General features: G+C 57.7%; 2 protein-coding genes across 3 annotated transcripts; one reads left to right on the top strand and one right to left on the bottom strand.

Annotated features, from left to right (window-relative positions):
* The first annotated feature begins 827 nt into the window (after positions 1-827).
* On the top strand, positions 828-29,195 carry LOC142002128 (occludin-like). 2 transcript variants are annotated; one of them, XM_074977968.1, is made up of 8 exons: positions 828-985; positions 6,773-7,520; positions 10,828-10,986; positions 18,103-18,260; positions 19,358-19,564; positions 20,254-20,425; positions 21,588-21,629; positions 24,443-29,195. In XM_074977968.1, the coding sequence occupies exons 2-8, from the start codon at positions 6,840-6,842 to the stop codon at positions 24,542-24,544; spliced, it is 1,521 nt and encodes a 506-aa protein (XP_074834069.1). In that variant the 5' UTR covers positions 828-985; positions 6,773-6,839; the 3' UTR covers positions 24,545-29,195. The 2 variants fall into 2 exon arrangements, with proteins under 2 accessions (XP_074834069.1, XP_074834070.1); XM_074977969.1 differs by lacking the exon at positions 828-985 and adding an exon at positions 1,879-2,153.
* Positions 29,196-29,806: 611 nt separating this feature from the next.
* Positions 29,807-52,509, bottom strand: NR2F6 (nuclear receptor subfamily 2 group F member 6). The gene is made up of 4 exons (XM_074977970.1): positions 52,055-52,509; positions 46,069-46,163; positions 39,349-39,873; positions 29,807-33,377 (listed from the first exon to the last, which is right to left on the bottom strand). The coding sequence occupies exons 1-4, from the start codon at positions 52,324-52,326 to the stop codon at positions 33,103-33,105; spliced, it is 1,167 nt and encodes a 388-aa protein (XP_074834071.1). The 5' UTR covers positions 52,327-52,509; the 3' UTR covers positions 29,807-33,102.
* Between the last annotated feature and the right edge of the window lie 16,427 nt (positions 52,510-68,936).

Genomic DNA, 68,936 nt, shown 5'->3' on the forward strand with positions numbered 1-68,936 from the left:
GTCTTAGGCAGCGTTCCCTGTGTGCTGAGCACTTGGGCGGCTGCCCAGGAGAGAGTCGGGTGCAGCCCAGCCTGTGTTGCTACGGGTGGTGCACATCCACGCATGCATCAGTGCACAGAACAAAATTTATTCCACACGCTGATGGGGGGAAATTAGCAGGCACATGGGTCCTAGGCCCCTGCTGGAGGGGACAGTGAGCCCTCTTGGGAGCAGGGTCCGAGCCCTGTTATGTTGCAGTGTGGCCATCGCCCCAATTGGAAACACCAAGGCATCCGGGGCGAGTGAGGGCCCCTGTCTGCCAACAGTCCCCAGGGTCAACTTCAAGGCCAATGGCCTTTCCAGGTGGGACAGCATCTGGCTGCAAAGTCCAGGCCCCACAAACTCATTGCACCCACGAAGGGCTGGGGGGCGCGCAGGGGAGCAAGAGTTAAAGCGTAAAATCCGAGCGCTGAGCTGGCATCCTTGCAGGGCGGCTGGGGCCCGAATGAGTCCGAGAGAGGCAGCGCCCCTGACCTGGGGGCTGCTCCCCTGGCGGGCCACATGCGTGCCCAGCGGAAGGGGTTAAAGCCAAACTGGCCGTGCAGCAAGGCGCCCTGGTAAGAGTCTTGCACAGGAGGCTGGAGCAGACCTCTGAGGCTTAAGCGCCGCTCGCTCGGCGGCTGCCAAGTTGTCGATTCCAGCTGTGCCAGGTAACTGCAGCTACAAACCTTCCCTTTGGCCTGGCTGCCACGGGAGGGGGCAGCGGGCGGGTTGTTTTTAATGACCGGCCCCTAGTAATGATTAATCCCTGGGCTGCCATTTTAAGGTGAACAAAGAAGGGAGGAAAACAGAGGTGAACCAGGCTCTTAAAGGAAACCCAGCCGACCCCTTTCTCCCCAGCTGGGCCCAGCGACAGGCCGTAGTTTGCTGAGCACCATGTTTTCTGGTACTACCCAGTGACAGAGTCCCGAGCGGTGGTGCTGGAGAGATGTAGCTGCAAGTTAAGGTAAGGGGCAGCAGAGCTCACGTCCCACAGGGAGCCGCTCCTCCTTTTCGTGCTGGTACATTTCAGGGTCAACGTAAAGGGGACAGATTCCAAGCGGGTGTTAGCAAACCTGCAGCCAGCTCTGGGTGTGGCCCAGTGTTCCGTCTCGTCTTTGCCAGCCCTGTGCGGAATAAATTGCGTCATGTGCACCGAGGCCTGTGCACCGCCAGGAGAAGCTGGCTGCAAGTGCTGTGCTAGGGGGTGAGGTGGCATTAAATAATTCCTGAGTGGCTGCTTACAGGGACCACTGGCCTGGCCCCCCCCGACCTCTACGGAGCAATGGAGGTTGATGCTAGCTGTGACTGTCGCCCCAGTGGAGATGAGGCTAGGGCCTAGAAAAGCTCTTAGCGTGAGGTCCGGTGGGCACAGTCCCAAAGAGCTAACCGCAAGCCTTAGCTTTTGATGCAGAACAACATGAATGTTTGCCAGTCGCTTCCTTCAAAACCTTTAATCTTGGTTTGTTCTTACGGGTTTCTTTCCTAGGGGCTGTTGGCTGTTTCTTGTTTATTTCTGGAGTAACAAAGCTAGGAAGGAAATGAAAAGACGCTCTAGTGGCTTTACTGAATAAAGCAAAGAGTTTCTTAAACAAAACTCTTAGACATGCCACAGAAAAGAAGCAGGAAAAGGGTTAAGAGGTGTAGCAGCAATTTCCTCCGGTCTGGAAAGGCTTTCTGGGGTCTGGGAGCAAACAGGTACTGCAGCTTTTAGAAGCCCTGGGAGCTTTTGTGGTGTTTGAAACTTGAATCCTGGCCAAAGCCAGGAGGTTTGGCAGGGACAACACCCCCCCCTTACCGCAGAGTCTCTTGGGGAAAGAAAAACACTGGAGCCCTTTTGTGCAAGGACTGGCTCGAGCCCACGCGCGTGCGAGGGGCACGGGCTGTTTGCTAGTGTCGGGGCAGGCGGGTGGAGGCCCAGTGAGGAACCGCTGCCCGGTGGGGAGCTGCACTGGGCTTCCCGGCTGCAGGCTTGGAAAACTGAGACTTATTAATCAGGTGAAAGAAGAGAGGAGGCCTTGTGGCACCATTGCGGGGCCCACAGCAGAACGCTCCCCGCCTGTCTGCAGCGGTTCAGGAAGGCTGAATTCCGCGGGATCGCTGACCCCGCAGGCCGAGCGAGCCAAAGGGCTAAGGTGAGAAGAATTACACGAAGGGTGTTTGCCCTCGCCTGGGTTCTCTGGCTGCCCGGCGTTGGGGTGAGCGATGGTTCGGCCTTCGTGCGTCTGAGCCTCTAGCCAGATCAAAGGGGCTCTTATGAGAAGCTGGGGGAGCGGGGAGCCAGCCGGGGCTGGGGGAGCCCGGACCGGCGTCCAGTTAGCAGTTTGTACATGGCCTGTCGGCGTTGGCACTGACTCAGTGGAGGCCCCTCAGGAAAGCAAGGGCAGAAAAGAGCATTTAAAATGCAGCTGCCCAAATGGTAGAGGGTCAGATACAGAAACCTGCGTTTTCCTTGCAGCTCTCCCATTAATGCAGCGTGGCGAGTTCAGGCCTGGTGTGGAGGGGGGTGATTATTCTCAGCATTCAGGGCTTCTGTGTATTAGTGATCCTCGTTTGCAGGGGGCTCAGAGCCAGGCTGACCTCAATACGGCAGATTTACAGCTCTGCAATCCGGGCCTGAGCCAGCTCCCTGGCCCCACCAGGGCTCTTTTGTGGAGTGTGGACACTTGGGGGAAGGCCAGCGCTCGACACCAGGAGCAAGCGGGTTCGTTTCTCTGGGCTGCCTTTGTTCTCCGTGGCAATAACGGCTTTTCCCTGCTGCTCAGAGGAGTTGCAAAGGGAAATTCATTACCTCCCCTTTGGCTGGATAACTGTAACCTCCGCGTACACAGTTCTTCCCGCTGGGTAGAAGTGACTTGTGCGGAGGCGGCTGGGTCCTGTTACGAAAGGACTCCTGTGTCCAAGCCTTTGACGTGCGCACCATTGTTAAGCAATGCTTGGCTAGTGCTGTGAAGCGCTTCGGGTTGCTGGTACAGCACAGAGCGGCACCAGCGCAGGGAAGCCAGAGGAGGAAAAGCGATCCATCGAATTAGGCGTCTGCAAGGCAGGCCGTGTAGCCTGACCCAAGAGCGTGGCCGCTGGGTACGGCCCCATCACCACAGCGTGGGGTCCGGAGAAATGATCTTTCTTTCTCACGTATAATGCGGGGGTTTATGGGTTTGCAGTCTGGGACCAAAGCGTCTGAGCCCGGTTAGGCCCCTGAAGTTGTGGGGGTGGCAGGTTTTATTGTAGTTGTTGATGTTCCTTTGGCGGAAGCAATCTGAGTATGTTTGGGGGCTTTCGAAATAAAACTGCAGGCGGGGCGAGTGCGATTGCTGGCACGCGAGCCTGCTGCTCAGGGCTAACACACCTGTGCAGGGCAGAGTCCTCCCAGGTTTACGCTGGCGTGCCGGAGAGCGGAGCCAGCCGCTGACGGCGCTGAGGCAAGAGGGGCCAAAATCGTGCCAGTGCCGAAGGACCTGGCTGTTGCAAAGCTCACTGCGGCGCTTGCTGGGGGGCTGCCCCACCCCCAGCACGTGCATGCACGAGTCTCTGTGACCCCACGGTTAGTGGTGCTTCTGTGCTGGGTTAGCCAGCTGCTGCAGGTGCTGGAGTGGCAGCAGGTGGGGGCAGCAGCAGGGGGTCACCTCCCCTTCCCGGCCTGCGGCACCCCGGCCGTCTCCGCTGCAGAGAGGAGATTGCTGCCACCTGCAGAGTGGGGCGCAGCGGCCGGCAGCGGGCACCACGGCGGAGCAGGCTGCTGCTCGTGCCACACGGTGAGTGTGGGGAGGGGGCCAAGGGGAGGTGACTCCCCCCTGCTGCTGCTGTCTGCCGCTGCACCCTGCCCCAGGTAATCCCCAGCCCAATTGGTTGGGAGGGGCCGGGGGCAGGGTGGGGGCGGGCCAGGGGAAGGGAAGGGCCTATGGCATGCAGGGGTTGCACCGGGCCCCAGGCCTGGGGTCCTGGGGGGGTGCTGCAGGCCCCCTTTGGGGCAGCCCTCGTTGAGCTGGTAACCCCCCTACCCCGCTAGTCCTCCAGCGCCTTCCCACAATTCCCCCACATGCTCAGTGGGACAGACCAAGCCTCCCGCAGCCTGCTCGGAGAAGCCCTGCGGCTCAGCTCCCTGCAGGGCAGAGACCCAAGGATGGTCCCTCAAGCAACAGCTGGCGGCGCACGGCACCACTGAGGCACAGTCCCTTGGGCAGGGCTTTGGTGTGGCTGCCCACAGCCCAGCGCAGCTCACTCTGATTAACTCAGGCCCCGTGGGACTCGGCAGCAGCCTTCCCGCTGCATTTTTCCAGTCATGTGAAGAATAATTTTTGTTCTGTGCACCGAGGCGTATGCAGTGTGCACCACCCATAGAAAGACACGCCGCCAGCAGCGGGCGCTCTGCTAATCAGCTGGGCAGCACCTGAATCTCCCCTGGGCCGCCGCCCAAGTGCTCACCTTACAGGGAACACCGCTTAGGAGCCCCTGGAAAATCAACAGGCTGCCTCAATTCCCGACACCCTGGTAACAACTGAAAATGGGACTTAGGCTCTTGAGTCATTGATAGGAGAATCCTTTGCAAAGCAGAGAGCCAAAGTGAAAGGAAAAGATGCACACACGGTGCTGGGGCTGAGCACAGCCTGGGGTGTGGGTGCTGTGTGACCCCTGCAGCCTTTGCTGGTTGTGTATCGGAGTCTGTAGAGGTGAAGGGGGTTTCTGGTCCCTGTGGCTGGGGGTTGCGGGAGAGGAGGGTCTCCTCCCACCATGGAGAGATGGTGCAGAGGGTTTAAGGCGGTGGCTGGCTGGGCCCACAACCCTCTGCCCTTTACCCACTCTCCCTCTGCACAACTAGCAGGAGAATCCTAGGAGCAGCTCGGCTGCAGCCGGAAAAAGGGTGGTGGGGAGGGGAAGCTGAACACGCTGCTGGCTGTATGTACGCACGCTCGGCTCATCAGCAGGTTGGAGGGAGAGGTCTAGGATGGATATTAGGAAAAACTATTTCACCAGCTGAAGCACAGGAATGTGTCGCTGAGAGAGGTGGTGGAATCTCCATCCCTAGGGGTTTTTACGTCCCGGCTTGGCAAAGTCCTGGCTGGGATGATTTAGTTGGGTGGGTCCTGCTTTGGGCAGGGGGCTGGACGTGATGGCCTCCTGAGGTCCCTTCCAGCTCTGGGTTCTCGGATTCTGTTCTGTGAGCCGGTGGCGGATTAGCACAGGGACGTGGTTCTAGGATATCGGGAAAGCCCCCTGCAGAGGAGCCCCCAGTCCCTGGGTGCAGTAGCGTGCACCGAATGTGCAGGAGGGCTGAGAAGTGGGAGCAAAGGCACTGGCCCTGTAAGAGCTGGAGGGGGATTTTCTCACGCTCTGTGTTGTTGGTGGGGTTGGGGTAGTGAGTACCCACAGCCCACACTAACCCCCTGGCAGGCAGCAGGGCCTGTGCCATGAGCAGCCCCCCGGGACTCGGACTGCCTGGTTTCTACTCCTGCCTCTGCCGCTGATGCTGCAGGCTGGGTTTGGACACCTCCTTCCCTTGCACGGTGCCTCAGTCTCTCCACGTACCCTGCGTTGTGAAGCCCTTTGAGTGTTCCGGGTGGTGCTGTTCCTGGTGCCGGCAGGGCAGTGCTTGGGGACAAAGTCCCTGGGGCAGATAACGGGTAGGAGAGCGAGATCTGGGCATGTCAAGTCCAATGTGAATGTAGGAAACGAACCTTTCGTCTGGGTTCGGTTCTGTGTGTTCTGGCTGCATGATAACCAAGCGCCAGGGCTGCCCTCCCCCCCATGCACGACACACAGCAGCATCGCGCAGCTGAGAATTTGGGGCACCGCTGGGATTTCAGTCGCCTTCGAGTCCCAAAGGCTGACGGGCCACAGATGGCCACTGCTGTAAAAGCTGAAGCCGTAAGAAGCGGCCTCTTACTGGGGCCGTTTTATTTGCTCCCCGTGTCCCAGCCCTTCCACTCTGACGCACCGAGTGCCGAAGGGGGCGTGCCACAAGGGACATTAAAAATCCCTCTACAGGCTTCTGCTTAAAAGCTTCCCAAGGTCACAGATTCCTGCACCTGGTTGGTACCTGCCACCCCCAAATGAGAAACCCAACACCCCCTTAAAACCCAGGCAGACACACTTGGGCTGTCTCCCTGGGGGTAACCCCAAGCTCTGGCTCCTCCCTGAGGAGACAGCTTGGAAACAAAGAGGAGAGGCCTGGATACACCCAGCCCCTTCTCTAGGACACAAGAATCGGATCATTGCCTTAAACAAAGGTAATTTATTAGCAAAACACTAAAGCACACTTGGTTGCTGGGTGTTACAGAGCAATGCTAAAAAAGGGTAGGTTAAAGCAGGGACAGTGGCTTCCCAGGGATTCAGTTTAGAAGTGACAATGTTCGGGGGGCGGGGGGGATGCATAGCAGCCAGCCGGAGCAGCCCCACACCAACCCCAAAATCAAAAATAGCCTGAGCGCGTTTGACTAAACATTTCCTTTCTACTTACATAGCTGTATGCCCAGATCTCCCTGTGGCCTGGCTATTTACTGAAGTCCTCCAAGCCTGGTTCAGACTTCAACCACCTCTGTGTGTCCCTCTCCTCCAGCCACACCAAAGAAAGACCCTCTCAGCAGGCAACTGCTTCCATTCAGAAATCCCCCTCTCGCTTCCCATTGGCTCCCCCGCCAGCTGACCAATGGAGAACCCACTGTCCCTGGGTTTAACCCTTTACAGGCATTCACGTACAGTGTCCCGCCTCCAGCCCCACCCCACCCTTAACCGGCTTGTCTGCTGCTCTACCTAGGCATTGCTCAAGCTGCCCATCGCCGTGGCCTCTGGGCACCTGCCCTGCACCGGCTCTTCCCTCCGCCATGTACAAGAAGCCCTACGACAGCCCCCCCACCGGCTATGGCCCCCCCGGTGACGGCTACAGCTACGACCTCCACTCGCCCCCGCCGGGCTCCTTCTACGTGGAGGACGTGCCGCAGTACTTCTACAAGTGGAGCTCTCCCCCTGGGGTGGTGAGGATCCTGGAGGGGCTGGTGGTCCTGCTCTGCATCACCATTTTCGCCTGTGTCGCCTCCACGCTGGCCTGGGAGTACAGCTATGGCTATGGGGGGCTCTATGGGAGCGGGCTTGGCAGCTACTACGGCTCCGGCTATTACGGCGGGATGGGTTACGGCGGCTACGGCAGCTACTACGGCGGCTACTACGGCGGCATGACCAACCCGCGGGCCGCCAGCGGGTTCATGATCGCCATGTCGGTGCTGTGCTTCATCGCCCTGCTGGGGCTCCTCGTGGCCAGCATGACCAAGTCCCACAGCGCCCGCTCCCGCCGGTTCTACCTGGCCGTCATCGTGGTGTGCGCCATCCTGGCCTTTGTCATGCTCATCGCCTCCATCGTCTACATCATGGGTGTCAATCCCCGGGCGCAAATGACCGGCAGCTACTACTACAGCCCCATGCTGACCATGTGCAACCAGATGTACACCTCCGGCGGCGCCTACCTCAACCAGTACCTCTACCACTACTGCACTGTGGACCCGCAGGAGGTACCTGGGCCACCGCCTGCTTTTTTCCTTCTGCTTCCCGGCTCTTCTCTCTTTCTCCTCCCTTCAGCTCCTGCTCCCTCCGTCCTTCCTTCCCCCTCCCTCCTGCCTTCGCACTCGCTCCTTTCCTCCTCTGACTTTCTCTCTTTCTTTCTCCCTTCAGCTTCCTTGCTCTCTGTTCTCTCTTCGTCCCTGCAGTCTGGGTCCTTGCTGAGCGTCTCCTGCAGGTGCTCAAAACCTGGGAGGACTCTCTTGGGGCCGGGGGGGGGAAGGTTGATGCAAACGGAGTCTTTGTTTGTTTGAGGTGTTCATCGACAGATGTGGAGATTTTCTTACCCTCTTGCTTGCTCACTTGCTTGATTTCACAGGGGAACGGGATGAAATTTTGGTCGCACCTTAATGAACTTCCTACCCTGTTGCTGTTTGAGGTTGTCCTTAGGATTGAGGTTCCCAGCCGGGCTGTCCAGTCTTCCATTAACCCGCATTTTCTCTCCAGCGCTCCACAGCCATCCGCTGTAACACTGTCAGGATGGCGCTGAACTCTCATTGGCTTCCTAGCTATTGGTTCCCCTCTCCGCCTTGCCCCAGCTTGGAGTGATTCCCAGTGACCAGTGTCTGCTGGCTGTGACCAAAGCTAAGATAATGGAGCTGCCACCAGGGAAATTCCAGGCTGAATACCAGGAGGGGCTTCCAGGAGGACAAAACTCTGGAGCAATCCCGCCGGGGAAACGGTGGAGCCCCAAGTGGTTGGGATTTCTCAGTCCTGGTTGGAGAGAGTATTAGAAGCAGGTGGCAGGTGGATGGGCTGTCCCAGAGGTTGGCAAACCAGACACTGGCCCAGGGAGAGCTGGCTGCTTGTGTGATGGTGATGGACTCATTCACCCTGGTGTTTGCAGCAGAAGGAAGACCTTTCCCGACTGTGGTAGCTGATGGGGTGTGATGGGCTCCTGAAAGGAGGCCTGCGGGAGAGGAGAGGGCCTGGCAGAGAAGTGCAGATGGGAAATGAGAGCCCAGGAGAAAATCCCTCGATTACTGGGGCTTATTTCATTTGCAGAAGAGAAGAGCTGGGGTGATTCGGTAGCAGCCTTCAGCTCTCTGAAGGGGGTTTCCAAAGAGGATGGAGAGAGGCTGTTCTCAGTGGTGACAGATGACAGAACAAGGCGCAATGGTCCCAAGTTGCATGGGGCAGGTCTAGGTTGGGTATTCGGAGTCTAGTCTAGTGATTAGAGCAGGAGGCTGGGATCCAGGTGTCTCGGGTTCTCTCCCCTCCCCAGAAGAGGGTGGGAGTCTAGCCTAGTGATTAGAGCAGGGAGTCAGGACTCCTGGATTCCACCCCCACCAGGAGGGGGCACATGTCTGTCTCAGCACCCGGGGGTAGAGTGGAGGAACTCTGGGAGCCAGCTCTCCTGGTTTCTATTCTAGCCAAGAGAAAGGCAGGGAGTGTAGCCTAGTTGTTAGAGCAGGGGGGCTGGCAGCCAGGACTCTTGACTCTGATTCCCCTCCAGGCACGGGTGTGGATATCTTAGTGGTTAGAGTGGAGGGAGTCTGGGAGCCAGGAATCCTGGGTTCTGTCCCCGCCCTGCACGGAGACGGGGCTACAGAAAGACTTTCTGGGCCCCTGGCAAGGTGTGGGGAGCGGCGGCTCCATGCCCCCAGAAGGGGAAGTGGAGGGCAGCTAGGGGCCAGCCTGCCCTCATCAGCCCTTCTGAGCCACCCAGGCTGCACGTTTGATGCTCTGGCTGCTGCTGCTGCTGTTGCTGTAGAAGCAGCTTGTTGGCCAGGAGCCCTGGTCCCCTTTAAATCTCCAGGTCCCAGGACAGCTTCCTCCTTCCTCACCATCCTGGCCCCTCCTACGCTGGTTCCCTAATCGCTGGGCTTTCCTCCCCCTAAGCTAAGAAGCACCTCTCCCAGCTCAGAAAGGAACTCAGGTCTCCTGAGTCCTAGCCTGGTGCCTTAACCCACCCCAGCTCATCCCCCACCTGCTTTGTACAGTTCTAGCCCCTGGGATGTAAAACAAGCTTTTCACACAGAGCAAAACAGGCTTTTCGAAAGGCTCCTTCATTTGCAGCTCAGATCCTCTGCTGGCCTTGGCCGGTTCCCTTGTGCACCTGATCAGGATCTCTGCCGTCTGCAGTCAGAGCCCTAGGCTGCATGTCAGATAGAAGGCAGAGGAATGTTATTGACAGACAAGGTCTCTGTGACGCCAGTTTCGGTCTAGACAGAAACAATCGCAGCTGTTTAATCAGGGAACTAGGTGGGGCTCCCGATACCACCTTGTCTCTAGGATACGATTAGCCCAGCCTGCTGCCTTCCAGCCCCCTGAAATCCAGAGTCATGTACGGCCATGCCCCTTGCGCAGAGTCCTTACCAAACTTCACTGCCGCACCTGCTTGATGCATGGAACAGCTCTGACCTACTCTGTTTTTCCCATACCTCTAATTTTTAGCTACTTCAACTTTTTACCTAGAGTCCCATTGGGGAGCTCTGGGACGCGCCCTCTTGCAGCACACGCCAAAATGCAAGAACTCAGCCCGTTTCTCCTTGAGTAAGAATCTCACAGAGGATCATTTCTGCTGGTCTCGTGTCCTTGGGAGAGGGTTCTGGGGTGTTTTTGCACCCCAGCGGGGAACCAGGACTCCTGGCGTGGGCGCGTTCCCTGGCCCTGTGGGGCCTTGAGAAAGTTGCATCCTCATGTGCCTCAGTTTCTGAAGCTGTAGCTCACAAAGCGCTCTGGGATGCCTTGTTCAGTTCTGCTGCCCAGGCTCAGAGACTCAAACCCCATGAAGTTTTGTAGGTGTAATTGTGTTGCGAACGTCTGCTCAGGATAAGACACTAACTAGTGAGCAAAGCTGTGGGATGTGATTCTTGGCACAGCTGGGTCTGTTTGCTGCCTGCTTGGGTTATGCGCAGGCAATGCCCCACCCTACCTGCTATCAACACTCCCCGGTATTTCCTCAGTCACTTGTGATCTCTGGATAAAAGAGTCCTTTCGAAAAGCTCCTGTACACCCCAGAAGGTGCCTCTTCTTCTCCCCTGCCCTCTAAATCCCAGGAAATACCTCGTCCAGCTCATTCCCTCCTCCTTGAGGGGGGACTTTTTTCTTTGATGTAACAATTTTTTCCCCTTTGGCACCTTCCCATGGACTAGAATGACTTCCCCAGCTGTGCTGGCAGGGGCTGTGTGTTTCATCACCCTCTAGTGGCTAATCCACATAGAGGACAACAACCTACTGCCGCTACCAGCTAAGAGAGCTCTGCAAGGTAGACAGTGCTGCGTCTGCTCCCTGGCTAATGTGTTTTCTTTCTTCTAGGCCATCGCCATCGTCTGTGGGTTCTTCATTGTCATTCTTCTCTGTGTTATTTGCTTCTTTGCTCACAAGACGCGCCACAAGATCTGGAAGTACGGGAAGCCCAATATCTACTGGGACAAGCCACTAGCCTACCAGGAAGGCCCCAATGTTGAGGAGTGGGTGAGTCTCGCATGGCGCAGGGCTGTGGGTGGAACAGATGAGTGACATGACATTTGAGGCTACATCAAGGTGCGGCTCACCAGCCCATCACTGGGGTGTCTAGGCGGCAGAGGTCCCTGCAGGAGCCAGCGTGGGAAGCAAACAAGGGGCGGGGCTCTCCTAAGCCCTGCCTGCTCTTGGCAGGAAACGTGAGAGTCTTCGAGGGGGGAGCTGCCACTCACAGTAGGTCACGCAGAACTTCACAGCATGGTCCATCCTCATCTCCCTTGGAGCAGCAGAGATGTGGAGATGTGGGCCAACAGGGGAGAGGTCGGAGGGGAGCCGTGGGAAAGGTGACAGGCTTAGAAACCCTGCCTGTTAGCGAGAGGCTCAAAGAGCTCAACAAGGAGAAGGGGCAGGGGGTAACCTGACCGCAGGCTATAAAAATCTACAGGAGGCACAACTACGGATGCAGCCTCTCTGGTCTGGGACTCTCTGGTCCGGCAACATCCGTGTTCCAGCAAGGCCATGGATGCTGCTGGACCAGACAGTTCCAGTGGCTGCGAGTGGGACTAGCTGGTAGTCGGGTGGCCAGGAGCCCAGGCAGGCCGGGACCAGGTGACTGGGGCTTGGACGCAGCTGGTGGGTCAGTGACCGGGAAGGGAGCCTCGGAGCTGTGGTCCAGAAGGGAGCCCAGAGACAGGGTGGCTGGAGTCCCCCCAGCTACATCCCAGAGACCAGCAACAGAGAGGATGGACTTGACTTCTCCTGCTCTGTGGATACTCCCTCATTCGGGACCGGTCAGGTCCCAAGGGTGCCACTCTCGCAAGGTCCAACCTGTATTTAATAATAGGGTCTTCAGTCCAGCAGAGACAGGTCTGACACAACCCAAGGGCTGCAGGGAGAGAAATTCAGGTTGGAAAGAAGATGAAATGTTTGAATGGAACATTATTAACTGCTGGAACAATCTCCTGGGGCTCGCAGTGGATTCACCCATCACCGACAATGTAAAAATCAAGATGTAGATGTTGTTTTTTTTTCCTGAGACCTGCTCTGGGAATTACTGTGGGAAGTTTTCTGGTCTGAGTTATACAAGTCAGACTAGACACTAACAGTAGTCCCTTCTGGCCTTAGAATGTACGAACCTACAAATGGCTAACCACACTGACGTGCAGGTCACCATCTGTAGGTTTCAGAGTTAACACCTTCTTGTGGTCAATGGAGGAAGCTCAGAAACTCTCTTGTGGGCAGATGTGGCTGGATTCTTCTGCTTCACATTTTAAGAGGAACTAGGTGACCATAAAAGTCAGGCTCATTTAGGTTCAGGAGCAAATCATGGACTGGAGTAAGTGCAGCATCTCCAGCCCTTGCGGTGGCCTGGCAGGACGTGTGGTGGAGGGTGTGTACTCCCTGCTATGTGCTCTGAAATGGGCTAGGTAAGATTTAACTGCTATTATTACTGTTCTGTGTTTAGACAGCCATAGGCAACATGTGGGGGTGCAGTGTAGGCTGCATGCACCCCCCCGCCCCAGGCACGTCAGCTCCTCCTTGCACTCACTGGTGAGCACAGGAGCAGTCCTGCCTCTCCTCTGAGTGGCTCTTTCTAGCTCGTCCTACTCTCAGGCTGTGCCACGCCAGGAGATGGGGGTAGCACTGCCCCACGCTCACCAGCACTTCCACAGGGAGAGACGAGGCGCAGGCAGTGCAGAGGCAGGAGGGGGACAGGGCAGAGCATGGGCAGGGAGGGGCATGTGGCTGATGCCTCCCCTTCAATCCCAGCACTGGTCACCTCTGTGTACAGCACCAAGCACAATGGGATCCAGGTCCAGGCCTGGGGCTCCATCAATTAAATAACTAATAATATCATGCAGCAGTGAGTTCCACAGGTTAACATTATATCTCAGTAGAGGGGGATGGTCTCTTCTTGCACCAGTTTGAAAAGCCCTGCTTGTCCCCACGTTGCTCCGATAGGAGTAAGAGGGTGTTAGCAGCCCGTATCTCAAACGTACCCAAAGATAAATAAAACAGGATTGGCTCAGGGAGGCCGCGGGCCTGGCACCAGCGCCGCAAGTGGTTTCTGTTCTCTTCCCCTTTGTCCGCTGAGTGCTCGAAAAATGTTTGCTTATGATATGATTTAGTTTCAGCCTCGCCAATAATTAACCGGGCGGCTGTAGCCACCCAGGGTTTCACCTGGCACCTCTCAGATGGACACCATGTTCTGGGTCGGTCGCTTACATCTGGCTGGCATGGGGGCTGAGCTGGGGGTGGGAAAGGTCACAGGTGCCTGGGAAAGGGGGAAGGGGAACCAAGTTTCTTCTCGGGGTGAAATTTCACACCAGCAAAGAGCTGGGCCCCGCTTTAGACCGGGAAGTTGCCCACGGACAGCGATGGCAAGGAAGCGAGGGATTCTGGGATGCTCAGCCTAGTGGTACCATGGTGTTGCACTGGGCCTCTGCCACTCAAAGGCCAACAGAGTGAGCACCTCTCTTCTCCTTCCCCTCACTGCCTCTCACGCTGAGCAGCCGGTGCCTAAAAGCCTAAGTCACGCCCGCTCCCTAGGGCCCTGCAGGGCCTGGACAGTGGGCGTCTCACTGTCCTATGGCCTGACGCAGCAAAGCAGCCATCACTGCATCAGGGAACGGAACAGACCCCACCGTTAGGGTGGCCACTCTAAGAAAATAGAGCAGGTGCCTCCTTTGTTCTGTTGGGGGTCTTGTCCTGGCCTCAGCACTGCCGAGGATGAGCACCTTCCGCTCCTGTCCTGAGCAACAGCACACATACCCATCACTTGTGCTTCCCGCAGTGCCTCCTACCAGCACAGGCAGTGAGCAGATTTGGAAGGAAGCCTCACTGGTTACCCCTTCCCCAGGGCGGTGGCAAAATTTGCAGATGATGTTAAACTGCTCAGGATAGTTAAGCACAAAGCAGACTGGGAAGAGCTTCCAAAAGATCTCACAAAGCTAAGTGATTTGGCAACAAACGGCAGAGAAATTTTAATGTGGATAAATGCAAAGTGATGCAGACGTGGTCCCTTCACCTCAGAAAAGGGATCTTCAAAAGATTCAGAAAAGGACGACAAAAATGACAAGGGGTGTGGAACGGCTGCCCTGTGAGGAGAGAGACAGGGAATTGTTAGCTTAGAAAAAAGAAGAGTGATGGGGGAGATAGAACAGAGCTATAAAATCCTGATGGGTGTGGAGAAAGTGAATCAGGAAAAGTTATTTACTTGTGCCCATGCCAGAAGAAGTAGGAGTCACCAAATGAAATCAACGAGCAGCCGGTTTAAAACTAACAAACAGAAATGTTTCTTCAGACGACACAAGTCAACCTGCTGAACTCCTGGCCGGAGGAGGTTGTGAAGGCCAGGACTTTAAGAAGGCTTTAAAAAGAGCTAGATAAATTCATGAGGACTGATCCATCGATGGCTGTTAGCCAGGCTGGGTAGGAGTGGTGTCGCTGGCCTCTCTTTGCCAGAAGCTGGGACTGGGCAATGGGGGCAGATCGCTGGAGGATTCTCTTTTCTGTTCATTCCTCTGGGGCATGGGGCATTGGCCGCTGTTGGCAGACGGGAGCTGGGCCAGATGGACCTTTGGTCTGACCCAGTGTGGCCGTTCTTACAACCCCTTGCTCCTGGCCAGAGGCAGGGTGAACACACTATAAGACCATTTCCACCTTGCTGAATAGACCTTGTCAGCTCTGGCCCTTGCTCTTACTGGGACCCCACTCTTTAAATACCCCTCTGAAACCACCCCCCACTGATGCATCTGATGAAGTGGGTCTTTGCCCATGAAAGCTCATGCTCCAAAATATCTGTTAGTCTATAAGGTGCCACAAGACTTCTTGTTGTTCTAGAGACTATAGGGGAGTTGCCTGATAAGAAGAGATAAGTGGTAGCAAACAGGTTTTCTGTTGTGAACCTACGGAGAGCAGTCGCTAACAGCTTAGCGGAGAAGGGAAGTGGCTGTTCAAATCCCTTCTGATCCACCCAGGCCTGGCCTCAGGCAACCCAGGGCCCTGCCTGACCAGGCTGTAAATTCCCGGCAACAACCGAGAGGACAGACACCCTGGGGCGGTCTGTTGCATGTGGGGCAGCGTGCCTTGGTGAGAGCCTGAGCCATGCCCTGCCCGATGATGAAGGCAGCAGGCAAGGAGCTGCTGTCCTGGCATCTCTATAGTGCAGCCAGACCCGGGGGAATGTTGTCAGGACCTTGTGTGCTGTGTTTATGAGCCAGGGTGTGATAAACAGGTGACCTTCACACGGAGCATTTACAGCCAAATCCATGCTTCTTGCACAAGCAAGTGGCGAGCACAGTTCAAGGCCCATGACTGCCAGAGTCATGGGCAGTGCAAGCTATGGGTTATAGCCAGTATTCCCTGTAAGCCGAGCACTTGGGTGGGTACCCAGGAGTCAGGTTCTACCCAGCTAATTAGCAGAGCACCCAAAGCGAACAGCCTGCATTTACATGGGTGGTGCACAGCTGCACATAACAAAATTTATTGCATGCATGGATGGAAAGGGGTACAGAGCCAGGACTTGTGGGGTCTATTCCTGACTTGGGAACAAGGACACCAACTAAGAGTGCGAGCTGGCTGGGGATGGGGCACCAGGATGCCTGGGTTCTATTCACAGGCCTAGCTGGGAACGGCTAACTGGGCGGGTAGTGCGGGTGTCAAGGCGCATGGAGGTGAAGAAGACAAGTTCTTCCCAGGCCCGGATCTGCAGGTGGATGTGGAATTCTCCCCAGGTTCATCCCTGGCTTCTCTGCCTCTCCGTGAGCACGGGAAAGAAAGCTGGAGAGGAACTGACTTAGCCAGGGGCCGAAACGCTTTGCTCTGGAGATCCATCAGAGCCCAGACAAGCAACAGTTTCTGTCCCTGGCATGAGGCTCCTCCTATCTAGCCAGGAAGGAAGGAAAGGGAAGGGGGAACCTCTGGCTTTGTTGGACTCAGCCTAAACATCAAACGCCTCCCCCCCAACCCATTTCCTTCCCCTCCAGGAGCAGGTGTAGCCGCCTCCCTGCCGTGTCCACACACCACCACCCCAGCCGCCTTCGGCCGTGAGTGCTAGGCCCTGAGGTGGAGGACACAAGCTGCCAGAATGCTAAGGGGTAGAGGCCCTGCAGCTGCAAGGTTACGCTCTGATGGGCTGGGGAAGCAGCAACCTGCCTTCTTCAGCAGAGCAATGACAGCTCCCCCAGGCGCTGGGAGAGGCAGGAATGAGTTAGCGAGTGCATCAACTCTCCAGGGAATTCATTGCAGCAGGGGCAAGCCTGAGGAATCTCCCGGCAGGAGGGGGAGCGGGCCGAGGACTGGGGCAAAGCAGGCGGGCAGTTTATGAAACCTGTCGCATTTGATCAGGCTATCTACATGGGCCAAGCCCTCTAGTCCATCCATCCAGGGGCAGAATAAGTTTTGTTACGTGCACCAAGGCCTGTGTGGATGTGCCCCATCCATAGACACGCAGGCTGCCAGCTGTGGGCTCTCTGCTCATCAGCGGGGTGGTAGCTAATTTTCTCCTGGGTGGCAGCCCAAGCACTCAGCTGGCAGTGAACCCTGGCATGGGGGGTCCTAGCCACTGGTAGGCCAGCTGGGTGGAATCTGGCCCCTAATGCCTCCATCTGCACAAGAGCAAAGCCTGACGGACCTGTTGTGGCCTGGACGTGAGCCACTGCCCAGCGCAGCCAGAGCATTGCCAGGTTCCTCCCACCCTGTTTATTTACTGGGAGGCGTTTCCCCTGTTCTGCTGCAGGGGCTCTGCAGGCGGTGCTGCCCGGACCAGCCTCCCTGTGTCGGTCGCAGGGATATCTGGGGAAGGGGCCATCGCTCTCAGGGTGTGGGTGGGGGATTTCCGTGATTTACTGCGGGCGAACAAGCACCCCGGGACCGGAACCTGGCTCCATGGGGCACTGGCACCGGGAGCTGGGGAGGAGAAATTCCCAGCCTGTCAGCCTGTTGTCCACTCCTGCAGCTCCTGGGGAGAGTGGAGCAGGCCGGGGCGGGTCAGCCAGCAGCCTCCCCACTTTCTTCTCTAGTGGCCAGTGGGCGGCCGGCTCCAGGGGGGGCAGCACAGCCAGCCAGGTCGGCCAGGCCCTGGAGTGGGTGGGTGAGGGGGGGAGCCACACCTATTAGTCCTAGTCCTGTGCCAGGGACTTGCCGTCCCCCCAGCCTCTGCTGTGTGCTGGGCACGTTGGGAGCTGGGGGCCTGGCGGTGCCAGTCGCCTCTCACCCACCGGCAGGGCGGCGGCTGGGTAACCAGCAGGGGAGGGGTTAGCCAGGCGCTGACTTAGCTTATCCACCCGGCGCACAGCGATAAGGGGCAGTGCACATGGGAGGGAGGGAGGGACGGAGCCGGGAGGGGCTCCCAAGCGCTCCCCGAGGGGCCCTGCAGAGCCCAGGGTGTGGCGCTTCCGGGGGCGCAGTTCTTTGTGTGAAAGTGACAAGGAACCAGTGCAACTGGGTGGGCTGACATCTGCCCCAGTACTGCCTGAGCTCTACCCCTGAGCAGCCCCCCAGCTCTGCCAGACCCCCCCGACCCCAGCCCTGCTACGCCCATGAGCCCCCCCAGCTCTGCCAGGCCCCCTGACCCAGCCCTGCTATGCCCATGAGCCCCCCCAGCTCTGCCAGGCCCCCTGACCCAGCCCTGCTATGCCCATGAGCCCCCCCAGCTCTGCCAGACCCCCCCGACCCCAGCCCTGCTACGCCCATGAGCCCCCCCAGCTCTGCCAGGCCCCCTGACCCAGCCCTGCTACGCCCATGAGCCTCCCCAGCTCTGCCAGGCCCCCTGACCCCAGCCCTGCTATGACCATGAGCCTCCCCAGCTCTGCCAGGCCCCCTGACCCCAGCCCTGCTATGCCCGTGAGCCCCCCAGCTCTGCCAGGCCCCCCAACCCCAGCCCAATTGATGTCCCTCAGTCCCACCCCCTGCCCCCCACCTCCCTCAGGCAGGGTGAGACTTCGCCTCTGCATGCTCCTGAGCCCAGGGGCTTGCCCCGAGCCCATCCCCCTGCCTGAATTTGAGCCCCAGGTCACTCACAACTGGCCTGGGCTCTTGCTAAGGGCCGAGAAGGACCCCAGCCCCCTTTCCCCCCACAGCCACACATGGGCACAGAAAGAGCCGAGGCTTCTGGCGGCTTTTCAGGTGAAGAACATGGCAGAGGGCACCAGCCTCCCGGATGAGACAGCCACGCTGGCCTACTCCGAGAAGCCCACCAGCCCTGGCCCTGCAGGGGCCGGCGCCTACAGCTACCCACCCAGGGAGAACGGCTACTATCCCTCTGAGACCTATAACCCCAGCAGGTGAGTCCGTCCCCAGGGCTGGGGACTCGACATCCCTTTGCATCCAGAGCTCCCGCCGGGGTTTCCACAGCTCTGCTGGGCGTGGGAGCCGCTGGCTGACCAGGCAGGGTTGGTGGTAGGGACTCGGGAGCTGGGTTCAGTGCCCAGCTCCGTGGGACTTGGGCAAGGGTCTGTGGCTCCCCACAGCTCCCCCGGACCTCTGCAGACCAGGGAGAACAGCCTGTCCTGCGTCTGTCTCGCGCACCAGGCTGTCAGCTGCAGGGCAAGGACTGTCCCTCGCTGCCTGTCTGGGCAGCAGCTGGCTCCCGACCTCCAGTGGGGTGCTCCTACCGCTGTTGCAGATAGAAAGGGGTGTCCTGAGTCTGTCTGCCCGATAACTAGGGCCCTCTGAAATTCACCATCCGTTTTGGTCAGTTTCACAGCGGGAGGGTTTTAAAACTGGTACCTGTCCCCATTGCAGCTGTGAACTTTCCCAGGGTCCTGACCCGGAAAGGATTTGGGGGTATGGGGGTGTTGCAAGGTTACTGGGGGGGGGGTCGGGTCGCAGCACTGCTGCTCTTACTTCGGCATTGCTGCTGGTAGGGCGCTGCCTCCAGAGCTGGGCACCAGGCCCCCAGCTGCTGTTCAACACCGCCCAGCTCTGAAAGCAGCACAGAAGTGAGTGTGTAATGCCGTGACTCCACCAGAAATAACCGTGTGGGCTCCCCCCGAAACTCCCTTTTCAGTCAGCGCCTGCAGTTTGAGGAATATGGCTCACCTCTGTGAAACCTGCACCGTGCTGGGCCTGAGCACGCGCAACAGCCAGTTCCACGTTCCGTGGTGCATTTTTCACGGCTGTGAATTTGGCTGGGCCCTACAGAGCACCGTGGCCACATGGGAAGGTGGCCCCGTAGGGCTGTGTTCCCAGCTTCATTTGGATCTGCCACCTCGCTGTCCCCAGCCCCGCCGCCCGCTCTCCCGCAGGAGCTGGCGGTGCCCAGGGGTCCTCACTGGGAGGCTGTCGCAGCCCCAAGCTGCAGGGATGGGCTCCCCCGGGTGGACAAGCGGTTTGGGGAGGGCTCCAGCTGAGCCGCACATCTGCCTCCCCCCCACCCCAGCTCGCCTGCCCAGGTGGCCGGTGATCAGCCCACCCGGACCTTCAGCACCAGCACCCTGGAGGAGAGGGGGAGGGAGAGCAGTAAGCCCCCCACCCGGCGCGGGCGGAGACGGAGACGCAACCCCGAGCTGGAGGAGTCCCAGTACGAGACGGACTACACCACCGCCATGGAGTCCAGCGATGAGCAGCACAAGAACGAATGGATCAGGTGAATGCGGGGGGAAGCTGCCCACGTAGGACCCAGGCCCAGCCGCCTCCAGCCCCAGCTCTGTGGGGGGCCCCTCTCTGCCTGGTGCTCCAACCAGGCCCCGGGAGCTGGTCAGGGGCTTAGCAGCCACTGTGCCCCACCCCCCCTTGGAGCACCTGGCAAGCCCCCCTTTCCCCTCCCGGCAGGAGCGCCCCGCGGGGCAAGGCCTGCTGGCTGAGCGGGGGTGGGGTCGCAGGGCTCACATTGTGCTGCGCCCCCAGCCAGGGCAGTCACCCCTCCCACCCCCACATGCCAGCTGGGGGGAGGAAGGCGGCCCCACTGCTCCACCCCAAGCTGCCCGTCCACTCCCCGGCCCAGCCTGGCTATGCCACTTGGGCATCCAGCAGTGACCCCAGCTGCATCTGTGGGGTCTCATCTACTGGGGCATCCCAGCAGGCTGTCCAGTGCCAGGGCTGGCTGCTGGTAACATGGCCGGGCCCTGGCGGGAGGGACCGGCCCGTGGGCCCCGGTGTCATTCCAGGAGCCACCAGCCAGAGGCGGCTGGGGCCAGACCAGTGCTGCCGGGGGAGAAGTGCCAGGTTTGGGGTGGGCGCTCCAAGCTGGAGGCAGCGTGAGCCCAGATCTCAGCGCCTCTGCAAACCCTCCGTTGGGCCCCCAGTCTAACCTCCTCCCCCCGCCCGGCCGGGCAGCGTGTACCCCCCGATCACCTCGGACGGCGAGCGCCAGGAGTACAAGCAGGAGTTCGACGCAGATCTCAAGCACTACAAGCAGCTGTGCGCCGAGATGGACGACATCAACGACCAGCTGAACCAGCTGAGCAAGCAGCTGGACGGCTTGTCCGAGGACAGCCCACAGTACCAGGTCAGAGTGGGGCCGGGCCCAGGGCTGCTGGGTGCCCACTCCCCTGTCCACAGGTTCGAGGGGCCTCCTAGGATGGGGGGGATCATGTTTGATGGGGGGCACTCCAAGAATCTCGTAAGTGGTCCAGGGTGGCCCTTTCCTTCGCAGGGGCTGGTTCTGGGCTGGAGGCTGAGTGCAGAAAGGAGCTCGGGGTAGGGGCTGGGGTGTGGGGTTTGAGAGGGAGTTTGGGTGACGGAGGTGGCTGTGCCCCGGGGCAGGGGCTTGGGGTGCAGAGCCTGGGAGGGGGTATGGATGCAGAAGAGGACTCTGGCCTGGGGGAGAGGCATCGGAGGGGGTGCAGGGCCTGGGAGGGGCAGAGAGGAAACGGGGGCGTGGGGTGTTGGGTGGTGACCTGGGGCAGGGAGCTGTGGGGAGGGGCCAGGCTCTGGCAGGGAGGCACTTTACGTAGGCAGCCAGCAGCCCAGCAGGACCCCAAGGCCGGCTCCCTGGCTGCTGCTCAGAACGGCTGGAGGCTCCCTCCATGCGCCCCTCTCCTCTTGCAGGGGAGGGAGACTTTGTGCGCTGCCCCCGGCCCCGCGCAGTCATTGCAGCTCCTGTTGGCCAGTTTGCAGCCAGTGATCACTGGGCTGGGCAGGGGGCAGCATGCAAAACCTGCCCCTGCTCCCGGGGCGTGCGGCTAGAGCGAGCTGTCGGCGGGGGAGCGGAGAGATTCCATGGCCCAGGCAGGAAATGAGCTTAGGTCTCCTGACTCCCAGCCCAGTGCATTGCAGCCGGGGCCCCTTCCCGCTACTTCACCCCTCTGCAGAGGGGACAGCGCCAAGCCAGAGCCCCAGCACCTGCGACAAAGGTCTCACTTGGCACCTGAGGCTCAGCTGTCTTGCTCCACGCCCCACCGCCCCCCCGGAGCTGGACAATGTCTGTTCTTCTCCTTCCCCCGCTATGGGTCCAGCCCCGATTCCCAAGCATGGGGCCAGGCTGCCTGGGGAGGCCGTCCCTTCAGCAGCATGGCTGACTTTCCACGCAGTAGCCCAACAGGGTTTCTTTGTCCACCACACCTGGTGCCATCACCTGGGCACCCGTTAGATAAACCACCGAGTGACGGCTCTGGCGTAATTGCCTGCCGGGGGGTGACATGGTCTCCCCTCGCGGTTTTCCTTTCCAGGGCGTGGCTGAGGAATACAACCGGCTGAAAGATTTGAAACGGGTGAGTCCACAACGCCCGATTTGTCCTCCACCTTTTAGTTGCATCTTGTGCATTTTCTGTCTGTGCAATCGCCCCCTGGAATTCACGTCTCTGTCCCATTTCCCCGGTGATTCAAATAGATCCCCCGATCAGGAATCAGTGCTACAGAGCTGTTCCGGAGTTGTTATTCTGAAATAAGCTATTTCGGAATGAAGCGTCCACACTACAGGGAAGCCCTGGAATAAGCAAAACTTTTTTCACAATAGTGTATCCTCACCCAGTAGAGCTTATTTTGGGGGAGAGCCCCTGGAGGTACTCTACATAGCAGCTTTATTTTGGAATAAGCTACTGTGGAATAGCTTATTTTGATACAGCCCTTGTTCTCTGTCTCCACGGCCCCTGTTTTGAAATACCTATTTCAGAGTTGAGGCTATTCCTTGTAGAAAAGGTTTACAGAACTCAACTAAGCCATCTGCTATTTCAAAATGATTTCCAATTAGCTGTTTTGTTGTGTAGACTCTCATAAAGTTATTTTGTAATAGCGGCCGTTACTTTGAAATGACTTTGCCGCATAGTTACACCCGAACCGTGCTCAGACGTGGGCTTAGCAATTCAGCATCTCCCACTTCCATAGCCCTCAAACTTGTTGACACGGAACAAGCAGCACCAGCTTCACCTAAATCCATTTCAAACGCTGCTGCGGTCAAACTGCAGCAAGCCCCACTGTGCAGGTGTGGCCATCGGTGGAATCTGGGTCTGCTGGTTTAGCTGAAGGCTTTTTCTTCGACCTACGTGACTAAAATCTTAAAGGGCTTAAACCGATTTCACAGTGTCCACACATAGAATTGTACCAGTTTTAACTGAGTCGCTTTAAAATCTTGTCTTGAGTTAGAGGTATACCAGGCCTTGGGGAATGTGTCTTTTTTTACCCCTTTCAAATGAATTTGTTGCTCCCATGAAAGGTCCTGGATCAAGAGCCCAGAGCAGAGCAAGGTTCACTGTAGGCTGAGTGCTTGGGTGGCCGCCCAGCTGATTAGCAGAGCGCCCACAGCCAGCAGCCTGTGCTTCCACTGGTGGTGCACATCTCATAACAAAATTTATTCTGCACATGGATGGGAAAAATTAAAGGGCACATTGGAGCAGAGCCCTGTGTTTCTTCCCAAGGTGGGGGCAGTGTGTGTAGCCAGCAGTGTGAGCAAACCCAGAGCTGGAAGGGTCCAGGGTGGGAAATTAGAGCCCTCCAAGTGCCTGAGCATGAGCACACGCCGGTGTCAGTGAGAGCCCCACCTCCCAGAATTGGCCCCCCCCCCATCCCCTAGCCCGGGCCAGCAGGATTGGGCCCTTGCAGCAGGTGCTTGTGTGGCAGCCGCCCGCTTGGCCGACATATGGGGGACGGAACCAGGGATCTCCAGAGTGCAAAGCAGGTGCTGCAGCAGCTGCCCGGGGGGGGGAGGAAGGAGGCAGGGTCACAACTCCAGCTTCACCCCAAGGGGGGCCTGTGATGCCCCCCCCCAACCCCACCGGGTTACACTTTAATGTGCAGATTTACCCTCTAGCAGCCAAGCACTGCCCCTGCTTGTCCTGGCCAGGGAGCCATCGGCTGGGTAAAGACTGTACCTCAGTCCCATTCAATCTCCTGACCTGGACTGAAACGCCCGCCCCTTGCGGTGCCCCTGAGCCCGCTGTGTTGGTGTTGGATTACGCTCCCCAGTGCAGCTTGCAGTACAACATGCTTCAGTGAGCTGAACCAGAGGACAATCAGCCCCTGCTCTCCGAGCCGTCTGGACGGCACCATGCGGTGCCAGCCGGGCCCTCCCGCAGCCGGCAGCATGGCAAGGGGGCATCCCTCCCTCAGCCGACCGGCTCCCCTGCCCGGTGGCACCATCCAGCCTGCTGAGCAGGGCCCCTTGGTGGGTGAAATTCCTTGGCAATGCGTGACCTGGAGCCCCACAGAGTTAGCCCAGTGGCAAGAGAGGCAGCCCAAGGAGACGCTTAGTTCCAGATGCAAAATCTTTCTTATCGGGGAGCGTGTGCAAGGAAAGCGAGGGCCCCGCTCAGATCCCAGGCTGCCTTCGCAGCACAGGCGGCTCGGGCTAAAAATCTCTCTGTGCGCTTGCAAACGGAAGGGGTCAGAGCTGGGCTCACACACAACCTCGAACAGTAAGGAGACAATTTGTGAAAGCACCGAACAGAGCAGCCAAGCAGGCGCTCAGCATTGTGCTAAATCTGACCTCGGGATGGACACAGAGCCCTTGGACATCACACCTTAAATGCTTCACGTTTGCCCCTCCAAAGCTGTGGCTCCTGAGCTAAAAACGTAACTCCAGTGGTTGGTACAGGTTGAACCTCTCTAATTTGGAATGCTCTTGACTGGCAAACCCCGTAATCCGGCAGGATTTTTGCTAGCTGGACGGCCACTCATCATGGGTGTGGCCAAGTTTCCCACCATCCCGTAAGGTTTGTTTCCAGCCCCCAGTCCTGGCTCTGTGTTCTGGGCTGTTGTTTAGCTGTAATTTACTCCTAAATGTCTTCGCCGAGCCCAGTCAGCAGTGGCAGTGTGGTAATGTGCTTGACAATACTGACCTCCCGTGGGCTGGCAAATTCTCTCATCCAGCACCAGTCAGATGCTGAGGGTGCAGGAAGAGAGAGGTTCAACCTGTAGCAATCGGAGACACTTATCTTCTGAGGTGGACCAGCCCCCTCGATGGTGACATACTGAAAACCAGCTCCCACTGTGCTTAGTTTCCAGCTGCTGTTTTTAAGGCGCCAGAGGGAATGAGCCCCCCCGGTTCCCTGGAACATTATTAACACCTCATTTCTTGCTCTCGCTTCAGACGCCCGATTATCAGACAAAGAAAATGGAGAGCAAAACTCTTCGGAACAAGCTGTTTCACATCAAGCGCATGGTGAGCGAGTACGACAAGACCAGAGGGTAGCACGACCGGTGCGCAGCCGCAGCTTTTGGAGGGGGAAGACATTCTCTGCGTGGGCCGCCGGCTTCTGGCCACGACTCGCTGGGGGAATGCCAAAGACCCGGCTGAAAAGCAGACTTCTCGTTGTTTTGTATGTTTCTCTAAAAAGCGGAATCTCTCTGTCTCTGTGCCACGTCCCAGACCCCGCAGGCCCCAGAGCACAGTTGCAAAAAACAAAATAATTCCAAGGAAATAAGCGGCCTCATTCGATTCCGGTGGGGCTGTGTCCTGCAATGAGGGAGGGTGAAATCCTGGCCCTTTGCAATCATCGGCTTCAGTGGGGCTAGTAGAACAGCCTTGGTGTTTACGTTAGTGCATGTGAGGCATTCATTCAAGAGAACTGAGCAGTAAGCACCCACCTGCCCTTGCTGCAGGCTTGGGCCCCTCAGCTGACACGTGTGTGTAGCCATAAATTTGTACACGTGTGGGCGTGTAAAGTAGCCTCCCGTTTGATAGGATCAAAGTGTGAGCCTCTCAGTAGCATGTCCGGTCCCGATCCTGCGAGCCTTGACTCGCTGTTTGGAGTTGATGGCCTTCTCGTGAGCAAGGTCCATTAATGGGTGAAATTCATATTCGTACAAGGCCTTTGGACTTGTGTTCCACTTCGGTGACCACCCAGGTGAGATTCAGGTGCTGCCCAGCTGGTTAGCAGAGTGCCCATAGCTAGCAGTTGTGTTTCTATGGGTGGTGCACATCTGAACGTCTTGGTGCACAGAACAAAATTTATTCTGCACGTGGATGGAAAGATTTAGCAGGACCCCGCTCTGCACCCACTGCACATGGCAGGCAGAAAGCTGGTCCCACTGACCTCAGCTGTAGCTGGGCCATTGACTTCAACAGAGCCTGGATTTCACCCTGTTCTGGCGCTGTTGTAAGCCTGACACTGTATCCCTGCCCAGGAAAGATTTGCGGGAGGAGTTGGGCGGGGGGGTGCATGGAAGATTGGCAGCTGGTGCTCTGGCATCAGGGCCTGTTTCACATGCCAAGGCAGTAAGGAGCCCAGGCAGCCAGGGGCTGTGTGCAGCCAAGCCAAGTTTAAACAGACCGAAGCTCCAGCAGCCATCTTCCCACCTCCCTGCCCTCACCCCGTCTAGCAGCAGTGGCTCTCTGTGAGCTGACAGCATCAATGCTGCGGTGGTGACACTGGCTGAATAATACATAAAGCACTCCTGTGTCACCCCACACAGACAGCTCACATTTCCAACCAGCCAGCGAGAGCCCCGGCAAGCGCTTGTGCGAGGAGTTTGCACACACACCCCTCCCCAGGTGTCAGGCTTACAAGAGCCACCAGTTTTTATGGAGCCGGCCAGCACGGTGCAAACCACGGAACCCGATTTGTAATGCTGCCAGCACTTCCAAGTCACTATTTCCTAGGCCAGCGAGCTAGTGGGTGGGGATCCGGTTAGGGGGCCTGGAATTTTTTTTTTTTAAATAAATGATCTATTGATTTTAAAAGTCAGTGTTGTGCTAACACTGAAACCCGGTTCATGCCCAAATCAGTGTTTTAAAGAAAAAAAAACAGCCAAAAATCCCTGGAGGTGTCATGAGCTGCAGCCAGAGTCATGGAGTGTTTTGCTGCTGGCCAAAGCAGTATTTGGAGGCAGAAATTGGGGAAGGGAAGAGGTTGTTCGGTAAGCTGGGAGCTTGCGCAGCTGCAACAGAGAGAGGCCAGTGCCACCCAGCTGATTAGCAGAGTGCCCACAGCTGGATTGTTTCTAGTCATTGGTGCACATCTGGACTTGCCACAGTGCACATAAAAGTCATTCTGCACCTGGATGGAGAAGATTAGCAGGCACAAGGGTTATAGCAAGTGTAGTGGATGCATTTATCATTAGCCATCTGCTGCCCTCATGCCAGCTGCCCATTGCTGAGGTGTCAGAGCATCAGCTAACCATCCACCCCACATGAGCATGGAGAAGCATCACCTGCTTGGCCAGACGATGAATTGAGAGATGCAGTGACATGCACAAGGTCACACAAGGACTATGTGGCAGAGGCCCAAGCTCTGCCAGCAAGGGGCTGGATGAGTTTCCTTTCCACTCGTGCATGCCATGCCCCAGCCTAGGGTTGCATGCTTAGAGCTGCAGCTTTCCCCAGCATGCCTTGCTGACGGGGGAGGGTGGGGGCTGGACCTACCCATTTGACAGAAGCAGCTGGAAGCTTAAAGCGTTCATCTGCGGGCTGCCGCTTGCGCCTTGCTGGCGAGTACTAACCCGTGTTCCCAGTAAGCTGAGCCTTTGGGCAGCCGCCCTGGCTAGCAGCTTGTTTCCCACCGCTGGCACACACTTGCATATGCCTCAATGCACATAAAATTTATTCCACACATGGTGGAGGGGGGGAGATGAACCGGAACACTGCTGCTAACCCTGGGGGGAGCGTACCCCCCTTTCATGCTGTGTACAGGATTAGACCCCCTTCCTGGAGCCTTTGAGGCCAGGACTCATTAAAGCATAGAACCAGAAGGAACCTCTAAAGGTCATCACTCCCAGCAGGACCAAGCACCACTTAGACCATCCCTGACAGGTGTCTGTCTGACCTGCTCTTAAATATCTCCACTGATGGAGATTCCACAACTCCCCAGGCAATTTAGTCCAGTGTTTACCCACCCTGATAGTTGGGAAGTTTTCTTTTCCTCATGTCCATCCTAAACCTCCTTTGCTGCAATTTAAGCCCATTGCTCCTTGTCCCGTCCTCAGAGGTTAAGGAGGAGAATTTTTCTCCCTTTTCCTGGTAACTCCGTTTCACACACTTGAAAGCTGTTGTGTGCCTTCAGTCATCTCTTTTCCAGACGACACCTACTCAGTTCTTTCCGTCTTCTCTCACAGCTCATGTTTTCTAGACCTTCAGTCATTTTTGTTGCTCTTCTCTGGACCTTCTCCAAAGTTTCTACCTCTTTCCTGAAACAAGGGGCCCAGCACTGGTCACAATACTCCAGTCGAGGCTTAATCAGTGTGGAGCAGAGTGCAAGAATGACTTCTCGTGTCTTGCTCCCAACACTCCTGTTAATGCAGCCCAGCATGGTGTTTGCTTGCTTGTGCAATGGAGTCACCCAGTTGACTCATATTTAGCTTGTGTGATATCCTGAATCCTGGATCCCTTTCTGCAATGCTCCTTCCGAGGCAGCTGCTCCCGTTTTGTATGTGTGAAACTGACTGTTCCTTCCCAAGTGGAGGACTTCGCATTTGTCCTAATTGAATTTCACTGTTTACCTCAAGTACCAGAGGGGGAGCTGAGTTAGTCTGGATCTTCAAAAACAACAAGTCCTGTGGCACCTTCCAGACTAACCAATTGTGGCGCATGAGCTTTCGTGGCAAAGACGCACTTCGTCAGATGCACGAGTGGGGATTCCAGAGGGTCTAAATATACGATGGTCGCACCTCCACATTAGCTGCTGCTAACAGGTCTCATCCTAGGTGCCTGAAATGACCTTGTCAATTCTGGCCCTCCCTCTGTTGTGACTCCCGTCTTTTCCTGAGCCTATATATTTAGACCCTTCTCTGGAACCCCCACCCATGCATCTGACAAAGCAGGTCTTTGCCCACCAAAGCTCAGGCTCCAAATGGTTCGTCTATAACATGCCATGGAATTCTTATTTTTGTTTACCTCAGACCATTTTTCCAGGTTGTCCAAATTCGGAACATGGGTTATAACCCACTCTCCAAAGCAGCTTCAGATCATCCACAAACTTTCTAACCTTGTTCCCTATGCCATTACTTAAATCACTGTCCAATTCGCCCTCTGGGACTCTGTGAGAATTTAACTTGCTACAAAACTTCAAAAAAGCTTGCAAGTAAAGCCCACTCCCCAGCAAAGGCATTCTAAAGTCAGCCAAGCTTACTTCTCGGCCACATCTGGGACAAGGGACAGACCCAGGATCACTGGATCTAAATCAGCATCTGCCGGTTGTCCTAAGGGCTCAGGACCCAAATCCAGGTACTTAAGAACGGCTCCCCTCAACCTGCAATGCCGCGCTGCAGGTGGCCTGCTGGGAGCATGGTGCCCAGGCTCTGCACTCACGGCCTGGGGCAGGTTGGAAGGGAGAGAGGGAGTTCACAAGGCAGCATGCATAGCTGAGATCTAAGGTAGCTGGGAGTGAAATTCCGATGGCACAGGTGTCTCAGCAGCATGACTCCATCGGCAAGAACCACCATCTGGCCTGCCGGGGCCCCAGTTGAGCACTTACCCCAGGCCAGCAGCTGCTCTGAGCAGGCACCAACCCCTAGCTCAGCCTGGAGCTGAGGCTCCAAGCATTTCAGGTGGTTGGAAAAGACCACCCAGTGGCAGGGCAGCTGGCCTCGGAGCAGCTACTTGGGGAAAGTCAATGGCACCTAAAAGCAGACTTGGTCACTTCACATAACAAAAAAAGCACGTAGGCCACAGAATCGGAGAAACCGAGGGCTGGAGCGACCCCAGCCAAATCAGCCCAGCCAGGGCTGTGTCACAGCAGGACTTAAACACCTCTAGGGATGGAGATTCCACCACTGCTCTAGGCAACACATCCCAGTGCTTCCCCACACTCCTTGTGACAAGTATCAGAGGTCACTGTGTTAGTCTGGAGCTTGGAGAACAAGAAGCAGCCTTGTGGCACCTTACAGACTAACAGATATTTTGAAGCACGAGTTCCTTGCGCGTTTCTCCCAAAATCTAGCCTAGACCCCCACCCCACTGCAATTTGAGACCATTGCTCCCGGTTCTGCCATCCGTCACCACTGAGAACAGCCTCTCCCCAGCCTCTGCAGAGCCCCCTGCAGGAAGCTGAAGGCTGCTGTCAACTCCCCCCTCGCTCTTCTCTTCGGTAAACTCTGCCCAAATCCCTCAGCCTCTCCACACAGGTTGCGTGCTCTGGCCATCGTCATTTTCGTTGCCCTCCGCTAGACCCGCTCCAATGCGTCCACATCCCTTCTGTACTGGGGGCGCCCAGAACTGGATGCAACGCTCCAGATGTGGCCTCACCAGTGCCGAGTAGAGGGGAGTAACAACTTCTCTAGCTCTGCTCACAATGCTCCTCCTAATGGACCTCGATATGCCGTTAGCCTTCTTGGCTACAAAGACACGTTGACCCATAACCAGCCTCCATCCACTGTAATCCCCAAAACTTCATCACACTCAGGCAGCAGTGGCAGAGAATGTTGCCCCCCACCCCCAGCTTAACCAACGATGAGCCAGAGGGCAGGTGTTCAGGCTGCGTTACCGTGTCCTGTCAAAGGTATTGCAGAAGGCACCAAACAGGGCATAAAACACACTTTTATTGTTCTGTTACTCTTTGGCTAAACCCTTTCCAAGAAGGCCTTTGCAGCCACGCTGTCCCGGCGCCTTGACCTGGAGCCCAGCAGTCCGCCAGCAGCAAGGAGAACGCATTTCCTGACCCGCCAGGAACCCGGGGTGCTGGGTCGTCTCCCCCACACGACTCAGCAGTTATGTCTGCAAACTCCCTTCGTGGCACCCAATGTGAGTCAAACCTTTCAAGCACGGTCGGTCTGAGCTGGTTTTGCCATGGGGTGGGGGTCAGCTCCCCCAGGGCCTCTGGGTGCCCAAGAAGCGGCTGCTCTTGCAGATTAAGTGCAATCGGGTTTAGTGTTAAGGCTCTTTGCATAGAACAGCAGAATCCAGGGTTGGTTTGTTTTCCAGGGCAACTAGAGATTTTGGGGGCCCCTTTTCTGAAAGCCTGAATACGCCTCCAAGAGGGTTATTCTTTCACAGCTTGTCCGGCACCTGCCTTGAAAGCACCTCACGGTGGAGACCCCAAAATCCCTAGTCACGCTTGGAAAATTCAGGTTCGGGGTCCTATTCGCCTTCCCAGGGGGAGACAGCTTCAGCGACAGGACTGTGTCATCGTAATATTTAGCATTTCACATCTCCCAGACACCTTGCACCCATGCAAGTTAAATTCTGCAAGGCGGCTGCAAAGCAGCTGTTTCTCCAGCCTCTGAAAACCCAGCACGGGCCCGTGTGTTTAATGCAGCCTTCGTCAGGGCCCCCCTGCAGCAGGGAAGGAGCGGAGATCTCCCCTTGACAGGCGGGTTCGGGGAGCTTGGAGTAAAGAGTCATGCGGCTGCAGTGTTGAGAAGTCTCCTGTGATGTACACTGAAGTGGGGGGAGGTAAACACTCAAAATCCAGGCAGTTCAGTCCTACCCTCAGGGCGCACGGCCAGAGGCCGGTGCTTTTCTCACTGCCCCCTTCGCCAGCAGCATCTCTATTCAGTGAGCTGCTAAGAACAGGGGTGGGCAATAATTTTCTCAGAGGGGCGACTCTGAGAATTTTGGTATGGCTGCGGGCCGGGTCCAGGCCTGGAGCAGAAGAGGCAGGGTCGGGTGTTACAGAGAGACAAAGTGCGTGAGTGTGAAAGAGAGAACACGGTGTGCGAGAGACGGACTGCGTGGCACAGATGGAGCGTGTGCTGCAGTGTGTGTGTGTGTGCGTGGCACAGACGGGGGGGTGTCGGTGACACTGCGCACTGGCCACTGCTGGGCACGTTTCTGCGAGAAGCCGCCCTCTGCCTCCGTCAGGGAAATCTGTCCCTGTCCGTTGTCTCCCCTCCCTGGCTCTGCACTCCTGAGTCACTCACCAGCCACGCTTCAGCCTGGAGCAGCTCCGCTGTGTGTCTCCTTCCCGGCCCCGGCTCTGCAGGGATGGGACACAGGGGCAGGGGAACCCCCTGACTTCAGCACTACCCTCTCCCCTCCCCCTCCGCGCTGCTGGCAGGAGAAGCCTAGGAGCAGCTTGGCTGCAGGCAGCGCACAGTGCCGGGGGGGCGGCTGACCACACGCTGCTGGCTGTAAGTACGCACACGCTGCCACCCAGCCCGGTGAGCCGGAGAGAAACGCTCAGCAAGCCAGATCCGACCCCTGGGGCTGATTCTGCCCACCCCGTTAGAATCAGCACTCCCTCTAAACAAGCACCTCTCTGCCCAGCCAGCTCCCTTCTGGTTACACAGCCATCAGCCATCCACGTGGCGCCTGTTCCTAGCGAGGAGAATCAAGCTTGCATCCCTGGGGAACAGCTCGGCCTAGTGGGGCAGAGCAGACAGTCAGAGGAACGAGATCTGCCCCCGAGCTGCCTAGCTCCGCCCAGAGCCCCAGCAACTCCCACGGGTACCAGCCATTGCGGCTAGAACAGGATTTTTTTCATAACACAACTGAACAGTCGTGCTCCACTTGGTGGCACAGCCCATAACCCTGAACCTAGGCCAGCCCTGCCCTGGCAACGACTGACTGAGCCACCTCCTCTTCCAGCTCTCAGAATGGCAGGCTGCTACGGATTTCGCTGGGCAAAGGGGTCCTGCCTCGGGTCCCTCCCCTTTCGACGCTGGCAGCCTCCAAGCAACTGAAGAGCTCTGTGCCGTCCCTCTGAGGCTCAGCAGAATCGAGCGAGGGAAAGAGCCACGTTTGGAGGAAAAAAAAACTGGGGGAGCAGTGCTGCCTCCAGCTCAGAGTCTTCGGCGGTGAGTGGCTACTAACCTTCCCTGGCGGGTCACAGGTGGAGAGGGACTGGTGGGAGTGGTGAAATGGATGGGGTGGAGGACTACAGCCCCCACCATGCATACACACACACTGTGGTCGGGCTGGGCCAGGCCAGGCGTCGTACAGCTACAGCCAAGGCGGATTCCAGCTGAGCAGCCTGGAAGCGTCAGTCGCAGGAGCCGAGGGGAGCAGGCAGCTCAAAGTGCCAGGCCAGGGAGCTCCAACTCCACGGACGGCCAGGGCGGATCTGCTCTGTGGCCCAGGGAGCCCAGCAGCTTGGCTCAGAGCCTGGCCAGCACCCAGGTTCTACCTCGTCCTTGCAGGCGAGACAGCAGCGGGCCTGGGGGCAGCTGCTCAGATATGGTCCCTGGGGCCTGGGAAGCCAAAATGGTGCAGGGACCCACCCGACGTGACCCCTCCCACCTCCCCACCCCACTGCGGCAGCCTCCTCCCCCTTCCAGGATCCGGGGGCTTTAACCCACTGGATGCTGCACAGTTCTGCTGCCGCCCATCGTCGTCTGCCAGCGGCGAAGCAGACACGGAACCTGGGTCACTTCCCCCGGGACAGTTGCCAGGGTTCAAAGCGTTACAGCCAGAGACGGCCGCCGGCTCCTTTTGCTGGCCTCCAGCTCAAACGCAGACGGAGGCGGCGCTGCAGCCGCGGCCACCCCAGATGAACTCCGAGGCAACGGCAGAGCAGCGGTACAGCCCACGGCCGTTGCCCACCTGCGCTGTGTGGACTGGAGTTCGGGTCTCTCTGGCCTTCAGAGAGGGTTCCGAAGAAGTTAAAAGTAAAGGTCGAGTCCAAACTGCTCACTGTTTGGTTCCGGTCCTCGCCTGTCCAGGGCCGTCACCCCCGGCGCTCGGAGGAGTCACCCCAGCAAGCTACAGGGCTCGACTCCTGGGCTGAGCTGTCTCTGGGGAGGTGGGTGGCGAGCTGGAGGCAGCACCGGGGCGAGTCACTAGCTAACTTGACACAGGGCGATTCCGGCCGGGAGAGAAGGGTGCAGGGCCGAGCCTCTGGCCTCGCAGGAACAGCTCAGTCCCTCCGGGGGGTTCTCTCACTGCCCCGACCCGTACGTCCAGTTGAACGTGCTCCCCGAGAGCAGCATGTCCCGAATGAGCGTTTCGATGGGCGTCTTCCCCACCAGTCGCATGAAGAAGAGCTGGGAGATGAGCGACGCCGGCACTGCCCGGAGCGCCGGGAGCCGCAGCAGCAGCCTGCCGAAGCGCTGGGGCTGAGACGGGTACTGGGACCGGACGTATTCCGTCAGCGCCACCTGCGCCTTCTCCTGCAAGCTCTCTACGTGGGCAGCGTCCGAGAGGCCACAGGCATCTGGAAAAGGCAGGGAAGGGAGAACCGTTAACAGGAGAGAGCACCTCTCACTGGCCCTGCAGACCATCCCTGTCCCCGCTAACTCTCGCCATCCCTGTGTGGAATAAATGTACTGCGCATAGAGGCCTGTGCGGATGTGCACCACCCATAGAAACACAGGCTGCCAGCTGTGGGCACTCTGCCAATCAGCTGGGCGGCACCTGAATCACTCCTGGGCAGAGGCCCCAGCACTCGGCTCACAGGGAACGCTACAGACCAAGCGCTGGGCAGTGCAAACACAGACAAGAGTCCTGCTGGATTTTATCATCTCGGACAGGTTGTTACGTGGCTCACAGTTATCCCATTAAGGAGCCCAGCGCTACCCCCAACACTCGAGGGGGATCAGCGCTGCATGCAGAGGTGGTTGGCTGAGACTAGGGCAACAGGGGGCCACTGGAAGCCCCACGTCCATGGCCCAAGACACCCCACACTGGCCAATTCGTCAGTCGCCCTGCACTTCGCAGCTGCTCACTCCCCAGCCAAACCCTCCTGCTCTGCCAGGGCAAGGGAGAGGAACCAGGCCTGTGGCAGGTAGCCTGGCCAGGCCCAGGGCCAGCAGCGCAGGAGGGGACAGGCAGTGCTGGCTCTACCTACCTCAGATCCCATCCCCTCGCCCTCGGACCTCCGCGCTTTCCGAGAGAGTTGGATGAACATGGCAAGCTCCCCGAGCACAAGCTCCCAGCCCTCCCTCGGCTACAGCAGGGCCCGAGTCTGACAGCATTTCCTAGTGGAAAGAATTGTCCTGGATGCAAGGGACCTGCGTTGGGTTTCAATTCCTGGCTCTGCCCCTGGAGCCTCTCGGTGCAAGTCACATGGCCATCCCATGCCTCAGTTTCCCCAACTCTACCACAGGGCCCCTGCGACTCGTGCACTCCGGTGCAAAGCACTCTCAAGAGCATGGGATTAGCCCGGTCACGTGCCAGCAGGGTGACAAAACTCCCTGCCTAGAGCACCCTGCGCCACCCGCCCCCGCCCCACGACACAAGCTCTCCCGGAGGAGCAGCGCGGCTCCCAGGTTCGGTTTAACCCCAGGGCCAGCTGGCAGCTCCCACTGCAGGCGGCAGCCCCAAGATGCCCCACACACAATCCCGCAGCCGGGCAGCTGCCACCCGGGCGCCGGTTCCCTGTGGCGTTAGTCGTGCCCCAGCCAGCCGAGGCAGACACGCTGGCAGGTTCTCTTTGATTTACCAGCTGGCGCCTGACGCAGGGCACCCGCCCGCCCCAGACGGCTTTCTAAGGCGGCCGTGCAGAGGCTGAAATCAACAGGCAATTGCTCATGAGCTGAGCCCAGTTGCTCCTTGACCAGGCAGGCAGAGTGACCCCAGATCAGACTCACTCAACAGCATGGCTCAGATCCTGGCCGAGCCAGAGGAAGGTGCGGCTGAGCTAGGGGACAATTCCCCCCAAACCAGCCACAATCCCCACAGTGCAGCTTGAAGCAAACTCAGATGCACCCAAAGCCAGTACAAAGTTATCTTCCCTCTCAGCGCACACCGCAGTTTATCCGTTGCAAATAAATGGTTCTGCTGGGGATGGCTGGTGAACCGGCACCTGCCAGGCATGTGCTGGGCAGGGGAGAACTGAGCTTTCTGCCCCTAGGGGGATCTTTGACCTGAGCCAATTTGGCCATCCTTATGGCCAGGCTCATTCTCAGGGCCCTACGGCTGGGGACTTCAAATTGCCTTTAAAGATCTGGCGTTGTGGGTGGCCGGCCAAGCCCTACGCCTTGGTACTGAGCTCCGGGCTGGCTTAGAGATGGATTAGAACAGAGCAATTTAGGCCAAAACGTTTGGGTCGAGCTGCTCACGACCCCTGGCTGTGCGGCCCAGCTGGAGGGCGGTTTACAGCCGGGTGGGGCAGAGGGAAACGTAGCTGAGGGAAGACATTGCCGTCCCAAAACTGCCTGTACTCCCGTCTTCTGGCAAGGACGGGCTGCAGAGCAGCAGCCCCAGCCCTTCAAGTGACCAGAAAGGATCATGCTGGGATTGAGAGTGCCTGGGTGCATGAGGGCGTGGCCTCTGGCTTGCCTTCCCCAGCCGGGCTTTCACCCACCACCCACGGAGCATGAGCCTGGAAACTCTCACACGTTGCAGGGAGGATGGAGACTAAACCAGCTGCGTGAAGATTCACCGATGCCTTCCAGCCACTTCTCCGCCATGCCCAGGACAGGCAAATTCTCCCACAGTTCACGAGTGGCTCGGCGAACAGCAACGCAACAAGCCTCAGGCGACATGCCTCGGGTCAGAGCCACCGTAAGCAGCAGCACAAAGTCAGTGAAGACAGGGGAATCCAGGGGGGACTGTCATGCTGGAGCTCACAGCTGGGGCAGGCTAACAGGGCCGCAGACCCAGGTGCCAATCACCCGGGCTAATCCTGCAGTGAAGACTAACCGGTTTTAAAGGTGGACAGGATCCAGGACAGCCCTTAGCCGTAGTAAGACCCGGACATCTCCGGAAAAAACAGGCCTTTGCCAGGGATCGAGCTCAGCAGCCAAACTCGAGCCTGCCTAAAACCAGCGACTCCATCTGAAAATGCGTTTCTGAGCACCCGCGGGGGCCAGGGGGAGCTGCCAGAGCACCACAGTTCAAACTCAGGCTGCAAAATAAGCCTCGCTCGCTCCTGGCTAGAAAAGGGCAGGGCGTCCGGTCGAATTTGGCTGCCTGGCTCTGACAGTGGCCGTGCTGCTGCAGTATGAATGGGGAAGAGGCGTAAAGTTAAGCCAGGAGATTGGTCCAAAGCCTGGGTCCCGATCCTGCAACGCAACTAGCCTCTGAAACGGTGTGGGACGAGGGCTCTTAGCCCCGTGTGCAGCCGGGCAGGAGAGAGGCAGCTGCCTTGTATTATATGTCCTACTAAATGGCCCTAGACAGCGTTCCCTGTACATTGATTGCTTGTGCAGCCACCCAGGAGAGATTTGGCTGCTGCCCAACTGATTAGCAGAGCACCCACAGCCGGGAACATGCGTTTCTACTGGTGGTGCACATCCACACAGGCCTCGGTGCGCACAATAACATTTATTCTGCGCATGGATGGAAAAGATTAGTGAGACCATTCGTCCTAGACCTTCACGTTCTCTGGCACCGCCCAGACACCCACCCTGCATCTCCAGCTCCCTTGACCTTCCTGTCCCATTTCACAATTAAATCAAACCACTGGCTTCCCGTCACCTGGGACACGGGCCTCACTCTTCCAAGCCCAGCATTTTGCCTTCTGGCCCCTGCAAAATACAAACAGCCCCGCAGCTGCTTAATCCAACCACGAGGGGGCAGCGGGAATGAGGTTCTAATGGAAATGCTACAAGCCAGAGGGCCAGGACGCTGCAGCAAGGTGAGCTGGCAGAGGGCAAGGGAACCAGCTGACTGGCTGACGAGCTATAATTGGAGATTAAATTATAACCCCTTTAAAGGGCCATCAAGTCCTTGTCTTCAGGAGGGAGGGGCTTCCCCGCCAGCACCGCTGGGACTCGGACGCGAGGAACACATAGGGGCAGCACTCCCTGGAAGCTGAGCATTTGGGCGGCTGCCCAGGAGAGATGCAGGTGCTGCCCAGTTGATGAGCAGAGCGCCCCCAGCCTGTGTCTCTATGGGTGGTGCACATCGTACGTGCCTCGGCACACAGAACACTGTTTATTCCACATGTGGATGGGTGAAAAGAAAGAGAGGGAACATTACATGGGATCCTTCCTTGTTACTCCTGCGGGGGACGTACAGGCCACCCAAACCACTAGCACAGCTGCAGAGGCTGTTGAAGGGACGGACCGTTGGCACTGGGCTGCCCTGTTAACAGATGGAAGGAGGCTTTCCCTTCTTCAGGCAAGGGCTCTGATATATCTTGTCCAGTTCCCCGGTCCCAATGGACCCAGCCAGAGCTTAAACATTACGCGCATCCCATGGAGCGTCTCCGCCTGTGGGAAAGGCGCCTTGCTCATGGGATGTGCAAGGGGGGTGGCTACTTTTGGGCAGACACCTATGGGAATTAGGCACCCCGAAGCCCTTTGAAACAAACGTAACTTCTGAACCTAAGTCCCACTGAAACACGACACAACTTGGGTTCCACGGTCACTTTCTGTGCCAGGCGCCCATCAACCTGATCTTCAGTTAGGTGCCAGCAATGTTCACTGCAAGGCTCTTCCGTCCCCAACAAGGCTGGCACACCTGACGGCTCCTGGGGCCACATACAACCCCCAGCAGCTGAGCACCCGGAGGCGCAGGCTGGGACTCCTCCAAGCCAAATCCGAATGCGCATCGGAGGAAGCTGGACGAGGACCTTCCATAAACCCCTCTGCAAATCGCAGCTGTACCAACCCGGGAGCGTCCCCAGGCAGGGACAAGAAATGGGCCGTGGAGCACACCCTGAAGCTCAGTGAACGAGGGTCACTTTGCACACAGCTGCAGGGAGTGCTGCAGAACCCGCCCAGCCGCCCCACATGCTAACCCACCTCTTTGGATGGCCTTGCTACGACACAAGCACCTCATCGTCTTTAATATCATAACCCTCACAGCACCACCGGGTGCCAGGGAACTGCTCTTATCCCCATTTTACAGAACTCAGGGACGAAGCCTGGCTGGCACCAAGTGACTTGCCCATGGTTACACAGGACAGTCAGTGGCAGAGGAGGGAACTGAAGCCAGTGGGACCGACAGTCTCACCGGGCCCCTGGGCAAGGGGGAGGGGGCTAGCTTCTCCCAGAAGGGGTGGGGCTGTGGCTAGCTTCTCCCAGACCCGCCAGCGCCACCCAGAGCAGGCTGCACCTACTCCAGCAGCCCCCAATGCCACGTGGGACTCTGCCAGTGCTTCAAAGGGCTTGGGGCACAGTAGCAACAGTCAGGGTTACCAAACTCCAGGGCAGTAGCCCCTTCCTCCCCCACCGCCAGTCAGTGAGCCTGGACAGACATTAACTACAACTCCAAGGCTCTGCTCTCAGGCTGTACTGGGCAGAGGCTGCCTGGTTAGCTGGGGGGGGCGGGGGGAACAACAACTGTGCCACACCCAGCAAGAACCATTTTCAGGGCAGCCGGTCGCCCCTCCTGCACCAAGCAGGACGCCGGTGTCCGAGTGAGGCTTGCCAGCGGGAAGCCCCGTTTCCCCAAGCAGGGCAGCACGCACCTCGTCACAGGGCCGATGGCTCTGGCGTGGGCGGGAGGTCTCATTGCCCAGCTGGCTGAGCCACCATTAGCGTCACCACTGAAGTGCAGCACTAAGTCTGACTTCCAGGGCAGCTCCCATCCAGCGTTCCCGCCCGCTGGGTCCATCCAGGTGTGGAATAAATTTTGTTCTGTGCGCCAAGGCACGGCACGTGCACCACCAACAGAAACACAGGCTGCCAGCTGGGGGCGCTCTGCTAATCAGCTGGGTGGCACCTGAACCCCTCCCGGGCGGCCGCCCCAGCGCTCAGCTTACCGGAAGCCCTGCTTCCCTCCTTGCAGCGTCTCATGGGGCTGCATCCTTTCTGACCGTTAAGGGAAGCAGCTCTGAAACGGACAGATAGCTAAGGGATCTGGTGCTGACGGGAGCAGCTTTGACGTTACCGGTGCTATTCTCCTCTTGCAGCCGACAGGGGTGCTGGAGAACATCTCAGGCCACTACAACGGACCAAGGTTCAAGGCCCACCTCTGCCACTGACTCTCTGGGCGGGGGCGGGGGGAACGACCTGGGCAAGTCACTTAGAGCCAGAGTTGTAACGGTACTGACGGAATTAAGTGCCTGGCTGCAGCTAAAAATCTCACACGCCTGAAGACCTTTAAAAACCTGGTTCTTTGTCTCCCTCTGCCTCAGCCTCCCATTTGGAGACTCAGAGTAATGCTCCTTCCTTTGCCTTGTCTATGTTGCCTGCAGCTTTGGGGTGGCAGGGCCTGGCTCTTGCCGGGTCAGTGCAGCTGCCGGCCTCTGGCCGTCACATCACAGCGGCGAGCCGCACGCCGGCACCACTCACCTGGGGTGAAGAGGGCGATGGCTTTCAGGCAGCTGTACTCCGCAGAATCCACCTGCAGCCGGTTCAGCTTTTCCACCTGGTCCTGGAAAATCCGGATCTGGTCCATGAAGGACACCACGCGGTCGGCGGACATGGGGGCGGCGTGGAAGCCGGCCGCGGCCAGCAGGGGGGCCATGTGCAGCGGGAGTGCCGACTGTGCGGCGTTGAGGACGAACAGTTCACTCCAGCTCAAGCGCAGCAAAGCCACCTGGTCTGAGACAGGCAGGTCTGGGAAGAAAGGGATATTCCGGGCCCACTCCACGGTGCTGAAGAGCAGCCGGGCCGCCAGCTCGCAGATGTTGTCGATCCCCATCACGCTGCCCTGCTGGGCGTACTGCGAGCCATAGCGGGCGGCTGGGTAGGGCTCCGCCCGCAGCAGCTGGGAGATGAGTTCCGAGACCGGCTGCCCGTTGAAATACTCCCCACTGGGCATGGCGGTAGGGCTGGCGCTGGAGTGGGAAGGGGGGATCCTGCCTCTCTGGACAGCTGGGAAGAGAGCGAGAGGAGAGATTAGGTCCCCCACGGCAACACCCTGCCCTGGGCTGTTGGAGTGCGCACGGTTCCTTCTAATCTTTCCCGCTCCCTGCGTGGAATAACTTTTACGTGCACCGAGGCATGTGCGGATGCGCACCACCCGCAGACGCACACGCAGCCGGCGCTCTGCTCGTCAGCCAGCCAGCATCTGAATCCCTCCCGGGCAGCTGCCCGAGTGCTCAGCTGACAGGCCACACTGGTCCCCACCCCAGAGGTGTCTATCAGTTAAGGCAGTGGCTATTGTTAGTATTACAGTCGCATTGCCAAGGCCCCAGCAGAGATCAGGGCCCGGCAGGCTTGGAACTGCACGTACCCACATCCAATCCAGCATGGGCCCTGTCACAGTCTGGACAGGCACCAGGCGGGAGGGGAAACTGAGGCACCGAGCGGAGCAGAGACTCGCTGCAAGTTACCCGAGAGCTCCCTGGCGGAGCTGGGGACAGAACCCGGCGCCCCACCACCCTGAGCAGCGCTTGCTCCACAGCGCCTCATTAAGATCAGTTGGGACGGAGCTAGAACACCCTGCTGGGGGCGCTGCAGGACCCTCTGCCATCGGCGCTCCACTCCCTAGTACCAGCAGCGGGTTGTTATCCAGCCCGGGGACAGGCACCTGACCCGCCCCGGCCAGTCACACACTGGAACCATTCATCTGAAAAGGAGATAAACCTCCTCGGCAGCACAGCGCCATCGCCCCACCCCCGCTGCTAATGACCTGTACCCGGACGCCCAGCCCCAGAGATAAGCCACAGCCCTGGGGCTGTAGCAAAGGGCACTGAAGGACTCGGGCAGACAGATGCAGGCCCCTAGGTTTCTGCCAGAGCACGTACAGCTTTGACGATAGGTCTGCCATTAGCACCAGTCCTAGACAGGAGCGTGAGGGATGGCTGGCCAGCATTCCTGCCAACTTTTTTCCATCCATGTGCAGAATACATTTTGTGGCAGGTACCAAGGCCTGAGGGGGTGCGTACCACCAGTAGGAACACAGGCTGCGGGCTCGGGGCGCTCTCTTAATCAGCTGGGCAGCACCTGAATCTCTCCTAGGCAGCCACCCAAGCGCTCAGCTTATGGGGAACAATGCTGCTGGCTTGGGATTCAGGGTAAGGAGCCCCCGGAGATACAGAAATGGGGGTCTGCAAGCTGGTTAAAGAATCTGTAGATCATCTGGGCCAGCTGATTTCGTCTTCCATCAGCACGCAGAATTCCAGACTGCAGGGAGAGCCTGGCTTTCTAACCTCCAAGCAGCTCTCCCACCCCGTCTCTGCTCTGTATTAAGACTGAGTAGCCAAGGTCATTCTCCAGCCACAATCATTTCTCTGCCCTGGAAACATCCATCTTCTGTAAACTCGTTAACCCTGGAGGTGCTCCTCCTCCTAATTGCATGCTCAGAAAGCTATCCTTCAGCCCCCGTTAACCCTGACTGTTTGCTTCCCCCCACAGCCCAGTAATTAATTTATGGGCTGTTCCCGCTGCACTTAAATGAGAGCTCTAAATCATGATACGTGACAATAAGGCTGTCCCGGCTCCCCTGGAAGGAGAAAATTATGCCTTGCTCCTAATATTGCTTCCCTCCGCCAGTTACATTTCTCCCGCCGCCTGCTGAGAAGCAAACACCCCACGGCGAGGCAGACCCACCCTCGCACTTTGTCCACAGCAAGGTGGGAGCTGCCCACTGCAACAGCTGTGACTTTCCACCTTGGGTACTTCAATTAGGGCCCCTGTGACCTAGGGCTCCAAGTGCGGCTTATGGAGAAACTGAGGCACCGAGTGGGGAAAACACTTGCCCAAGGTCACTCAGCAAAGCAGTGGCAGAGCCAGGGAGAGGGAACCGAGATCTCCTGAGTCGCAGTCCAGCGCCCCTCTCTCAGGGGAACGGCCCAGGAGCCGGCTGTCATGGGCACCAAGAATGGAACCAGATCTCACAAATGCAGGTGAAACGCCCCCCCAACACACACCCTGCCCCCTGGGTCCAGGACCACTGCAGGGTCCAGGACCACTGCAAGGTGCAGGAGCGCAGAACAGGCAGCTGCTCCCACCCCTGCTGCGTCCACCCTGCCCAGCCCTCATCCCCAGCTGACCCCCCGTCCCAACTGTCCATAGGTCAGTGGGGCTGCTGCTATGGGGCCCCGCCAAAGCACGAGGGGCTGAGGCAGCCTCTCCAGTTCATCCTACGGACGGGCCAGCTCTGCAGCAAGATTCTGTTTTTGTCCTTCCCTTCCCAAGCAACCCCCGAGGGGCCAGTGAAACCCCCATGCTCGCCGGTAATTACCCGCCAGGCTCCCTGAGAAACCATGGCTGCAGCAGCCCCTTGGAAAAATCAGGCAAGTGGGGCCACAAGTGGAGCACCCGGAACAAACTATCGCTCCCGCAAACGCTTCTGATGAAGCGAAGGAATGGCCAGACGGGATCGGACCCTTGGCCCATTTCCTGCAGGGGTCTCAGGCACTGGCCAAACCAAGCTGCAGCGGGTAATCCAGGACAACATGCGGAAATTCCTTCCTGACCCCCGGGGCGCCTGCCCTGGAGCATGAGGATTTCTAACACTCCTGGTTCCTTTCACCGCTTCCTACAACCCCTTTCTCACTCTCCATGGAAACGTCCCACTTCAGCGTGAGACACTGCAGCTCCTCTCCGAGTGTCACTGCTGCCTTAGACAAGGAGTGACCCCGGGAAATTGCTGATCGTGGGAGCGAGCTTGCTAAGCGAGCCACCTCCCAGTTCCACTGACCGTCTCCCTGCCAAGGTGCACAGGAGTTCCCGGTCCAACCAGGGCCCCTGCATTCAAGAGAGACTGGAGGGTGCTGAATCACAAGCAGCGTTCCCTGTGAGCTGAGCGCCTGGCCGGCGGCTCAGGAGAGTCAGGTGTTGCCCAGCTGATAAGCAGAGTGTCCACGAATAGCAGCCTGTGTTTCTATGGGTGGTGCACATGCCAGCCTTGGTGCACAGAACAAAATTTATTCTGCCCAGGAAGGAAAAAATTAGACAGGCCCTGCCCATGAAGCCTCCCGTGCTTTCCAACTCTGAAACGTTGGAGAACTGACCAAAGAAATGCTTTAAAACCTTTCCCGTTCTGCTCTGAGTGCAACACGCTGCCCGAGATCAGGCGAACAGATGCCAACACCACCTGCGTGGCTGTGCGCCCTCCCCCCCGCCCAACGAGTGCCCCGGAAATTTGCATAAGTGAGTCAATATTGGAACTGCACAGGATTAGCCGAAGTTCGTCTCAGTTTCCATCTGCAACCTTTCGCGCTGGTAGGTCAGGCGCTTTGGCCCAAGGCGCCAGGTGACTCACCGCACCTAGCCAGGGCTCTGGCTTTCAAAACAAACACCACCTGTCTGACGGGAACATTAGCCGCCCAAGGGCAGGACTGGGTTAGGGTTCTGCCTTGAGACCGGGATTTTGCCGTGACAACCATGGCAGTGCCCAGATCCCGCGGCAGCAGCGATTCCAGAGCTGCCCCCCCACCAGCACGAGCTTTCCTGGCCAGCTCCGAGGGCACAGGTGCGCTGCACAAGACCTCACAGGAAGGGCCAGATCCTCCCCCTGGTTTCCTGGGTGCAATACCACTGACTTCAAAGGAGTCTTGCTGGCATCAAACTGCAAACGAGACCGGCCCTTCCAACGGCAGAGCTTGGCACATTATCAACCCTGCGCCATGCCTGGGGGGCAAAACCCTGAACTGCTGTAAACTGGAGGGGGGACTGTAACTTCCCAAGAGGAGCAACAGAGTCCCGACTCCCCTAACCCACCCCCAGCAGCGTTCCCTGTAAGCTGAGCGCTGGGGCGGCCGCCCAGGAGAGGGTCGGGTGCTCCTCAGTTGATGAGCAGAGCGCCCCCAGACGGCAGCCTGTGTTTCTACGGGTGGTGCACATCTGTACATGCCTGGGAGCACACAGTTTATTCCGCCCATGGAGAGAAAATATTAGCGGGACCCCTGCTCAGCTCCAGGGCTGGTTTTAATGCTGATTACAAAATCTGAGCCTATGCTCCAGAGGCACCAGCAGGAGGCATTCCGCAGCCCCCGTGCAAGCCTGGTGCAAGAGCGAGACAGGGATCAGGCCTGGAGCTTCCAGCCCTCCCCAGAACATGTCCAGTCACATCTCGGGGAAGCGCACGCCTTGAGCTCTGCGGGCCGTTTGGTGGGGAATCTGATCCAGAGACAGCCTCTTCTGCTGCAACCTCTTTCACCTGGGCTTGGAGCAGCTGGCGAGCAGCTTGTGCCAGGTACAAAAGGCAAACCGGTGGCAGCTCAGTCTGAGGGAAGGAGAGGTGCATTGCGGGGGACTTCTCCCTTCTCCCCGTCGGGTGTGGGCCCCTCAGTGCTCTGGGGGTGCAGCTCATGGGGGAGCCTCCTAGGTTACAAGCAAGGATGAGGTGTGGGAGGACCCCACACATGACCCCAGACCAGCTGCTACGGGCAGGATGGGCAACGGGCCACCAGCCCTGAGACCAGAGCCTCTGGGTGGTCCAGCAGGCTATGGGGGAGGCGCTTGGTGCCTGCAGCAGAGGTCGGGCCCCCCCAACTCACCGGCAGCAACAGGGGGAAGGAGAGCAACGCAGCCAGCACTTGGGGAGCGGGGGGCCACTTTGCTCCACTTCCCCAGCCCCCACCGCAGCCAGTGGGCATGGGGGAGCTGACCCCTTTGCAGTAGCACCAGGCCCCCTGACAGTCCCTCCAAGCAGCGTCAGGGAGCACGACTGGGGAGAGGGTGGGGCCCGGGCCGAGGGGCAGCTGTCCCAACCCTCCAGCAGGCTACGGGTGGTGCAGGGAGGAGTCGCGTGGGGGGAAGGAATCACGTGGCAGGTGGGACCCCTCCACCAGGTCCCTCCTCGCCAAGCGCCCCAGGGATCCCTTTGCCACTCACACCAGCTCGCAGGACCTGGGCGCTGCACTGCTGCCCGAGCGCCGAGCTGCCAGGACAGCGGGAGTGCGGGCACCTGCTCCTTCCCAGAACACGCCCTGCCGGCTGGGAGATGTGGGACCGGCCATCAGGGTGGCTCTGCCCCAGCAGGTGATCTCCCCTCCTGGCAGGGGCACCCGCCGGGGGAGACAGGCCCTTTCCTGGCAGTGCACAAGGGAGTTTACTTGCAGGGAACCAGCAGGGTTTAAAGAATCCCACCCACCCGTCCAAGCAACGGCAGAGCCATGCTCTAACTCCCACCCCAGGGGCCTGACTTGCCACAGCGCTCAGTTTCCAGAGGTCACCAAGGCACATGGCCAGCGAGTTCTCAGGAACGTTCACCAGCTGCTGAGCACGCCTGGGGATTGGCCGCCAGCCTCCCCCTGGCCTGAGGACTCACACGCCTGGGCTTTATTAAGCCACCTAAATGGGAGCGGAGATCTGCTGCAAAGTCCAGCCCCAAGAGCCCACAGCACGCAGCTCCGGACGCATCGATGCACCTGGGGGGTGAGAGACCAAACTACACTCTGCCTAGGGGCAGCAGGGAGCCCCTCCCTCATTCTCTCCTCACCTCGGCATTGGTCACAGCTTATCGGCAGAGACAGAGCAGCCCAGGGGTCGCTCTAAGTTACGCCAGCTTGCTCTGGCCTCGAGGGGTACGTCCACCCAGAGCTCTGGCCCCGCAGGACTGGACTCTGTTTGACTCTGACTGCTAGTTAAGCTGCTGCCTGCATTGCAACAGCCACACTGCTATTGTTAGCAGGCTAGCCCAGCACCCCACACCCATCCTGTGCCCCATGGCAGCATTTGGGTGGGAGGCAGTGGACACAGGAGCCAGCTACTCCCCTTCCCACTGGCTGAGATCCCCCCATGCCAGATATGCTTGGCTGGCCAGCAGGCAGGACCATCCCTAGGGGGATGAGGGACCCAGGGCAACCCTTCCCTCACCCCCACTCCAGCCCCCTCCCGCTCCCACTGCACCCCTTCCCTGAAGGAATCCCCCCCAAGCTACACGACTCGGGGGATTACCAGGGGCCTGGCACAGGGCAGCAGCAGGCGCAAGTCCCCCTGCACGCCCCATAGCAGCAAGAGCCAGCGAGACCCAGCAGCCTGCTCTGCCCCCCGTCCAACCTCCAGAGCGCCCCGACGTCAACCTGCTCCGCCCGAGCCCGGCACCCCTCAGGCAAGTGCCAGACGCCACCCGCCGGGGCCCAGCTGCAGCGTGTGCGAACCAGCCGGCCTCTTTACCTTCTTTCCTCATTCCCACGCGGAAGCACTTCTTCAGCCGGCAGTACTGGCACTGGTTGCGGTGGTGCTGGTCGATCTGGCAGTCCCGGTTAGACCTGCGGGCAGAGCAAACAACAGCGCCGTTACCAGGGAGCCAGACAGCGCCGAGCGCACCTTGCGGGGACAAGGAAACGTGGCCGGGGTTAGCCGAAGTGGGTGTGGACAGTTAAATGCGGGGGCCGGGGAAGGGCCACAGGGCACCAGACTGGGGTTCCAGTCACAGGCTCCCTCGTGGGACCTCGGCCAGGTCACACTGTGCCTCAGTTTCCCCGTTGAAGGGGGACAGCAGCGCCCTACTGCACAGGGGCCTGGGGAAGACAACTACATTGGAGGTTCTGAAAGGCCCAGACGGTCCAGGAACAGGAGCCAGAGGGGTACTTTTAGACCGACAGGGCTGAGCACTGTATTGTGTTAGACCTGGGCCTAGCAGCCTCAGCAGAAACTGGTGCCCTCCTGCGCCAGGTGCTGTACATACAGATAGCAAGGCACAAACTGTGCTTTTCTGAGTGGCTCTCCTGGGGGCAAAAACTGCCCCGAGCTACCGCTTGCTGTGACTCTTGGATGAAATTCACTACTTGGCAGAGGCCCAGCACAGAGCCAGCCACCCCCCGCCCCACCCCAAAAGGAAAGTATGTCTTATGCTTCAGCACACACGTGCTCTTACAGATTCAGGGCCTAAGGATGAGCCGGCCCAGGGCAAATGGGGCCCAGCATCCCTAACAATCCCCTGCTGGGGAAAGGGGCTCACCCCCATCCTGTGGGAGCTGCTCCCGCTGCCACCCCGGCAGGGCAAGCTTCCTGTGCAGCTGGAAGGAAGGGGCAGGGAGTTAAAGTGAAAACAGCTGAGCCAGCCCTCCTCCTTCCCCAGCCCCTTCCACCAGACGCGCCAGGAATTCCAGCTATTTCCTACCAGAGTATCAGGGCCCTTTCCAGGCAGGAGGGGAAGGGGTCACGGCTCTGCCCAGCACACACAACTCATTAACCTGCCCCGCTGGTAACAGGGCGAGAATAATCCCCGCCTCATGAGAGCCTGTGGTTTGCTGTCCCAGGGACTAGGGACTCACCACTTACTGCCATGGGTCTCAGGCAGTGCTCCTTGCGTGCTCGGGCAGCCACCCAGTGGAGATTTAAGTGCCGCCCAGCTGACTAGCAGAGCGCCCACGTCCAGCAGCGTACATCTGCACATGCCTTGGTACACGTAAAATTCATTCCACCCAAGGATGGAAAAAAAATTAGAGGGACCCCGGTCTCATGCCTATGGCCTTGTTGACATGCGTGATTTTCAGGGCTGTCCAGGGAAGAGAGGGAAGGAAGGGGAGACACCCCCTCACAATAGCCACTGTTACATCACTCTCTGCACCCCAGCAATTGTCATTCAGGTGCTGTCCAGCTGATTAGCAGACTGCCCACACCCAGCAGCATTTCTAGCCACACATAAAATTTATTCCGCACAAGGAGGGGGGAAGTTGGAAGACCACTGGTCCTAAGCCCCTTGAAAGTCTTCGGCCCGGATTTTGCAAAGCACTCCGGCACACTCTGATATTCCACCGACTCCATGGCGACTTGCGCGTGTAAAGCATTTTGACAAGTAGGGAGGAGCAGATTTACAGGCTCAAATTTAAGCACGTGCTGAAGTGTTTTGCTGAAGCAGCGCCAGGAGGAAGAGTTCGGCAGCTCCTGGTTCTGTTAGCTCTACAGCCCTTTTCTGCACCATCAGACCCCATCAGCCTTCACCTTCGTGCTCTGAGCAGCATGTTCTCACAGCCAGAGCTGTGAAGCCGCACACCTTAAAGGTGGGAACCCAGGGTGCTGCTCTCCCACGAGGGAAGGCTACCCAGCAGCATTCCCTCTAATCTCTTCCATCTGTGCGCAGGTTTTTTTTCCACGCAGATGCAGAATAAATTTTACATGCACTGAGGCGAGTGTGACGCACACCACCACTAGAAACACAAACCTCTCTGGGGGCACTCTGCTAAACAGCTGGGCAGCACCTGACTCTCTCCTGAGCGGCTGCCCAAGCGCTCAGCTTCCAGGGAACGCTGCTACCCAGAGAGTCTCTCCAGAATCCGGAGCTGGCAGGCATGCGACATGTGGCTGGAACACACGTAGTACAGACGCTTGGGCCTTCTTCAGCCACAGGCATTTCTCGCCCTACTTACGACCAGCTGGAGTGTGTTGTTGTAATTAAGAGATGTACATGGTGAGCAGGGCTCCCTCTAATTTTGTTATCTGCGCTGAGGCATGCACGGATGTGCACCACCAGTAGAAACCCAGGCTGCCAGCTGTGGGCACTCTGGTAATCAACTGGTCGGCACCTGACTCTCTCCTGGGTGTTGTGTCTCTTCCTCCCCCTACCCCCACAAGCACTGAGCTTACAGGGAACACTGATGGTGGGGTGGCAAGGAAGGTTTCAAATACTCCCCAGATCTGACCATGTGCACTCAGTGCGCATTCCCGCCCCTTGCCCTCAAATCTGATTGCAAAGTGCTGCCTGGAGCTTTGCGCCTGCAGAAGTAGGACACGACGGTCGCCCCTTCGGGGCCTGATTTTCATAAGGGGTCTGCTCCCATTCAGGCAGTAAAATAAGCAACCCACTTTTCTAAGGCGTTCGGCATGGGGGGAGTGGAGGTCTTTGGAAAAAACCCAGCTGTAAGTCTGTGCTCCCTGTAAGCGGAGCATGTGTGATTGGCAGAGCGCCCACAGCTGGCAGCGTGTGTTTCTACGGGTGGTGCACATCCACACAGGCCTCGGAGCACAGAACAACATTTATTCTGCCCAGAGATGGAAAAAATTAGAGGGAGCCCTGCAGGAAGTGATACAACCGGAGCAGCCAGGGGCTGAGCTCTTCGGAAAACCTGCTCCAGCTGCGTGCATTACGTGCCTGCGAATTTGCCCCTTAGGTTCTCCAGAGGGAAGAGGCAGAGGCAGGAGGATATAAAAGCATGCAAATGATCAGCATGTGGGCTCTGACTTTATATTTTCAAGGGCATTGCTGGCAAAATAATGCACGATCGAGCAAAAGGTGGTGGGGAGGGAAAACGTAAATCAGGCACCATGGCCAGGCAACCTGCAAAATCTCACCTGAGCTGCTGCAAGTGAAAGCATTTGCTCATCCCATGCAATTCTGACACAAACAGCCTAATTTTTCCATGATTCCAGAGAAGAGCCACACCAGGACTCGACAGCCACTCAGACTGGAATTAATTTACCCTGCGCCTCGCCACTGTGTTTAACACATTCAAAATGTGTTGCTGATAAAGTGATTCTAGTGAGAAGTGATAAATCCAAACATCAGATCATGGCTGCATCCCAGGGCCCTGTTACAGCGGTTTGTGCTGCAGCTTGTATCACAATTCCTTCTGCAAAGCAGGGCAGAACCCCACTGCAGCCAAACCATGGCTTGAAGAGTGCTTTGGGTCCAATTCCATTCAGGCAGCCCAGACCAAAACCTGAGCCGGAGCCACACCAGCCTGGGCCTCGAGCTACAGGAAAGGATAAAACAGGCAAAAGGACGGTGCTTTTTATGTTCTTTTAAAACTGCAAACAGCTGTATTTCAAGCCAAACTTTCTTAGCAAGTTCCCCTAGATGACTGGAGCTCTACAAAAAATGTGCAAACACAGGAGGCATGTAGTGTGCTGATTATGCAATTAGGACATATCGTTATTGAGCACAAGAACTCAACTGAAGCCAACCCAGTTTTTTTTTAATTCAAATTAGAGCAATTTTGGCTGGCGGCTGCTGCTGTGACTCCTTTAAGGAAGCACACAACAGGACTAAGCACTGCCTATGATCTAAGGAACATACTTCATCCTGCGTTAAGGTGAGCTGGAAGGGAATACATTAACCCCTAAATACGTGCTCTGACACCACAGCGGCAAACACAGGATAAACACCTAGGCACGTTTAAAGCAGGGGTTCCCAGCCAGGGGTACACCCACCCATCTCGCTATCTGCCTAGTTTTACAATAAGCTACATAAAAAGCACTAAGAAAGCCGGAACAAACTAAATTTTCACACAGATGATGTATGACTTGCTGATACTACTCTACGTACATTACGCACTGCAATAAGTACAATATTTATATTCCACTTGATTTAGTTTATAATTATTGGGTAAAAAGGAGAAAGTCAGACATTCTTCTGTCATCATGTGTTGTGATCCATTTGCATTTTTATGCCTGATTTTGTAAGCAAGTGGTTTGAGGGGAGTCAAATCTGGGGGCAGGAGGGTCACAAGACAAATCAGACTGAGAGCCACTGGTTTAAAGAACCCTATGATGTTTGGGCAAGGCCAAAAGGCGAAAAAAAAATACACTGATGACCCGTCTTCTTTCTTTGCGATGAAAGTCCTTTGGATTTCATTTGTCCTCTCTATGGCTCAGGACACTGGCACATTCAGTAAGATACACAGACCCAGTCTTCAAGAAAAGTAACAGAGAGAAGGCCGTGCTAGTCTATTTACTATCAAAACAAACAAGCAGTCAAGTAGCACTTTAAAGACTAACAAAATAATTTATTAGGTGATGAACTTTTGTGGGACAGACCCACTTCTTCAAACCACAGCCACACCAGAACAGACTGGTCTTCTGTGCCCTAAATATTGAGTCTGTTCTGGTGTGGCTATGGTCTGAAGAAGTGGGTCTGTCCCATGAAAGCTCACCACCTAATACATTATTTTGTTAGTCTTTAAAGTGCTACTGGACTGCTTTCTTCAAGGAAAGGAACGCCTAGCTCCCCTCTAGTGCTCTTCATGGGTAGCTCTCACAGCCGCTTTGCAGGCAGGTAAGTAACATTCTCCAGCTGCACACACGACAAAGCAGAGTTTCACTGAATGTGTTGCGTCCACACACTAAAGGTTTGCTCCAAAACCCAAAGAGCAGGGGACGAAAAACACGGCACTAATTTTAAGATCTGCCGGGTTAATTTCCTGCACGCGCGGTTTGGAAGATCAGTTTCACAAAACCACACTAAGAAGGACCATTAGAATGAGATCCAGCCCCTCCCCTCTGCCCAGATGAAAACAGGTCCTGAACTGTTCCTAGGGAAGACTGAATCCGGACCATGCAGCTACGAGGAGATGGGGTAGGAAACTGCAAGATAAACACAGCAACGCAACTCGATCTTTGATCCCGTTTGGTTCTCGGCTGACCAGGCCTGTGAGGGACTATTTCTGTTAATGTCGGCACTCAGATACAATACCAAGGAGATGGCTTGTGTACTCACGCTGGGAGGTAGTCATTCTTACGGCATCGGTAACTTACAGTTGTTTAGCTGGTACCATAATGCAAACCTTGATTTGCATGCATGCCTAGCACACAACACGTTACGGTACCATCCATACACGTCAGCCCAGGCCTGCCTGGCATTTACTCCTCGGCCTTGAGGCATATTGTTTTTCTAGGAATGGCCAAAGCCACCGATCCGTTTCCGCCACCCGGTTAACGGCCTTATGCCTGATTGACACCCGAGCGAGGGGAGACTCAAGCCCTGCCACACATGGGGATTTGTGCTTTCGCTTCAAATTAGCCGCCGCTCTCACATTATTAAAACGGAGGCACCGGTGATGGTAATGATTCATAACAACGCCCGCTACACCTTGGCAGAGAACTGTACCTACCACCATTAGTTCATCAGCGGCCGCACTAGGGGGAGATGGGAAATCTAGCCACCAGGAAATCCTGCACTAGGGACTGCAGGAGAGGCCAGGCGCTGGTGCAAAGGGCCGCGCAGGGGCAGGCCCAAGGCAAGGGAGGTGGTGGACTCTCCTCCACTGGAGGGGCTGCGGAGCAGGTGAGACACACACCTGTCAGGGATGGTCGAGTCCTGCCCAGAGGACAAGGGCTGGACTCAGTAACCTCTCGGGGCCCTTCCCGGCCTCTGAGCCCAGCGGTGGCGTTCACAGGCCCCAAGCGGGGACCGACCCCCCAGCGCCAGGTGAGCCCCTACCTGCAGGTGTAGCTCAGGTTCCTGCGGATGCTGCGCTTGAAGAAGCTCTTGCAGCCCTCGCAGGTGAAGACCCCGTAGTGCTTCCCGCTGGACTTGTCCCCGCACACGGTGCAGTCCACCTGGATGCCCGGCTTGTCCTCGTCCCCGTGCTCCGGGTCGCTCGTCCCGCCCTGGGGCGACACCGAGTCCTCTTCGGAGGTCCTGGGGTAGCCCTTGTCCACCCCGTTGGTGTCTCCGTTCGGGTCTCCCCAGCCTCCAGCCACCATGGCCATATCTCCGGGGGCAGCCCGAGGAAACAGCCCTGCCTTCCACGGGGGAAATAACACTCAGCCGGGGGGGGGGGCGGGCCAGAACCGGGGAACGGCGCAGGAGGGGAACTCCGGCCCGGTGTGGGGCTCCCCAGGACCTCGCCCCCGAGGCTGCGCTGGGGCAGGAGCTTTGAAAATTGCAGCCGCGCAGGCTGCCCCCCACCCCCCCAGCAACTCGCCCCCCCCCCGCACCCCCCCAAAGCCGCGCTGCGGCCGCCGGAAAAACAAGTCCAACAAGTTCGCCGCGCCAGGGGCGGTGCGCGGGGGCTCTCCAGGCGCAGAGCGCAGCGCGCAGCGAGCGGCGCAGCCCGGCGGCCCCCGGCGAGCGCTGCTGCCCCGCCGAGCCGCTCCGGGGGCGTCCGGGCGAGAAGGGGCCGCGCCCGCCCCCCGCGATCGGCCCCTAGGGGACCCCGCGCCGCGGCTGCTGCAGCCACATGGCGGCCGGCGCCCCCCGCTCCGCCTCCTGCCGCTGCGGGGCCGGAGCCAGCGGGCCCCTCCGCCGGCCTCCCCGAGCGCTGGGCTCCGCCGCCGCCACCGCCGCCGCGCTCCTCCTCCGCGGCCGTCCTCCTCCCCTTCCGCTCCCGCCCCGGGCCCGCCCCCCCCTCCGTCCCTGGCACCGCCCCCAGCCCGCCCCCCAACCCCCCGCGCGGCTGCCGAGGGTTTGGGGCGCTGGCGAGCCAGGGCACACGCGGCCCTGCACCAGCTCCCCAGCCTGGGGGGAAATGTTGGGGTCCCAGGCCCGGGAGGGGAGCGGGGGATCCCCACCCCCACCCCAGGGCCAGGCTCATTCCTGCCCCAGTGGCCGGCGCACGCTGCTGCCCCAGACCCCTGGGGGCAGTGGGGGGCTGATCCGAGGCCGGGGGTCACTGACCCCTGGCACCAGGGCGGCCAGCCCCCCACCTCTGGCCCTGCGCGGGGTCCTGCCTGCTACCAGCGTGCTCCCCACATTGGGGCTGCTGCTCCCTGTGCTGGGCTGCCCCCCTGGCCCTCCCCGCTCTCCAGCGCTGGCCGCCCTGTTTGCTTTCCCCTGTCTGCAGGCTGGGTCCCACCGACCAGGCCCTCCAGAACATTCAACAAGCTGCACATTCCTGAAAGGCTGGCCGATAAGCAGGGCAGGAGCGGGCGCAGTTCAGGGTGCAGCACTTCCTGCTCTGGCGGTTTGTCCCTCGTTGCAAAACGTCCAGAGGCAGCAAAATCTGCCCTCCCCTGGCTTGTACCCCTGTGCTTGTCCCAGGGGCGCAGGAGCTACAAACACTCAACTCCCAGCAAGTTGACCTTAAGCGAAAGGATAACATGGTAGCCCCTGACTCTACAACCACCTTGGTGCTACAGTGTTGGCCTCTGAATGCTGCTGTCGCCACCAGCTCGCCTGCTACTCCAAACACGCAGACCCTTGACTTATGGGAGAATGTCTATTGGCTGAATGCAGTAGAGGGTTCCTGCCACACAGAGCTCATCTACCCTGTGACTGACTGCAGCATGTGTTGCTGAATTGGATCGAGTATGTCCGCATGTGCCAGAACCGGCCCTCCAACTGCAGCGTAGCCCTCCCCAAAGCCCTCAGTTCTGGTTGTACCAGGCGCACACACCAGTAAGACAAACTCCCTGCTCTGATCCATGGAGCATGGGAACAGCAGGATTAGTCTTCCCATTTTACAGGTGGGGAAACTGAGGCACGGGAAGGGGAAAGTGGCTTGCTCAGGGTTACACAGGGAGTCTGGCAAAGCCTGGGGTTGAACCTAAAACTCCTGGGTTGCCCCAAGGTCACCCTTCCTCTCTCCTATGCTCTAACTTGTTTTCACTAACTGTGACAATTCTTCCCCCAAAGCACTTTGCTCGCTGTAACGTCCCCTGGCCTGTTATCTAGGACTGTGAATGCGACCTTCGTGCATTCAGTCGGGGTGGTTGTTGACAGTGCAGGACAAGGACCCTGAACTGAAGTGAGACATTAATGTCACGTCACTGACAGGTCATCCAAGGACATGAATGTCACCCGTGGAACTGTCACGCTGAACAGGACCTCTCCAGTTTGAAGGAACTGGTCCTGGGTGGCAGCCTGTCGCTGGAGGAACGGCCAAAGGGGAACTCTCCAGGGCCTTCGTTTTACATCTCATCCAAAACCCGGCTCGGCCTAGCAGCCCGTCGGGGAAGGGCATTGTGCAGGGCGTCTGGCCGCAGGCTTGTCTCCGCACTTCTCCCAGAGCACCCTGTAGGCGGGTCTAACCGGGAGCTCCCCCAGGACCACAGCTAAAGGGGGCCAGAGTGATGGCAGTAAACGAGGGCACCAGGAAGGTGCGTGTGCAGCGCCTGCTAATTAGCACCCGACCTCCAGATTTATTTTGGTTAATGAAAGCTGATTAAGGAAGCAGCGGGGGGGAGAGCCCCGGAGGGAAGCAGGCGGCTGGCGGGGTGGGAATGCAGTTCTGCCCAGTCAGGGTAACTCTGGCCTATTAATAATTAACTCCGAAATGAGCGACAGGCAGGGCAGGTGAGTTGGTCCTAGCCCCCTTGCTAGCATGCTGCTGTCACACTGCCTTCGCCTTTCACCTCGGGGCCAAACTCCGTTGCACTTGGTTACGCTGTGGCCTCCTGGCTTCGGTGAGCACAGCTCAGAGCTCAGGGGCTGGCCCTGCGGCCCAGGGAGCAGCGTGCTGCTCCCTGACCTATTGTGGGACCCTGGGCAAGCCCCTTCCACTCCTTGCCCAGTCTGGTTAAGACTGCCCATTCTTTGGTGCAGGGGCTGTCTCTGATTGTGCACGTACAGCACCTGACACAACAGCTTTCACACCTCGCGCCGCCTCCCCAAATACATAAGTGTGCACCCGACGAGGCCAGGGCTTGGGGTGAGCCTGCCCTGAGCCCCAGACAGAGCACACCTAAGGAGCACAAGTCAAACCCCCATTTCCTCTCGCCTGCCAGCGGTGGCTCAGGGATTACCCGCAAACACACACAGAGAGAGGGCAGCCGCTGCGCAGCCTGCAAGCTCACAGCAAGCGGGGGCTTGTGCTAGGTCTTAAGGTGACCCTGGAGCTCCTGGCGTGCTGGTGCCCCAGGAAAGGAGAAGTGAGCCCCAACTGTCAGCTTCTTGGCTTCCCTCAGTCGTTCCCGGAGAAGCCGGGGTGCCTCCGGGCTCACTGGCGGCGAGGAAGCCGAGCCTTCGTTACAGAAAGGAGCGCAACTGCAGCCTGAGTCATTGCTGGGTGCAAGTGTTGCCCCAGGGAATCCCCCAGCTCCAGCCCTCGGGGGGTTTCCGAGGCTGCTGGGCTCCTACCCCCCGAGTGCTGCTGCATCCTGCCGGCCCATTTCACTTGGTGGAGCAGGAGCAGAGGAGGGTGACGCCTGCTGAGGATGCGGAAGGCAGAGCAGACTTTGTTTGCAGCTCCTGCCAGGGCTGCTGGGAGTGTCAAGTGGACCACAGCGCTTAGAACCATCCAGACCCAGGGGGGCTTTCAGGGCAGCTTGGCAGAGGATGAAGCCTCCCAGCGCTCTCTGCGCTAAGGCTCTTATCTCAGGAGCGGGGCATGGAGGGGAGAAGGTCATCGGGCACCAAACCTCTCCCTGGGGTAAATCCCAGGGCCTAGGTCATGTTGCACCCTGGATGAATTTGACGCCTGACAGCGATCCCTCTGTGGCAGAGCATCTGGCTGGCTTTCCCTTTGCTGCTCTGTCAGCCACTGATTTATGGCCTTTGGCCCCTGCTCCCACCCCTTAAAAAATAATAATCCGGGAACAAAGGAAGAAATTGGATCTTCTTCCCCCGGCCTCCCCTCCCCCCGTGCGAGAGGCCGTGTTTGTTTGGATATCAGTGTCCGGTTGGCGAGGGCGTCCGATCTGCAAAGGAATTCCTCCCCGCCTTCCCTCCTGTGCTGCTCCACTGACTCAGCAGCACAAAAGGACCTCTCCGGATTTTCCACGGCGAGGAGGTGGCCTTTGGGGTCATTGTTGTTTTGTTTGGGCCTTCAAAAGGGCAGCTCCATGCCTGCCCCGGGAGGCTGCCGCGCGATGGACAGCAGCGTGGGAGGAGCCCACTCCCCAGCCAGAAAGCACCGGGAACATTTTGGTGAGGCAGAATTTCCTGCCAACACCTCTCTGCCCTCTTCTCCAAAGCAACCAGCTTTGGACTCAGAAGTGTCATTCCCCCACCCCCCTTTTCCCGTCAGAATTAATAAATTCATCGATTTTTAAAGTCATCCACGGTCTGTTTTACAAACCCCATCAGGCTGAGAAGAGGGGAAAGCTGCTAAGTGATTTAGGCACCAACATGGCCTCTTCTGCCCTCCTGCGCCGGTTCCTCCTGCTGAGTCACACCTCAGGAATCGCATATTTTGGATCCAATGTGGTTTTCTGCCCCAAGGGGTTTTCATCAGATAAGGGGGCACAACCCAAAGCATCACATTTCCTTCTTGAGAGCATTGTCAGGCCTCCTTTTGCTCTCCAGAACCTTCTTAGTCACCCCTCAAAACACAGGGGGGTTGGCCTGCCTGCTGGAGGGCTGGGGAGGCCAGGAACTTGCAAACTGTCTCCTGCTTCCTTGCTTGCTGCCTGGGAAGTTGGGGGCGGGGGTCAGAGTCCCATCTCTGTGCCTAGGACACTGACTACACCTGTAGCCCCATGAGGGGTAGAGAGGGGCCTTCACAGAACTCAAACAGAGGAGCAATTCAGCACCCCCACCCTAAGGGTCTGGGAAACATGGCCTCTGAGGGGGTACTGAGAGAGCTGGTTTTGTTTAGCTTGGAAAAGAGAAGGCTGAGAGGGGACATGAGAGCGGTTTTCAAGTGCCTCAAAGAGGATCACAAGGAGGAGGGCGAAAAATGGTTCTCCTTGCCCCTGAGGATCGGACAAGGAGCAATGGGCTTAAACTGCAGCCAGGGAGGTTTAGATTAGACGTTAGGAAAATCTTTCTCGTTGTCACCAAGGCCGTGCATTGGAAGAAATTGCCTGAGGAGGTTGTGGAATCTCCACCCATGGAGATATTTAAGAGCAGGTCAGACAGACACCTATCAGGGATGGTCCAGATGGTGGCTGGTCCTGCTGGGAGCGCAGGGGACCGGATGTGATGACCTCGCGAGGTCCCATCCAGTCCCAGCGGTCCATGATTCTGTCACAGTTCTGCACAGGATCTTCATGGAGGTTTGTTGTCCCCTGGCTCTGCCATGACCTGACATGGGATGTTCCTCTAACACCTCTCCAGCCTTGTTTCCACCACTGGGCTGAAGGTTTCCCTTGTCCGGAGTCTGGGAGGTGGCAGTGCACAGGAGTGGGATGGTGCTTTCATTTGGCTCTTACATTTGATCCTCCAGTTCAGTGGGCAGGTGGTAGGAGAGCTGCTTGCTGCTGTGGCTGAAGAAGCATTGGCCTGCTAAACCCAGGGTTGTGAGTTTAATCCTGGAGGGTGCCATTTAGGGGTCTGGCACCCAAAGAAAAAGGGTGCTTGGTCCTGCCAAGAGGGCAGGTGACTGGACTTGATGACCTTCCAGCTCCATGAGTTGTGTATCTCCAAACAGCACCACACTTTTGGGCACCATTTTTCATTGCTCTACCCGTTGGGCCGTCACTGAGACCAGGTCACAGGGTGCAGAGTCAGAGAGGGTCCAACCCTAGAACAGCAGTGTCACTTTTCACACCCTCTTTGTCCTAGTGTCACGCACTACCCCTCCCGAGGGGTCTTTTCCAGGGAAACCGAGGCAGCCCTTGCTTTCAATCATACACTCCAAAGCCAGAAGGAACCGCTGCGATCATCCTGCCTGACCCCTCCTCCTGGGTTCAGCACAGGTCAGAGAATTCCCCCAAAGAATTCCGAGAGGAGAACGTTCAGACAAAAAGGGTTTTAAGCTTGTCTGGGAATGGAGAAGCCCCCACAGCGGTCACAGGCATGCGGGGATATTTGTTTTGCTGGCCGGCAAATAGAGGGTGAGGATAGGGGTTTTTCACCCACTAGGTGTAATCAGCTGGTAAAGTTAGACCCAGGATTTTACTCCCCTCCAAGATGGCGTCCTACCAGACAGTTTTATCGGTAGCTTGGCTGGAAGTTTCTGGTGGGAGAGACATTCCCTGGGCTTCTCCATGCCAAATAAATCTTGTCCAGTTCCTCCCGGCCTCGCTGCACCGTCATCCACTGAAAGGAAAAGTTTGGCTGGGTCACCACGCTCTCCTTGAAATCTGTTGTCTTTCTCTTGCGTGGCAGGGGTGCGGGGGGTGGGGGGACGAAGCTGGGGACGGTTGACCTGTCACACAGAGATGTTTTATGGTGGCCCTTGGAGAATTTGCAGCTGCTTCCTCACTGGCTCCAGTCTGGGGAGGGACCCGGCTCCTTGCAGATGTGGGTCAGAGGGATGAAATCGTCCCTGTTAGTAGCACTGGGGATCCATTCTTCTGCCACAAGCCGGGGGGGCGGGAGGGGGAAGGCAATCACTCCCAAAGACAGATAGATGCATGTGGGAAGCGCCAGCTCTTTCGCTTCTCAGGGGCTGATGTGATACCAACATTGTGCCTACTGTCCGGTTCTCAGCTGAACCCCACATCTGAGCGACATTCGCTGGGAGCAGGGCCCTGAGGCCCCAGCTCACTTCAGGGATCTTAAAACCCACCCCAGCCGAGTAACTAGCCCTGAAACTCCCTGGCAAATGTCTTGCTAAGGCTCCACGTCAGCGAGTTAGTCCACCTTTAGGCACCTGGCTTGAACCCAGTGAAAGCTGGGACATTTGGAAGGAGCCAGGACACAGCCAGACACACACACCTTTCCACCACCTCGGTGCTGTGGCAGATTAAAGTAAGAACTCAAGAGGCTGTTGCCCCAGGGCTCCATAACTCCATCTGCTTAAACAATTTGCTTAAATGCAACCAAAAAAATGTGGCCTGTCGGTGTGATTTTAAACTTAATTTGATTTCGCATCATGAGTACTAAGAAGCGTGGGTAGACTTTAAAGCATAAATAATGACGTTACATTCATATTTTAATCTACTTGGAGCTCCTTGTGACTGCGCTGTCCCAAGGCCCCACCTGTTCTTAATCTACCCCTGCCTCTGTGATACTTAAACAAGTGCTTTCCTGTCAACAATTAGCCTCAGATCTCAGGCTCCCGTGGCTGGCTCTGGGAGGAGGTAGGGACGGGTTTTTCCTACAGAATAAGTTTGCAATTGTGCTTGTCGTTCGCACACCAGCGACTGGCCCCGCGCATGGAAATCGAGTAAAGCAAAGGTGGCTGATTAGGCATTTCCATGTGCAATGACCTGATTTGTGCATGCGGCAGTGCCCACTGCATGTGCAGTTTGCAAAGCCAGGCACACAGAGCGGCTGTGGTAGCTGGGTACTTTTACTTTTCAAATGCAACGAATGGTCTGAGAAGCAGTGACGACGCCTTCTTCCCTGCCCTTAGGCCTGCTCCTCCTGCATCGAAAAGTCCGAGCTGCTGGCCATCGAAACGGGGGACAATAATCTTTCTTTCCTCTACTCCGGGTCACTTAACTATTCTTTGCAGGGACTTCCTCTCTCTCTGTTCCAGCAGCCACTAGCACAACAGGAGCCTGATAGTCAGGAGGCTGACAACCACCCCTCCAGGGCTGTGATTTCCAGGAGAACCAGTCCAGCTGGGAAAGGGCAAGGTGGAGTCCCTTCTGCCTCATGCACTCTCCCCAGGGCGGAGAGTCACACACTGAGTTCAGACCTTTTCTCACCCATGTTCGCCTCCTGGGGCTCGGGGTGGAGTCTGTGACGCCAACACTTAGAAAAATCTTCTGACATAATTCTGCCGCCCCCCACGAGGCTGCAGCTCCGGTTCCATCACAGTACAGTTGAACCTTGCTTCTCCAGCACCCTTAAGACCTGACTGGTGCAGGAGAAGAGAATTTACTGGACGAGGGGAGGTCAACGTTGTCTAGCACATTACCAGCACTTCCACTGCTGCCTGCACTCTCAGAAGACATTTAGGGGTAAATTACAGTTAAATAACAGCACAGAGCACTGAGAGCCAGGACAGGGGGCTGGAAGCAAACTTTATGGGACCATGGAAAGCTTGGCCCCACCCATGAGAAGTGGTCATCCGGCGAACTCAAATCAGGCCGGATTACAGATGTTGGCGGATGACAGAGTGCCGGACTAGAGAGGTTCAACCTGTATCGTCAGCCAGTCCTGAACTTGATGGCGTTCATAAGCAGCGCGTTTTTCCCCTGCAAGATTTTCTTTCCTACAGCTTTGTCCCTGACATGGTAGCGTTAAAGGGATAGGTCTGGGAATGAGGCAGAGCAGAACGAGCACAGCTCAGCTCCCTTTTTGGGGTGCCCAAGAGAGCGACCCCGTGCTATCCACTCCCACTCTTTTATCACGTGTCGCTCCTAAAGCCCGTGCTCCTGGACCCCACTATTCCAGAAGACTCTCTGGTTTTAATTGCATATTTCTCATCAGCTTCTGGGCCTCCTGGAGGTGGCAAAAAGCTCGTCAAACCGGAGCAGGAGGCTCAGAAGAGACAGAGCCCGGCTCCTGTGACGATTTAAGGTCTGCTCGTTCTCATTTCTCTGGAACTTGCCACCTGGTTTCTTATCGTTGCGGTGGGGCGGGGGCCGGAGGAGCAGACCGTTCAGGGCTTCCTGGGAGCCGACTCCCTGGGTCATGAGCTGGCACAACCTTCTGTCAACAGGAAGGTGCAGGTGCTGTGCTATCAGGCCAGTGGAGCCGACAAGGAGCTGCCGTGGTAGGGTGTACGTGCTGCTGGGGTGTGAGTGCACAAGTGTGTGAGTGTGTGTGCGGAATTCAGCCTCCAGTGTTAGCTCCCTGGGGTGATGGGGGGGTTCCTCCCCCCCTCAGGATGGGCTCTCCCCGGCTAGGGCCTCCCGACCGAACCATTAACCCCGCTGGGCCGTGCCTGCCCCCTCCCGCTGCGAGCAATGCCCTTTGCCCGCCAGCCCTGCGAGGCGGGGAGGTTAACGTTTGACCTTGTCGGGCTGGCGTGCAGCCCCAGACGCAGCGGGGGGGCAGCCCCAACAAAGGGAGCTTGGCCCCGTGACCATGAGACATCTGCCGGGGGCAGGCGGGGAGAGCAGAGGGTGCGGCCTGGGCCTGCCAGCAGCCAGAGCCAGCAGGGACCGCGCTTCCTGGCAGCGGAAAGGACCTGTGACCTCCCCTCTGGTCCGCACCGCGGGGCTGGGCCTCCCGTTGCTCCCTGCCTCCAGCAAGCCCCCGCCTGCCCGCCGTGAGTGCACACACGCAGCCTGGGGCACTCGTGCACACACACACAGAGCACCCACAGAGCATACACACACACACAGCACACACAGCACCGACACACACAGCGTGCACACACAGCACATGCAGCAACCATACACACACGCAGCACTGACACACACAGCACACACACAGCAACCACACACACAGCACCCACAGAGCATAGACACACACACACAGCACTCACACACACACACACACACACAGCACTCACACACACACACAGGGCATAGACACACACAGAGACACACAGCTCATATACAGCACACAGACAGACGCAGCACTGACACACACAGCACGCACAGAGCATAGACACACAGAGCACAGATGCACAGTGCACACATGCAGCGTGCAGCACGGGGTGCTCACACACACGTGTGCACACACAGCATTGATACACACAACACACACACAGCTCATATACAGCACACACCCAGAGCACAGACACACACACAGCATAGACACGCACACAGCTCACACAGACACACACCCAGAGCAAAGACACGCACACAGCATAGACACGCACACAGCTCACACAGACACACACCCAGAGCAAAGACACACACACACACGCCACAGAGGCAATCGCACCACCCAGAGCACATACTGTCTCTCCCATGCGCACCCTCACCCCAGAGGCACACTCAGGGCACACACACTGGGGGCAGAGAGGCACAGGCCCAGCGCCCCACACCCACACACAGTCCTTCTCTCTCCACACTTGTCCACAGCCCCAGCGCTCTGGCCTGACCTCGCTCAGAGCATTGTTCTAGTCCCAGGAAAGTCCGGGGTCACACTGGCCCTGTGGCTTATGCTGGGAAGAAACTTTGTTTGGATTCCTGCCCCTTGCTCCCTTTGCTGGGCACCAACCCAGCCATTGCCTCTCCCGGTTCCCACACCCTGTCTCTCAGAGCCTGCGGATGGCTCTTCTTTATTCCCGTAACACCAAGGAGCTCAGGGCACTGCTCAGACACTGATGGCCCCAGCCTCACTCTCATACAGGCCAAACAGACAGGGCAAAAGGCGAGAGGGGAAACTGAGGCACCGCCCGTGCTCACACAGCTGAGCCAGTAAGAGAACCCAGGCGTCCTGGTCCCTCCTCCCACACCCCATCCAGCTGAGCTGTGCCTGGAGCTTTCAGGCTGGTTGGCTGCTGAAAATCCAAGTGAAAGCACTCACAGGGAACACGCGCACGGCTCAGCCAGAAAGAGCCCCCCTCAGCACAGTCCCTGCCCCTCGCACTGACTGCAACCCGCCGCCTGGCTGGGCCACGAACCACTAGTGTCCTGCCCTGGACACACGAGGCCCTCATGTCTCAGAGGCAAAAGGCTCTCGTGCCCAACTGCACAACACAGCCACCCAGGTGTGCTGTGGATTGGGCCCCCCACAGACCGAGGGCCTGAGTTTCAGCTCTCCTGCTCCTGCCCATGGCTCTGCTGTCTTCCATTATAAGCTGGAGCAGCCTCAAGGTCGCTCTAACTTCTGTACAGCTCACCATGGCCCTCTGCAAAAACTGCCATAGCGCAGTGCCCTGCCCTCTCCCAATCCCCCCAGTGATGAGGGGACACCCCAGCTCCATACCCACTGCAGAGCCCCTGCGCCAGGGGAATCCTGGTGGGAGGGGTTGTTCCCACCCTTCCACTCAGCCTGAGCATGAGTGAGAATCAGTCCCCTGGACCGGAGCGCTGGGGGACATGGTCAGACAGACAGACAGACAGATATCTGGCTGGGGGGAGGGCTGATCAGTGCGGTTTCCATTGGACAGATGAATGCCCAGGGGCAGCATGCGGGGGAGGACATGCTATGGGTGTTGAATTCTCCCTACTCCGCGCCCAGGTGCTGCACACCTGCAGCGCACCGGCAAGGCTTGGGGGTTAATCTTGGAACAAAGGAACCTGCCTGAATGATGCCACAAGCCCAGACTGGGGCGGGAGGGAGGGGAAGCAACTCACATCCCCCCTTTGCTTGTCTTCAACTGGCCCATCACCCTCCCCCTTCCTTCTACACTCCACTGAGGGTCTGCGGCACAGCAAGGGGGCCAGGGTTCCCCGCCCTGGATCCTGCAGGTGGTGGCAGTGGGGGGTGGCATGGGAGAGGGGCTCTAACTGATTGCTGAGCTCAGCCCTCTGTGGTTTATTTCACAGGCACCAGATCCTGGGGTGGCCAACGGGCTCTCAGGGCTAAGCCCAGCATGCCCCAGCCCAGCGTGGCCCCTTTCCCGGCCACCAGGACTTAGGTCTGGCGGGACCTGCCCTCGCCTGTCCAGACTCTAGAGACCCAGTCACTGGGGGAACCGCATCAGCACCTGGATGGGAGAACACCTGGCCAGAGCGACCCCTGCTGCCTGGCTGCACAGCACCCCAGGGACACCCCCATGCACAGGGCCCGAAGCCAGCAGCAGGCAGGGGCTGCAGCCTGCAGCCAGGGCTGTTTCACAGCAGCTGCAAGGGCAGTCAGCAAACTAGCCCTACCCACTCCCTGGAGCCTGCTTGGCCTTCAGCCACGTCCAGGTAGGTGTGGGGGTGCCCAGCGAATTGGGCTGCAGAGGCGACAGGGAGCGCTAGCAGGCATGGGGCCTCTCCACGCAGCGTTCCGCCCCAGAGGTGGCTGCACTGCAGCAGCCAGGGAGCGACAAAGGGCCCTTGCCTCGTGCACGCAGCGGAGGAGAGGCCTGCCGCGCTCATGGCAGCGGAGGAGGGGGAAGCGCAGGGCCAGTGCCGTTCTGCATGAGCTAGTCCCCCCCGCGCTGGCCCTGGAACAGCTTGAAAGGTGCAGTGGCTGCCCAGCCCTTTCTTTTCGCTCTCGCTGAAGCTTGACCCCAGCACAAAGCTCCGGGGACCCCATTAGAATGTGAAAAGGGGCCTGAGCAAAGAGCACCGACCTTCAGCCCGCAGGTCAGCCCTGCCAACGGCCAGCCCCTGGGAAACCTGCGCCCGGGGGAGGGGGCGGATTCGGGGAGACAAGGAAGAGAAGGGAGCGTCGGGGGGTCCACATCAGTGGCTCCCACACATTGGCCGCATGAGAGACCAGTGAATGGGCCACAGGCCGGGGACTGCACAATTGCTCCGTCTTTATACAGAGTCAGGCATCACCATCCAGCACGTGGGGAAACTCCCTTCTCCAGGGACCCCCTCGGCACAGGCGAAAAGCTATCGCAGTGCGGAGCCTGGTCTCTGTGGTCCTTACGTGTCATCTGTCTCTAGCGTCCAGGCCCCAACAGCCCCTAAAGTAGCTGTCCCCCAGCTCCCCACTGGAAGCACTACGGTGCGGGAAGATCTCTGTTCTGGGCTTGTACAGCCCCTAGCACAGCGAGAGCCTGGCCATGACCAGGGCTCCAACCTGCTACTATAACACATCTCATAAGAATTATATCCCCCCCACCTCTGCCGGATGGGAAACTGAGTAGGTAAGTGACTCATTCCAGGCGTTTGCCCTCCCTTGGGCTCAAATCCCACCAGATTTGCTCGGGAAAACGCTTCCTGCACAGCCTCCTGCCTGAGCTTTGGGTCCCAGCTGCCCTTTGCTTGGCCCTGGGGCAACCAAGTGAGCATGGGCCGGTCCCACAGAGCACCAGTGTGCAGTGTGAAGCTGAATGGCCTTTTCCCTGGACCTTTTGCAGCCAGGTTGTTTGCTGGTTACTTCCAGCTCCGAATGCTGACACAGGCCCAAAAGCAGCACAGAGGAGATTTCTGGCAGGGGCAGTGGGTGGTAATTTCCCGTGGGGAGAGTATGTTCTAATCCAGCCCTCCAAGCGTCCGCCAAAGAATCCCACAAACATTCCTCTTGCAGGAAACCTACGCGGAGGTCACATTCTTTGCATAGGATTGGGGTGTTGGGTACCAAAAATCTGGCTGGGGCTTGAAACCACAGGCAACCAGGATGCTGGGCTGTGATTTCTCACAAGCTCATTGTGATTTGCCTGCAACTGGGTGCTGTCTGTAAAGTGCCAGCACCTGGAGTCCTGTGACTGATACCGAAAGGTTCCCGCATCCACAGTGGATCCCCCATTCCACAGCGAGAACTGATCCTTCTTCCTTTCTACTCTGCGTTGATTAGCCCTCAACTGGAGCACTGACGTCCAGTTCTGGGCACAGTGCAGGAAAGATGTGGACAAACTGGAGAAAGTCCAGAGAAAGAGCAACGAAAATGATTGAAGGTCTAGAAAACACAAGCAACAGGGGACAGCAGAAAGAACTGGGTTTGTTCAGTTTGGCAAGGAGGAGGCCGAGAGGGGACATGATTGCAGCTTTCAAGTACCTGAAAGGGTGTTACAAAGAGGAGAAAGAAAAATTATGCTCCTTAACTCCTGAGGATTGACAAGGAGCAATGGGCTTAAACTGCAGCCAGGGAGGTTTAGGTTGGACATTAGGAAGAATTGTCTAACTGTCGGGGTGGTCAAACACTGGAATAACTTATGCAGGGAGACTATGGAATCTCCTTCGCTGGAGATTTCTAAGAGCAGGTCAGACAGACCCCTAGGAGGGATGGTGTAGATGGTGTTTGGTCCTGCCCGGAGGCCAGGGACTGGACTCGACCCCTCCAGGTCCCTTCCATTTCTAGTGTTCTACAATTCTCTGACCTGCTCACCTGGCTTTGTGCCCAGACCTTCTGCTGAAACCCCACTGCACAAAAACTGAGACAAGCTTCCATGGCCTGGGCAGTGATTGCCCTGCACCCAGCGCCGTTCGGGGGCCTCCCACCCAGTCTCCGTGAGCCAACGCTTTTAAAATCTCTGATCCCGCAGCCGTAGGTCCCACTGCCTCCTGCCCCTTTCCACTGACTCCTTCACTGCCAGCCAGCAGGCTGCACAGCCCCTGGCCCTTAGCCGCTGTTCACCATGAGTTCAAGCTGCTTTCTTCCAGCTGCGTTCCCGAGAGAGGCCTGCTAGAGCCATCTCCCTGTATTGCTCCCACCCTCCCAGGCCGGGGCACGTTAATTGCCTCAGACCGACTTCTGTGCCCACTGCACTGGCGTCGTGTGTATTGAGTAATTAGCTCCATGGGCTCAGCAGTGCCTGGGCGCTGGCTGGGCAGGGGATATTTTCTTCTGCAGCAATTAGCTACCAACTGAAATTGTCCTTGAAATCCATATGACTTGAGTGCTCCTGTTTTAACTGCGGCAGTTCCCGGCGGAGTCCACTGCCAGGGCATTTCCAGAGAAGGCTTTCTGAGCTCCAACGCCTTTCCCGCCCTGGGCACAAACTTGGAGGTGTCACATCCAGGGGTGAGAGTAACTTAACATATCTTACAGGGACTGTCCTATTGCAACCCGGGGCCCTGCGCCGACCCTTTAAATAGCTCCCTGCTGCCTTTTGCCACAGCTCAGCCAGCTCTCGCTGGAGATACGCACCCAGAGCACCTGCTGACTTTCACCTCTGGCCCCTGCACATCCTCTGCTCTTCCGAGAGACACCAGCCTTGTCCAAAAGTTGCTCAGCTGGCATCAAGGTAACCTGTGGCTCTCCTGGGGATACTCAGCTGCAGCTTTGCTGGCTCTCATGATTGTATCATAAGCCTTGCAATATCTGGTGCCTTTCTAAAGCCCCAGCTCCTGGGGTCCTGTGATGATGTGAGTGTCCTGTCTTTCCTCTCAAATATAAAACAAAGTTGCTATCCCCTTACAGTTGCAGGGGAAAAACTGTACATTGTAAATCTGTCCCTCTGGAGCCAAAAATCTGAGCTGCCTGGAACCTTTTTGATGAGTCACGTGGTTGAGGAAGTCAGTTTCGACAGAAAAGGTGCAGGGTCCCAAGGTGGATGCTGTTGGGGAACCAGAGACAGGAGCCTTGACTGAAAGACGACAGTAGGTAAACACAGACAGGAAAATGGGTGGGAATTAATCACTGAGGGCAAATCCCTCGGGTAGAGGTATAGTACCCATCGTGTGGTGTCTTAGAATTGAATGGCTCTGTTTTGAAGGCACTTTAACTCACCAAGTAGCTATGGCCCATCTGGGTCAAATCCAGCTCTTAGATGGGAGAGAGTGAGGCAGACTGACTGATCACCCTTTGAGCTGGCTGAGGACTGTCTCTTCCCAGGGAATTCCGTGCTTCTGGGACTCATTTTTCCACTCCAAAATATTGGCTGAAAAGAAAAAAAATGTTTCCAAAATTCCCATGAAATGAAAATCTGGGGAAAGAAATCGTGTCAGGTCCCTGGAGAGGTAGAGAGGACGAGGTCGATTCAAGGCTGGTGCTTTTCAAACAGCTTGGAATGAAGTTTAATACGGAAAACCAACCCGTTGTGTTTCCAAAAGTCAGTTTGAAATGAAAAACGGATGTTTCAGCCTCATCAAAGAGCTTCACTTAGGGCTGGGGGGGAAGAGGGGGAATTTCCAAAAGGACATTTTGTCCACATTTGTGCATTTTTATAGTTAGATCAAATTTGAGCAAAACCGGCATTTTCCATTAAAAACAAAAACCCAAAACACAGAGCAACCAATGGCTCTGAGCCCCTGTAAGCAATAACACGTTCTGGCCCTAAACTCCACCGCTCTCTGGTCCAACAGCTTCACCGGGGCTACCCTCCTGTCCGATTGCAGCTAAGCGGCTCCTGGCTGGCTTCCCACAGCCCTTTCCAGCAGCGCCTTGTTGAGCTCGGTGGGTTCAAAACTGCTGCTGGGACTCCCCGTGTATTCGGCACTGATCACCAGGTCTTTCACTTCCTCCGGGAACAGCCCCACAGCTCCACTGTTCTGGAACCTGCCTTGCTTATGGTTGCCAGACAGTTGTGGAGTAGCCAGAGGGGGACGGGCAGTGGCTGAAAGACCAGTGTGGGGCTGCCCAGAAGAGGCCGGGGCCGTCCCTCCACTGAAGCGACGTGTGACGGCGAGTGGCTGATTAGAGCCTTGCAAATCCACAGATCCCGAGGTGGATATTCGCAGCTCATTGTTGCAGCTAGGAATGCGGATGCAAGTGCTGTATCCCAGCAGGGCCCTACAGACGGGCCACGGCCCCTCGGAGGCTACTCCTGGCAGCTAAGCGCCGTGTGGTCCTCCAGGTAGAGGTGGAAAAAAGTACCCCAAAGTTACATGAGAAAAAGTACAGCTGCTGGGGGGGGAGGTACTTAAGTAGTGCCCCAAAAGTTACTTGAGTAAAAATACAGCTGCTGGGGGGGGTGGACTGAAGTACAAGTTCCCGGTGTCCTGCTGAAAAACTACTTGAGTAAAAGTAGACAGCCACACATGCGCCCACGTCTCAACTTGTTTGGACTCAAGTCTCCAGCAGCGGCACCTTCACTCCAGTAACTGTTTGGGATTTGAGCCTTTTCCCACCTCTGCCTCCAGGCCCCTGAGAGCGCGTCTGAAGCCAGCCCGGGTGGGCGGCCTGTTCGCTCCCGAGCGGCCGATGTGGCAAAGCT

The sequence above is a fragment of the Carettochelys insculpta genome, chromosome 27 (assembly GCF_033958435.1).
Source record: "Carettochelys insculpta isolate YL-2023 chromosome 27, ASM3395843v1, whole genome shotgun sequence".
Classification (NCBI taxonomy): Eukaryota; Metazoa; Chordata; order Testudines; family Carettochelyidae; genus Carettochelys; species Carettochelys insculpta.

What these genes read in the sequence shown, in the direction of transcription:
- LOC142002128 (XM_074977968.1), top strand. Translation starts at nt 6,840, where the DNA reads ATGTACAAGAAGCCCTACGACAGCCCCCCCACCGGCTATGGCCCCCCC. An exon ending in GCACTGTGGACCCGCAGGAG is followed by an intron (nt 7,521 to 10,827) that starts GTACCTGGGCCA and finishes TCTTTCTTCTAG; the next exon opens with GCCATCGCCATCGTCTGTGG. An exon ending in GAGACCTATAACCCCAGCAG is followed by an intron (nt 18,261 to 19,357) that starts GTGAGTCCGTCC and finishes CCCCCACCCCAG; the next exon opens with CTCGCCTGCCCAGGTGGCCG.
- NR2F6 (XM_074977970.1), bottom strand. Translation starts at nt 52,326, where the DNA reads ATGGCCATGGTGGCTGGAGGCTGGGGAGACCCGAACGGAGACACCAAC. An exon ending in AACCTGAGCTACACCTGCAG is followed by an intron (nt 46,164 to 52,054) that starts GTAGGGGCTCAC and finishes CTCTGCCCGCAG; the next exon opens with GTCTAACCGGGACTGCCAGA. An exon ending in CATCGCCCTCTTCACCCCAG is followed by an intron (nt 33,378 to 39,348) that starts GTGAGTGGTGCC and finishes TGCCTTTTCCAG; the next exon opens with ATGCCTGTGGCCTCTCGGAC.